The sequence below is a fragment of the Cyclopterus lumpus genome, chromosome 16, assembly GCF_009769545.1.
Source record: "Cyclopterus lumpus isolate fCycLum1 chromosome 16, fCycLum1.pri, whole genome shotgun sequence".
Lineage (NCBI taxonomy): Eukaryota > Metazoa > Chordata > Actinopteri > Perciformes > Cyclopteridae > Cyclopterus > Cyclopterus lumpus.
The window spans coordinates 9,573,386-9,637,523 of NC_046981.1; the positions used below are offsets into that span (position 1 = coordinate 9,573,386).

Genomic DNA, 64,138 nt, shown 5'->3' on the forward strand with positions numbered 1-64,138 from the left:
GCTCCTGTAGCCACGCGGAAACACAGAGCTGGATTGGGCCTCTGAAACATGCTAGAGATTAAAAGAAATGTGTTGCATCAAGGCTTGTTGAGCTGATATCAAGGGCCCACCATTTCCATGGCGCTCCAGTTTTTTATTAAATGATTTATGTTAAAGGATGGACATGAGACGGGACTGAAAAAATGTGCAAATGTTAATGAACTGTCAAGAAAAGGCGATAGACAAGGCCAACCCAAAATATTTGAATTACCACATAATTGCATGACATATTTGCAGAGTTAATAACACACATTACATTGAAGATGGTAAACAAAACAAGGATTGTATTTTGTAAAACATTGACCATTTTTAATCAAGCTGATTAAACCCCCATGCCCTTCTTAAAGGTGGCCAGACTGTGTAAAGCCACTATTTAAGTCTACTGGACATTTGCATTTCATATTCAAAAGAAAAGACCTTGTATGTAGTATTACATTTCATCCATGAAGATTTCAACTTGGTTTGGGACATATTTGTTTGTATTCAAACGGCACATTTCCGAGGATATTGGAGTGCAGCCCTTTCCAGTTGATCAAGTTCCCTGGTTTGAAAGCTAGAACATCCATGTAGTTCTGGATCTCACAGGGTGGAAGGACGTAGTTCCACATGTAGACATCATGCCAACAAAAGACTGCTTCTTGGAAAAACTGCCATAGGAATCCTGCTCCCGTAGTGGTTACACCGAGTTGAGATAAAAAAAACATTTAATTGCTGATTTTTTTCTTTTGTACAAAATGTATAAATATACACACATTTCTGGATTTCTATAAACTATGTTTATCAATTAAACTCATTTGTCCGAGGATAGTACTGGGGTTTTGGATTTGTGATCCGCCGACGTATTTCTTTATTGAAGGCTTTCCATTTAACCACAGCTGCGCCAGACCAGATGTAGAGTCCCATGTAGCACAAATGGACTGCCAATCGTTCAGTTTGTATTGCTGCGCCTTGAATTGTATCCTTACGTTCTGGACATTGAGCACAATCACATCATGCGCAGCAGGCTTAAGTAGCAGGAAGGCATTTTTATGAGAGGGTGTGGCCAGAGAGAATAGCGAGTGTTGTCGCCTTAGGTCTGTAATGGATCCGGAGGCATTGATTGAAAAAATAATTATATGATGCTTTTATATTCAGAGATAAAGGCAGTTTGTTCAAGCATTTTGCTCTGAAAACATTACCTGAGACAGACAGTTACAGCACTAAAAGTCTGTTCTGATGTTGTCAGTGTTACATGAGCTGTCTTGGTTTCTTCTGGGAAGACCAATATTTGACCACACATATCTACAAAAAACAGAAAACAGAAAGATTCTAAATGACCATAAGTTACGTTTGAGCACTGCTACCCATATAGCCACTTCATCATTTAAGATTCTTGAATGTTATGGAGGTTTTATGAAGCTAAGTAAATGTGCATTAACAAAATCCCTTTTCTGTTTTGCAGATCTAAAGGTTGGTTTCTCCTGCAAACGATGTATTCCTCCTAAGTGTAACATATTTTACAGTACACACCAAATATATGTATTCCATACAGTATAACAAAAACTTACCCGTTTACATCATTACATCTTTTTTAAAGAGTTGAATAAAAGTCTCTTATAATGTTAAAATATGTTTACAACATTTAACCTAAAATGACGAGCACAGTAGACATTCCACATGTTTTTCTCAAGTTGCAATATATAACAGTTTCATCCTATTAATTTCAGAAAATAATTTTGAATTGTAAAATGATAAATGTTAAGGTGAATGACATTGTATGCATATGTATTGTGAAATTCCCTCTTGTTTTTTGCTAATAAAAAAATATGTTTTACTTTGAGGACTTGCAGCACATGCTGTCAGCATCAAGAAGCAATGCCATCTGATACAAAGACACATGAAGAGACATTACATCAAATGATCTTGAGTTGCTATTAACCACCAATGTACACTTCAATGTAAACCAATCATTAGTAGGGAGGTGTTACATTTAAGGATGATGATAGACATCGGCACACCGGTATTTACAAAGGAGGCCTACATAAGAGCAATTATGAAAAAGGTATTTAGCAAATGTCATTATACCTGCCAACAAAAAAAATAGGACACAGCATCTTACAAAAGGTTTCATTTTATAAAAGTAATAAACCAGTCACATGTAGCACATTGGAACCATACGGTATATACCGCTGTCAGGGCAATAAAGGGCAGCAATGAATCATCGGGTGAAGTTTTAAGGAAATCAGACAGTTCAAGATATGTATTGTGCAAATACAAGCATACTAAATGCAAAGGCAACAAGCAAGCATGTGGTGGGAGTGTGTGTGTGTGTGTTTTGGAGGGAGAGGAGAGAGAAAAAGAAAGAGAGCAAGACGGCGGACGTAGTCCTGTGAGCTGTTAAGCCACGGAAGGGAAAATGAAACACACCATTTTATCACACAGGAACCCGACTGGCGAACTCAGATTCAGCAGCTACTGGTCATTTAACTGATATAACAGAGTTCACCGACCTTACTCTTGGTAGCTTAATTAAACACAACACAGCTCAGTAGTGTGGAAAAACACTTCTACAGCAAGAGCCCAACAATTACATTCACTGCACTGAATGGGACTCGGCAGTCCGTAAAATCCACACTAACACGTTAAATAGTACAGTTAACTTAAACCAAACAAAACAAGGTTACAAACACACTATGACCTCTGTACCGACAAAAGCCTTTTACTTGAGGTCGCTTCGTAGCGGTTAGCGTGTTCCTTCGGACTTGTAGACAGAATTTCTCTAAGCCTAGAACCGGGGACCTCTCGATTGCCCTCAAGCGGCAAACAAATCCTCTGTAGGGTATGACAGCTGGGATTTGTCTTTGGACTTGTAGGCTGAGTTTCTGTAAGCCTAGACCCGGGAACTTTAACCGCTTTGCATCTGCAGGTTACACGGTGCGCTGATTCTCGTCTGGCGGCGTTAAACCTCTGGCGGAGAAAACAACAAATTTAGGGATCTTTCGTCTGCAAGTTAAAGTATATATATATATATTATACAGAAGGCACTATTTAACAGAGACACAACATGAGCCAAATAAAGGATTCAGCAAACCCCCTCTAATGTGACAAGCAGTATTTGAATCAGGGAGAGACCAGTTAGATAAAGAAAGGATGCATCTTTATTGTTAACAGACGATATGAAATGATGAAGTCTCAGAGTCTTTGGCACTTGGACTCTGCGGGGAGATTTGCAATTGAGGGCAGACTGCCCCGGTCAGCATCGAGATAGATCCCCCCCCCCCCCCCCCCCCCCCCCCCCCCCCTCCCGTGGAGTCCAGACATGGTGCTGATGAGCTGATAGAATGATGAGTTGATGAAGCTGATGGATCCGTGAAAACTGGGCGGAGATGGGCAGGTGGAGGGGTGCGTGACAGCAGCATGAATGAACTGAAGGTAGAGAGACAGTCGTATTTAAATGAGAGAGCAGCAAGATGATTGGCTAACCGTGTCATCGTTACCGTGTGCTTATTGGATAGAGGGGATCAGCTGATCTGCGCAGTTGGTGTCATGATTGACGGCGCAGAACGATGACGGCAAGTAAGCAATGAGTGAGCATGCGTGAAGGATGATTGGCATAAATGCGGGCTAAGGGGTATGGTCTTCCTGTCTGAACTTGCGCTATAGCTCCATTAGAGGACCTGAAACAATTAGAATCAAAGACATGTTATATTAGAGCAGCGCCGTACTGTGACAGTCACAGAGATAGAGAGAGGAGATGGTTTGACATAAAGTTACATGCTAAAAATGTCTTGTGAAACCAGTGTACGGGGCAACAGAAGATGATGATGATGATGATGATGATGATGATTCAATTCAGTTTATTTTGTATAGCCCAATATGACAAATTACAAATTTGCCTCAGAGGGCTTTACAATCTGTACACATACCTGTCCCAGGACCTCACATCGAATCAGGAAAAACTCCCCAAAAATAACCTTTCACAGGGAAAAAAGGGAAGAAACCTTCAGGAGAGCAACAGAGATGCAATAGATGTCATGTGTACAGAATGAACAGTATTACAGAGTTACTTAAACACATTACATGAATATGACACTGTATGAGTGGACCTCCACAATCCATGAAACAGAAGGAGGTAGAGAGGAGGGGGGGGCGGGGCGATCCGCAGGGCCATGGCAGGAGGCCGGCTCACCAGGCATCAGACACCTCCAGGTCCAATGGACCCTATAAGACGTGAAGTCACAAAGACTCCGGGGAGGATGATGATGACAATGATGATGTAACCAGATTATTTATTATGCCACAAGTTTGTGTTACTTATATGCTATTGTATTCAGGCGTTAAGAATTCAGGCCATATTTGTGTTTTTTCCCTGTGGAAAATGGCAAATCACTCGTTTGACAGGTCTGGACCACTGGGGAATTTTGTTCCTACCTATAAGAGAAAATCCCGGTCTGTGAAAATGTTTAACTACTGAGGACGAATCAGTTTGTAAAACCTATTGGATGGCCCATCTGGGACTGCAAAAGAAGAAAAAAAAGATCAGCACATACTATTGCAATTACATTATGTACACAATGGATCATTTAAAAAGCAAAAATGTAATTAATGTGTCAATGTGACAAGTTAATTACCCTCTTAAATCATATGCTGAAAAAGCAGAACAAGCGTTTGACCGTGTGCTATTTTTTAAAAGAACACGGTGTACAAACACATATTTGGGATACTGATTCACACAAACAAATGAGTCACAGTCTAGTGTGACTAAGTTAAGAGCAGCTGGGTATACATATGACTTCGACTCAGTAAAGACAACATGTGGACAAGCTCGGCGTGAAAGGACAGGAGAAGTTTGTATGTGCAAAACAGAACTTAGTCAGATGATCGAGATGCAGAGGAGGGAAGAGGATGGAGCAGCTGTCTCCATGGCAGAGTCGGGTGCTAAAAGATAAATATGCAGCATCTTTTTTGCCCAAAGCAGAACATTTAGTCAGATGCGTCTTGTTATCTAGCATCTAACAGCATTATCTGCACGCACAATCTGCAACTTCTTACAGCTTCTCATTTTGTATTGTTCGCCTATTACCAAAGAACTGCTGTTGATATTAACCAATTTCCTGATTTTGGGTTGTGTGTGCGTGTGTGTGTGTGTGTGTGTGCGCGCTAATGTATGAGTTGGATAGAGTATTCCAACTTTGCCTTAGGAAAGAATTAAGATGTAGTAGCATGCATAACTACTGTGAAACAAGCTATCTTACATGTATCATTTGCACTCATGTTTAATGTCACACAACTAAGCAACCCTGAAACCCATAATATGATTATGTATGTCCAGCTATGAAGGCTCACTTCTATATGACCATAAATAGCCAACAGTTCAACTTTAACATTAATATTTGCTGCAGCTTAAAGCAATAATCTTGTGTGCACTAGCTCAGAACACTGACTCTGAGATTAAACACTCATGCTCAAGAGAAATTAGCTAATTACATTAAATCCAGAACACAACTTTCTATTTACTGTAAAGACATTTGTCGTAGAGATCTTCCCATTCTTGGCAACACATCTTTTAATATACAGTATTACCAAAGTATTATTACATCTAGGATAACCCCTTTCAGCCACTTATCAGCTCCTGCATTTACTCTGTTACTTTGTCATGAGCAAAATTCAAAGTAACGTTAACTCCCCAGTTCGCTGTTTTATGAGAAGTTATGCGCCAGAATATTTATTTGCCAGCAGCAGTTGACACAAAACCAGCAGAGAAAAGAGGACAGCTAATTAACTATTCCTTGGTGCAATATGCAGTGGCAATACTTTTGTGACAATATTTGGTTTTCTAAACACAATGGAAGACTAATCACATTCCCATCAGCCTCCACTGTACATCGTTTGTTATAATTAACACGTTAGCTTGTTGATATTAACATTTAGCTCAAATAAGGACCACTGAGCCAAATAATGCTAGCACGACTGTAGACTGACTCATTTCAGAAAAAGACATAGTTGTACTTGAAGATGGTTGGTAGTGTGAGTAGGAAGTCCTGCATGCAGGAGTTGATTTTCCACAAAAAATAACTTAATTTGACTGCCGAATAAAAGGAAAAGAAACCATTTCATGAGGTTATCATCTAAGATTCTCTGCAGACAATTAACAACATGGTAGTGAAATATTCATAGAATTAAAATCTAGTGATTGGTGGACATGAACACCAATTTTCCATTTGTTTGTGTTGCACAACTCTCAAATTAAGACTGGTAAAACTGGTTTGCAAAAATTGAAAACCTTCTGGGGGACATAACACTGGCCGTGTTCCATTTTCTGAGGGTAAAAAAACAATAGACCTTTTACAACCTGTCATCTGCTGTCTGGGGCCAATCAAGGAGGATCTCTGGAATTAGTGCCACTTAAACTCAGATGGCCATAATCATCATTTGGAGCCAATTAATAGTCAAATGCACTTTCACAAGAGATATTAATCAAAGGTACCTTCTCAAGAGGCAAACTAAGGTATATTGAAGTACACAAACTCTTTGGAACTACACTACTTTGGAATTACTGCAGGAACAAGCACCAACAAAGACATTTTAAGGGGAAGTGCACTATTTATTAAAGGGTCAGGGAATTAAAGTCCCCTTAGAGAAAACATGTGTGAGCATAAAAGACTTAAACACATTAAGTGAATAAGAATTTCTCAAACACCACAAGTCCACGGTTGATGTCAATGTTGAACAGTGAGATAAATGTGCACCTTCCTCTTCAAACCAAGATGTACTCAAGTACATTTCATATTGGCAGGGAGATAAGAGGCTCTATGACCGTCAGGCTAGCTGTTTCCTTGTTCTAGCAGCCGTAGTGTGTCCAAGAGGATAAGTACATTGTGGGTAAAAACATATATTGTGCACTATGTCATGAATAATTCACGCAGCATTTGTCTGTGGCAGATGTCTACTCTCCCATAGGCCTATCTATTTGTATTAGGTATTTTAGTTATGGATTAATAATAATGAGTTAAATCTATTTATGTATGTATGAATGTATGTGTACAAATTATTTATGAAATCAAATTAAAACTGAAAAACTGAAAATCATTAATTTCCAACTATAACTATTTCAACTAGTTTATTTTATTTTATAAGATGAAAACTGTGGATTGATACAAATATTGTTGGTCACTTTTAATTAATTTAGATGACTCAATTACTGATTAGGTTTTATAGTTCCCTATTTGTGCCATAGCTAATAGTTATTGATAATGGATGTAGAGTTACACTAACACTGAAGAGGAATTAACTTATAGCTAAAAACTCATGTTGCCCCACATTTCATCAAGAACCTGCTAGTGTAACACAAGAGGCTCCTTTGAGTTCTCACCCAGCACATACGCTTAATTGATTCAACAGGAATTTGGTGTTTATGGTGTATAGTGTTGCTGCGACAGCTACTAATATTGTGCAGCCTAGTTTGTTGTGGAAGTACATGTTGTTCCATGAGGTTCAAGAGAAGTTGTTCATGAGCTTCATGAGAAGCTTCATCAAGTGTTTGGGCAGCTTATTGAGAGACCAAATGGACGGTAATGTATTTGCCCACATGGCTTTGTTAATTACCAGTCTCTGTAGCATTCCCATTATGAATGTGGATCCATGGGACAGGCTAGTAGTTTTACTGATTGAGAGACTGCCAGCATCTGGCGGCACAGAATGGCTCGCATGAACAATCAAAAGTCCATGTCAGAGTGTGTGTGTGATTTACTATCAAAGAACTGGGAAAGTGATGAAATATGGAGAAACTTGAGCCCCGGGCCAATATTCTGAGAATAGGCCCGTTCACATATAAGGGACTGACTACAAAGTATTGCTGTCCCATTAAATGAATATATTTTGGCCAGCAGGGGGCAGAGAATATTGAAAAGAAGCTGACAGATCTGTATCTGTCAGCTTCTTTTCAATATTCTGTCAGCTTCAATATGTTATGCCTAACATGTTAAAAAAACAAAAAGACAATGAACTACTTACATAGTCAGCAGGCATGGAGCTAAGACAATATGGTAGCTGGGCTAAATACCTGGTAAAGATGCAGAGTGATAATTCGCTGTCTCACAACAAGCATGTGGCCAATTGATTCCCTTTTTTATTTTGTTCTTATCTGATTTTGAAAAGCTAGGAAATGAAAACAGACCAGGAAATGATGTTAGTGATCATAATCACACAGATTGCAGAATGAGATTTAATGAAGAACGGTGTATCTCTGCATGTTGTGAAATACTGGTGAATGTCACATTATGGACTCGTCATTTTTTATTTTAAAGCAATTTCACTGCAAGTCCAAATAATCTCAGATAACCACATGAAGAAAGAAATACTGGAGACAAAGGGTTGTATTTAGTCCTAGTACAAACACACCAGATAATTTATTTATTTATATCCTTTGTTAGTACTGTTGCCATTTTACCTCCTCTCATTTCAGAATACCCTTTCTTTACCATACACGTAAATCCATACACATAGTTTCATCTGGTCTCTAATAATATGAGGTATTGTCGAGCTCTGGTTGCCCAACTACGGCTACAATAATTATTTCCTCCATTTCTGACTCAACAAATCAGGATGTCAGTGATGACAGCCTTTCGCATTACAGGGTCACGCACATTTTGCATTATTCACATCATGCGTTAGCCTCATTTGCGCCGCCCGGCAAGATTCCGCGTCACCTTTCACGTCTTTGTATGTAATCTTGTTGCGTGAAATAAAATCACGTTGGTTTTGGTGTGAAGCATTAGAATCCAACATTTCTGCCTCTGGCCAAATAATTTGTTGGTTTAACCACATAATAAAGATGACTGTGAAGAAAGAACATGTAAAACAGGACTTTATTGAAACATATTTCAAACCCACTTGATTTGCGAAACTCAGCCTATTGTAGTTTTGTTTTAAAGTTTAGTAACAGATCTTTTGTTTATCTTCTATCAGCACTCTGCCGGTGATCTGGAATTCCAGCGAACTCCAGTTGAGCACATTCCCTGGAGTGAAGTTTAGTCCATCAACGTACTTCTGGATCTCACAGGGGGAAAGGGTGTGGTCCCACATGTGGACATCAGACATCATGCCAATGAAACTCTGCTTCATGTCAAAGCCCCCACCATGGGAATCCTGCTCCTGTAGATTATAAATGTGGTTTGAGATACAGTTATATATATGTATTTATATATATATATATATACACGTTTATTTTAACTATTTATTATGGTGCTTATTAATAAAACAGTACCTGTCCTAAGATAATTATAGTGGATCCAGCGATGGTTGATCCAGCACTGATAAATTTCCGAATTGTAGGTTGTGCATCAAACCACATCTGCACCAGTCCGGACTCAGAATCCCATGTTGTACAAATAGAGTGCCACATGTTCCCCTTGTAGTCCCAACCTTTATATTCTGTCTTTACATTCTTGATGTGGGGTTCCATCTCTTTATTTGCTTCTTCCCAGATAATCAGGAAGTCATTGGAACTACTGGTTGTGGACAAGGAGAAAAGGGCGTGGTCCCTCTTCAGGTCGGTAAAGGACCTGTAAGCATTTCAAAGACACGATCATGCATGATACTTTCCAAAATCAGAGATACAGTGCAACGCACTATATTTTGTACATTTTGCACATTCAGTGTTACCGGTGACAGACGGTTGCAGCACCAAAATTCTGTTTTGATGCTGTCAGCCTCACGTGAGAGGTGGCGGTTTGTTGTGGGAAGGTAAACATTTTACCTGACAGATCTGTAAAGAGAGGGGCAAGATTTTTTTTAAATATCTATTTGTTTGTCAGCATATAATATCATTTCCAGCCATATGGTGGAGCTAACAGTTGGCTAACTACATTATACATTAATTGTGGTAACACATGACATGATATTTTGGAATGAAAGATTTGTCTTAGAAACAATATGATATGAACCACTATCTGTTGAACTCTGTCACACATGTACGCATTGCATTCAGGATGCATAGGAATATTTTGAGGAAGGAAAATACTTGCTATGATGTCATGATGTGTTATTCAAAGAGAGACACTATATACCATTATAACAAATATTTGTTATACTCCACTTAGCTTTTTTGGTTTGCTCATTGTTTTGTGTGGTATCTATTTGTTTTGTGTGCAAAACAAATAGATACCAGTAATTAATGAAAGTGGAAGGAGCACCAAAATTCCAAAATGTAAAAATTCACAATCAGTTATACGATCAAGTTTGATATTTAAACATAATAGTCTTTTGTTTACTAATGTTCTTTTAGATTTGTTACCCGTAATTATTGTAATTTTGTAGAACAATGTTGAATGTGAAAATAATATATGGATTATCACAAATATAGCAGACATGTGCTTAAAGACAACTTTGGTAATATAAGTAAAGATATCTGATATATTTTGCACAGTTCAAAAATATTAATATACTGCAAAACCTTGAATTAAAATAAATCAATTACTTGGGACTAAAAGAGTATTGCATGACTAGAATGTACTTCAACGTTTCCTTCTGTTATTCTTTCTGTTAAATAAGGATTTTATATTTGGTTTACCTTGGGGAGCTGCAGCACATGCTGTCAACATTGCCAACAGCAGCACAAACTTCATCTAATATAAAGGGGAAAAGAGACCATGAAAAACATTCATTTTGTTGTTTGATCCAATGAAGTCCACATTTTCTATTTATTACTACTACTCGATGTGCAACAAATTAAAACACTCGTATTTACTTTTAACTGCTAAGCCAGTAAAGAAAAAAAAAAGGTTTTCAAATAATACAATAACTTTAAATTCCTATATTTTGCATGTTGTCATGTGTAGCGCTTACCTTGAAATCAAGGTCTGGATGTTGTGTGCAGTGTGAACAGGATTGTGAGTTTTGTGCAATCACTGCTTCCTCATTTCTTTATGTGCGTCTCTGTGTTTCCTTCCTTATATACAATATTTCTTTGACTTCAGATTCCTGTTGTGTAAAAAATGTTGATCCGCTTTCCACTGAATCAACAGAATTGTACAATGAAAAACATTATCATGTTGAAACGGTTACATGAAGCTAAAGTGAAGTGAGGCACTTTTTTGTGCTTTTACTTTTTCTCTTTCAAAAATAATGAATCACTGCAATAAGAAAATATCCTAAAAATGTAAATTTCTGTCTTGTTTTGACTATTTCTGAATATTTCAATTCAGTTTATTTTGTATAAGGCCCAATATCACAAATTACAAATTTGCCTCAGAGGGCTTTACAATCTGTACACATACGACATCCCTGTCCCAGGACCTCACATCGGATCAGGAAAAACTCCCCAAAAATAACCTTTCACGGGGAAAAACGGGAAAAACCTTCAGGAGAGCAACAGAGGAGGATCCCTCTCCCCGGATGGACAGAAGCAATAGATGTCATGTGTACAGAATGAACAGCATTTACAAAGTTACATAAACACATTACATTAATATGACAATGTATGAATGGAACTCCAATCCATGAAACAGAAGGAGGTAGAGAGGAGGGGGGGGGGCATCAGCAGGGCCAACGCGGGAGGCCGGCTCACCAGGCATCAGACACCTCCAGGTCCAATGGACCCTATGAGACGTGAAGTCATAACGACTCCGGGGAGAGGAGATAGGTGCTCATTGTATCCTAAAACATCCCCCAGCAGCCTATAAGCCTATAGCAGCATATCAAGGGGCTCGACCAGGGCAAACCTGATTCAGCCCTAACTACAAGCACTATCAAAAAGGAAAGTCTTAAGTCTATTCTTGAATGAGGTGACTGTGTCTGCCTCCCGGACTGAAAGTGGAAGCTGGTTCCATAAAAGAGGAGCTTGATAACTGAAGGCTCTTGCTCCCATCCAACTTTTTAGGACTCTAGGAACCACGAGTAGCCCCACATTTAGTGAGCGCAGCTCTCTAGTGGGACAATATGGTACTACAAGCTGCTTAAGCTATGATGGTGCATCACCAATGAAGGCTTTGTAGGTGAGGAGAAGAATTTTAAATGTGATTCTTGATTTTACAGGGAGCCAGTGCAGCGCAGCTAATACAGGAGTAATGTGATCTCTTTTCTTAGTTTTTGTGAGTACACGAGCTGCAGCATTCTGGATCAACTGGAGGGATTTAAGAGACTTATTAGAGCAGCCTGATAATAAGGAGTTGCAGTAATCTAGTCTGGAAGTAACAAACGCGTGAACCAGCTTTTCTGCATCTTTTTGAGACAAGATGTGCCTGATTTTTTAAATGTTACGTAGATGAAAAAATGCAATCCTTGAGATTTGCTTAACGTGGGAGTTAAAGGACAAGTCTCGGTCAAAGATAACGCCGAGATTCTTTACAGTGGTGTTGGATGCCAGGGCAATGCCATCTACAGAAACCACATCACCAGATAATTGATCTCTGAGGTGTTCAGGGCCCAGTAAAATAACTTCAGTTTTGTCTGAGTTTAACATCAGGAAGTTGCAGGTCATCCATGTTTTTATGTCTTTAAGACATTCTTGAATTTTAGCGAGCTGGTTGGTCTCCTCTGGTTTGATCAATAGATATAATTGAGTATCGTCTGCATAGCAATGAAAGTTTATGCAGTGTTTCCTGATAATATTGCCCAAAGGAAGCATATATAAGGTAAATAAAATTGGTCCAAGCACAGAATCTTGTGGAACTCCGTGATTAACGTTGGTGGTCATTGAGGCTTCATCGTTTACAAATACAAATTGAGATCGATCTGATAAATAGGATTTAAACCAACTTAGTGCGGTACCTGAAATGCCAATTAACTGATCCAGTCTCTGTAATAGGATGTCATGATCAATGGTGTCGAACGCAGCACTAAGGTCTAATAATACCAGTACGGAGATGATTCCTTTATCTGATGCAATTAGGAGGTCATTTGTAATTTTCACCAGTGCTGTCTCTGTGCTGTGGTGTTTTCTAAATCCTGACTGAAACTCCTCAAATAAACTATTCTGATGTAGGAAGTCGCACAACTGATTTGCGACTACTTTCTCAAGGATCTTAGAGAGGAAGGGAAGGTTAGAGATCTGTAGTTAGCCAACACCTCTGGATTAAGAGTGGGCTTTTTCAGGAGAGGTTTAATTACAGCTACTTTGAAGGAATGTGGTACATGCCCTGTTAGCAAAGGCACATTAACAATATCCAGCAGTGAGGTGCCAATTAAAGGCAACACGTCTTTAAGCAGCCTTGTTGGGATGGGGTCCAAGAGACAGGTAGATGGTTTAGAAGTAGAAACCGTTGAGGACAATTGGTCTAGGTTAATGGGAGAAAAGCTATCCAAATATACACCAGGGCATACGGCCGTTTCCAAGGCCACTCCTCTTGATGACAGATCGGCAGTAGTTGAGGGCAAGAGATCATCAATCTTGTCTCTAATAGTTAAAATCTTTTCATTGAAGAAGTTCATGAAGTCATTACTACTGAGGTCTATAGGAATACACGGCTCCACAGAGCTGTGACTCTCTGTCAGCCTGGCTACAGTTCTAAAGAGAACCCTGGGGTTGTTCTTATTTTTCTCTATTAATGATGAGTAATAGGCTGCTCTGGCATTACGGAGAGCCTTTTTATATGTTTTAAGGCTGTCTCGCCAAACTAAGCATGATTCTTCCAGATAGGTGGAACGCCATATACTTTCGAGCTTTCGTGAAGTTTGCTTTAGGTCGCGGGTCTGAGGGTTATACCAGGGAGCAAACCTCCTTTGCCTCACTGTCTTTTTCTTCAGTGGGGCTATCGAGTCTAGTGTCATTCTCAGTGAGCCTGTAGCACTATCGACAAGATGATCAATCTGGGACGGACTAAAGTTAGCACAGGAGTCCTCCGTCACATTAAGACGTGGTATTGAATCAAATGCAGAAGGAATCGCTTCTTTAAATTTAGCTACAGCACTGTCAGTTAGACATCTGGTGTAGAAACATTTGACTAACGGGAGTATAAACTCAAAAGTTATGAGTTAATGGTCTGACAGAAGAGGGTTCTGTGGGAAGACCTCCAAATGCTCAATGTCAATGCCATATGCAAGAATAAGGTCGAGGGTGTGGCCAAAGCAGTGAGTGGGTTTCTGTACTCTCTGACAGAAGCCAATCGAGTCCAACAATGAGATAAATGCAGTACTAAGGCAATCATTATCAATATCCACATGAATATTAAAATATCCTACAATAATAACCTTATCAGTTTTAAGGACTAAACTTGATAAACACTCTGAAAATTCAGATATAAATTCTGAATATGGACCTGGTGGCCGGTACAGTATAACAAATAGGATTGGCTGTAATGTTTTCCAGGTTGGATGTGAAAGACTAAGAACAAGGCTTTCAAATGAGTTGTAGTTTAGTTTAGGTTTAGGATTCATTAATAGGCTTGAATCAAAGATGGCTGCTACTCCACCTCCTTGGCCGGTGCCTCGAGGAATGTGAGTATTAATATGACTTGGAGGAGTTGATTCATTTAGGCTGACATATTCTTCATTGCTCAGCCAGGTTTCAGAAAGACACAATAAATCAATGTGATTGTCTGATATTAAATCATTTACTAATACAGCTTTAGATGACAGAGATCTAATGTTTAGGAGTCCACATTTAATTATCCTGTTTTGTTGCACTTTTGAAATAATGATGTTAACCTGTATGAGGTTATTTTGTATGACTCCTCTTCTGGTTACTTTGGATTTAATTAATTTAAGTGGCCGTGGGACAGACACAGTCTCTATAGAGTTAAGGTTAAGGGTGGGTAACTGCTCGAATGGAAGTGCAGAGAAGGGTGGAAGACTACAACTCTGCTTCTGCTTCCTGATCTGAACTCTGGGTCATGGATTAAGTCCGCTAATCAACTTTGCCATGTTTGCAGAAATGAGACGCATTTATGTATACATATTGGTTTACATTACTATACTAAGGCTTGAAAAGCAAACATTTTTCTTACATAGTTCCTAAACAACTGTGCATGATGTTGTGATTTGATTGCATTCATCTTCAATGAATCAACAATGAATTACAGGTTGATCAGTCATGATGAACACTGCACAGTTTTCAGAGGTTTCTGCATTCACTTATGGATCAGATCTTGACTTGACTCTTTCCAACATCAATAGCCAATATGTACTCTCACTGTAACATGGTATGGGTATTTGTTTGTGAAGTATAGTACAAATGCATTAGCAATGCAATTTTCACTGGGTGGTGGTTTATTTATTTGCATTTGTGCTTGTTTGGAGTTTTCCTTCATCTCACCAAGGTGGGTTAAGGAGATTATTTATTATTATTTTTAGTGTGAAATTGTATGGTTTGTTGCATGTTTAACCACACCTGACAATCATGTCAAGATGCACTAAGTATAGCTTATAATATGCATGATATTGAATGTAAAATATATTATTAAGAATAAACCTGGAAAGACGGTTTATACATAAAACAGAGAAGACAGGGATATGCCACTTTATTCCTAAAAAACATTTAGGATAAAATGTTGTTGTCTTTTTTATTATTGAAGACCAATTTCACTTTATATACTTCTGTATCTCACAGAATCCGTTCTGTTCATTAAGCAAATCTCAAGGATTGCATTTTTTCATCTACGTAACATTTCAAAAATCAGGCACATCTTGTCTCAAAAAGATGCAGAAAAGCTGGTCCACGCGTTTGTTACTTCCAGACTAGATTACTGCAACTCCTTATTATCAGGCTGCTCTAATAAGTCTCTTAAGTCCCTCCAGTTGATCCAGAATGCTGCAGCTTGTGTACTCACCAAAACTAAGAAAAGAGATCATATTACTCCTGTATTAGCTGCTCTGCTCTGGCTCCCTGTAAAATCAAGAATCACATTTAAAATTTTTCTCCTCACCTACAAAGCCTTGATTGGTGATGCACCATCATATCTTAAGCAGCTTGTAGTACCATATTGCCCCACTAGAGAGCTGCGCTCACTAAATGCGGGGCTACTCGTGGTTCCTAGAGTCCTAAAAAGTAGGATGGGAGCAAGAGCCTTCAGTTATCAAGCTCCTCTTTTATGGAACCAGCTTCCACTTTCAGTCCGGGAGGCAGACACAGTCACCTCATTCAAGAATAGACTTAAGACTTTCCTGTTTAATAGTGCCTATAGTTAGGGCTGAATCAGGTTTGCCCTGGTCCAGCCCCTTGATATGCTGCTATAGGCTTATAGGCTGCTGTTGTTTTAGGATACACTGAGCACCTATCTCCTCTTCTCTCTCTCCTTATGGATGAATTTACATCTCTCCATTGCACCTTATTAACTCTGGTTCCTCCCCGGAGTCATTGTGACTTCACGTCTCATAGGGTCCATTGGACCTGGAGGTGTCTGATGCCTGGTGAGCCGGTCTCCCGCGTTGGCCCTGCTGATGCGACCCGCCCCCCCTCCTCTCTACCTCCTTCTGTTTCATGGATTGGAGGTCCATTCATACATTGTCATATTCATGTAATGTGTTTATGTAACTTTGTAATGCTGTTCATTCTGTACACATGACATCTATTGCATCTGCCCATCCGGGGAGAGGGATCATCCTCTGCTGCTCTCCTGAAGGTTTCTTCCCTTTTTTCCCTGTGAAAGGTTATTTTTGGGGAGTTTTTCCTGATTCGATGTGAGGTCCTGGTACAGGGATGTCGTATGTGTACAGATTGTAAAGCCCTCTGAGGCAAATTTGTAATTTGTGATATTGGGCCTTATACAAAATAAACTGAATTGAATTGAATTGAATAGAATGAAAGCGTGTGGTTCCACATGTGTACATCAGACATCATGCCAATGAAAGACCTGTCAAGCAGAGGGGCAGATGTTCAACCTGTAGCTTAAGGGGTTAGAGGAAAAGTATTTTACACCTTAGTTTTTTTGCCATGATTATAATTTTTGCCCATAAATTGAAGATCAACATTTGTGAAAGTTGTGCAAAATTTCAGGAACATACAGAAAAATATTGTTCCCATGTTCATGATTCATCACTAAAGAGTAAAGATTTGAGGAAGATCACATGTCTCATGAGAAAATATTTGTACATATAATATAGTATATATAATAATATAAAGATACATATAATATATATAATATATATATAATAAGAAAAACCCTTTCTGATATCCCACTTAGCCTCTTAGTTTACTTATTGTTATACATGTCTTCTGTTAATGTGTAGATAATTTTGTTGATGTCAATTTTCTCTGTAAATAACTGCTTATTGAAAAAGTTATGAACATCAGGGCTTCGGGATGTGTCCAGTAAAGCAAATGTATGCATGTTCACTTATTCACATATCTCTCTATATATATTTATTCCTCAATACACTTCTTGTAATTTTTTCTTGTAATGTTCATATGATTGCATTTTTAGAATATATACACATATTGGTGACAGTCCATGACCAATTAACTTAATTGCTGTCAACAATTGTGAGAGAAGACAAAAAGTGACAGGAGTTGCATGAAATAGCTTCCTGTCACTCAAACTGAAAAAATCTAACAAATATCATTAGTAAAAAATAGATCTTTAAATAAATGATGACACGGTGGAAAACACACCGTGAGTCTGGTCCGGCATGTTGAAAGTCTGACATGAGGATGTTTCCTGTGTGTCCTTGTGGAAGTGTTCTGTGAGGGGAACAGTTGTGACTCACATGACTACTGTAGATATGTGGCTCTCGCTTGAGCCCGCCCACTCTCCTGTTGAGCTAGTTGAGGTTTGACTTTATTGGTTAAAGGGTGAATGGCAAAGTTTGCAAATTGAGAAATTGTCCAATATGAAAATAGAGTTTATAGCAGGCGGTTGGTTCCCTGTCAAGGCATTTCCATGAGTAGACAAAAAAAAAATCACAAACATGATTCACAAAATGCAGCATTTTCATTAATTATTACAGTTTCAAAAGTTTATTTTTAAGGTTATTGACAACATGTGGTGAGTATTTTTGTGTTTTAGAGTGTTTTATTTTTTCCCTCATTCGTCTTTCTTGCACTACAGGTGTGTGTTTGTGTGTGTGTGTGTGTGTGTGTGTGTGTGCTTGTGTGTGCATGTGTGTGTGTGTGTGTGCATGTGTTGAATGCATTCATGCATGTGACAACATACTGCTTGTCTTCATGCTTGCTTGTCAAAGTGTAAAGATTAATGCTTGATCATGTGTCACCAACAACTACCAGTTATCAGTTCTGTGCTTTCTCCACTCCCTTCATGATCAAGTAAAATGACTCACTGCAACACAACATCAAGGGCCTATCTGTACTGTCACATACAAATATGATATCCTCTCTGCAGAGGACTTCAGTGATGCACCGATGTGATGAGATCCTGTAGTGACTGGGGAGAAGCCTGAAGCTCAGAGCAAATGTTTCCTGGAGAACTGCATCAGATCAGCCAGAGGGATGAACCCTGGAGAGGGATCAGACCAAGACGACTAGACACAGCACACTCAACTCTGCGGGGAGACCCTCTCTGAGTTTGACTGAGCTTTCAGACAGGATGAGAAATGTACAAACCAAGATGTACTCAAGTACATTTCTCTAATAATATGAGGTTTTGTTGAGCTCTGGTTGCCCAACTACGGCTACAATAATTATTTCCTCCATTTCTGACTCAACAAATCAGGATGTCAGTGATGACAGCCTTTCGCATTACAGCGTCACGCACATTTTGCATTATTCACATCATGCGTTAGCCTCATTTGCGCTGCCCGGCAAGATTCCGCGTCACCTTTCACGTCTTTGTATGTAATCTTGTTGCGTGAAATAAAATCACGTTGGTTTTGGTGTGAAGCATTAGAATCCAACATTTCTGCCTCTGGCCAAATAATTTGTTGGTTTAACCACAGAATAAAGATGACTGTGAAGAAAGAACATGTAAAACAGGACTTTATTGAAACATATTTCAAACCCACTTGATTTGCGCAACTCAGCCTATTGTAGTTTTGTTTTAAAGTTTAGTAACAGATCTTTTGTTTATCTTCTATCAGCACTCTGCCGGTGATCTGGAAGTCCAGCGAACTCCAGTTGAGCACATTCCCTGGAGTGAAGTTTAGTCCATCGACGTACTTCTGGATCTCACAGGGGGAAAGGGTGTGGTCCCACATGTGGACATCAGACATCATGCCAATGAAACTCTGTTTCATGTCAAAGCCCGTACCATGGGAATCCTGCTCCTGTAGATTATAAATGTGGTTTGAGATACAGTTATATATATGTATTTATATATATATATATATATATATATATATATATATATATATATATATATATATATATATATATATATATATATATGTATTTATATATATATATATATATATATATATATATACGTTTATTTTAACTATTTATTATGGTGCTTATTAATAAAACAGTACCTGTCCTAAGATAATTATAGTGGATCCAGCGATGGTTGATCCAGTACTGACAAATTTCCGAATTGTAGGTTGTCCATCAAACCACATCTGCACCAGTCCGGACTCAGATTCCCATGTTGTACAAATAGAGTGCCACATGTTCCCCTTGTAGTCCCAACCTTTATATTCTGTCTTTACATTCTTGATGTGGGGTTCCATCTCTTTATTTGCTTCGTCCCAGAAAATCAGGAAGTCATTGGCACTACTGGTTGTGGACAAGGAGAAAAGGGCGTGGTCCCTCTTCAGGTCGGTAAAGGACCTGTAAGCATTTCAAAGACACGATCATGCATGATACTTTCCAAAATCAGAGATACAGTGCAACGCACTATATTTTGTACATTTTGCACATTCAGTGTTACCGGTGACAGACGGTTGCAGCACCAAAATTCTGTTTTGATGCTGTCAGCCTCACGTGAGAGGTGGCGGTTTGTTGTGGGAAGGTAAACATTTTACCTGACAGATCTGTAAAGAGAGGGGCAAGATTTTTTTTAAATATCTATTTGTTTGTCAGCATATAATATCATTTCCAGTCATGTGGTGGAGCTAACAGTTGGCTAACTACATTATATATTAATTGTGGTAACACATGACATGATATTTTGGAATGAAAGATTTTTTGCATGGTCTTAGAAACAATATGATATGAACCACTATCTGTTGAACTCTGTCACACATGTACGCATTGCATTCAGGATGCATAGGAATATTTTGAGGAAGGAAAATACGTGCTATGATGTCATGATGTGTTATTCAAAGAGAGACACTATATACCATTATAACAAATATTTGTTATACTCCACTTAGCTTTTTTGGTTTGCTCATTGTTTTGTGTGGTATCTATTTGTTTTGTGTGCAAAACAAATAGATACCAGTAATTAATGAAAGTGGAAGGAGCACCAAAATTCCAAAATGTAAAAATTCACAATCAGTTATACGATCAAGTTTGATATTTAAACATAATAGTCTTTTGTTTACTAATGTTCTTTTCGATTTGTTACCCGTAATTATTGTAATTTTGTAGAACAATGTTGAATGTGAAAATATTATATGGATTATCACAAATATAGCAGACATGTGCTTAAAGACAACTTTGGTAATATAAGTAAAGATATCTGATATATTTTGCACAGTTCAAAAATATTAATATACTGCAAAACCTTGAATTAAAATAAATCAATTACTTGGGACTAAAAGAGTATTGCATGACTAGAATGTACTTCAACGTTTCCTTCTGTTATTCTTTCTGTTAAATAAGGATTTTATATTTGGTTTACCTTGGGGAGCTGCAGCACATGCTGTCAACATTGCCAACAGCAGCACAAACTTCATCTAATATAAAGGGGAAAAGAGACCATGAAAAACATTCATTTTGTTGTTTGATCCAATGAAGTCCACATTTTCTATTTATTACTACTACTCGATGTGCAACAAATTAAAACACTCGTATTTACTTTTAACTGCTAAGCCAGTAAAGAAAAAAAAAAGGTTTTCAAATAATACAATAACTTTAAATTCCTATATTTTGCATGTTGTCATGTGTAGCGCTTACCTTGAAATCAGGGTCTGGATGTTGTGTGCAGTGTGAACAGGATTGTGAGTTTTGTGCAATCACTGCTTCCTCATTTCTTTATGTGCGTCTCTGTGTTTCCTTCCTTATATACAATATTTCTTTGACTTCAGATTCCTGTTGTGTAAAAAATGTTGATCCGCTTTCCACTGAATCAACAGAATTGTACAATGAAAAACATTATCATGTTGAAACGGTTACATGAAGCTAAAGTGAAGTGAGGCACTTTTTTGTGCTTTTACTTTTTCTCTTTCAAAAATAATGAATCACTGCAATAAGAAAATATCCTAAAAATGTAAATTTCTGTCTTGTTTTGACTATTTCTGAATATGTATACATATTGGTTTACATTACTATACTAAGGCTTGAAAAGCAAACATTTTTCTTACATAGTTCCTATACAACTGTGCATGCTGTTGTGATTTGATTGCATTCATCTTCAATGAATCAACAATGAATTACAGGTTGATCAGTCATGATGAACACTGCACAGTTTTCAGAGGTTTCTGCATTCACTTATGGATCAGATCTTGACTTGACTCTTTCCAACATCAATAGCCAATATGTACTCTCACTGTAACATGGTATGGATATTTGTTTGTGAAGTATAGTACAAATGCATTAGCAATGCAATTTTCAATCATGTCAAGATGCACTAAATATAGCTTATAATATGCATGATATTGAATGTAAAAAATCATATTAAGAATAAACCTGGAAGGACGGTTTAAAACAGAGAAGACAGGGATATGCCACATTTAAGATAAAATGTTTTTTTTTATTATTGAAGACCGATTTCACTTTATATACTTCTGGATCTCACAGTTAGGATCCCTGTCTGATGTTAGTGTTGGCTCCCCTCTTTGTTCCCCTCCTGTCTGGTTTGTTGTTATGTGCTTAATGTTTTGCTTTTGTCAGTCTACAGTCTCCACCTCCGGTTTCCGCCCACTACCACGCCCCTCTCCTTTGGCTCAGCTGGGGCTCGTTGCCCTAAGTGCTGCCAGCTGTTTTAAGGACCATGGCAAAAAGTGACAGGAGTTGCATGAAATAGCTTCCTGTCACTCAAACTGAAAAAATCTAACAAATCTCATTAGTAAAAAAGTAAAAAATAATGATGACACGGTGGAAAACACACCGTGAGTCTGGTCCGGCATGTTGAAAGTCTGACATGAGGATGTTTCCTGTGTGTCCTTGTGGAAGTGTTCTGTGAGGGGAACAGTTGTGACTCACATGACTACTGTAGATATGTGGCTCTCGCTTGAGCCCGCCCACTCTCCTGTTGAGCTAGTTGAGGTTTGACTTTATTGGTTAAAGGGTGAATGGCAAAGTTTGCAAATTGAGAAATTGTCCAATATGAAAATAGAGTTTATAGCAGGCGGTTGGTTCCCTGTCAAGGCATTTCCATGAGTAGACAAAAAAAAATCACAAAAATTATTCACAAAATGCAGCATTTTCATTAATTATTACAGTTTCAAAAGTTTATTTTTAAGGTTATTGACACCATGTGGTGAGTATTTTGTGTGTTTTAGAGTGTTTTATTTTTTCCCTCCTTTGTCTTCCTGCACTACAGGTGTGTGTTTGTGTGTGTGTGTGTGTGTGTGTGTGTGTGTGTGTGTGTGTGTGCTGTGAATGCATTCATGCATGTGACAACATACTGCTTGTCTTCATGCTTGCTTGTCAAAGTGTAAAGATTAATGCTTGATCATGTGTCACCAACAACTACCAGTTATCAGTTCTGTGCTTTCTCCACTCCCTTCATGATCAAGTAAAATGACTCACTGCAACACAACATCAAGGGCCTATCTGTACTGTCACATACAAATATGATATCCTCTCTGCAGAGGACTTCAGTGATGCACCGATGTGATGAGATCCTGTAGTGACTGGGGAGAAGCCTGAAGCTCAGAGCAAATGTTTCCTGGAGAACTGCATCAGATCAGCCAGAGGGATGAACCCTGGAGAGGGATCAGACCAAGACGACTAGACACAGCACACTCAACTCTGCGGGGAGACCCTCTCTGAGTTTGACTGCGCTTTCAGACAGGATGAGAAATGTATGGGAGGGGAGAAAAGGGTGGCATGACAGTTATATTCAGTCACGCTTAAGTTTATTGAACAGTTGTTCAATTTGACATACATCATTAACATTACATTAACAAGAAATATCCAAAAATAAAAAAAAGATACAAAGAAAATTCAACCAACATAAGCCGCTTTATACTGTGTAGAGGAAGTTTGAAGAGAAACTCTGAGGTATAAAAACCGTTGCTGCTGATGTTTAGGGAAATGCCACTAAGTGGCCTGTGTTGAGTTGTAGTGGATTTTATATACGTAATATGTAAATGAGTCTACGTTTTGAATTAATACATAAAGAAAGATAAGATAATTAATAAGGGATATTATGAGGAATATTCTGAAGAATATGTATTAAGGAAACATATGCGTATGATCACTGTATTATTAACTGTAATATGGATTGTAAGATGTTTTATGGTTGTTACATTACAATTACAAGATGATTACACAATGAGAGGCTGAAAGTCTGAATTCTATGACATCCAAAACAATGAACCGGAAGTCTACGGTAGCAGTGCTTTCGCACTGCTGTCCTCTGGGTCATTTCTCTCCCAGCCCTGTCGAATGCGGATGAGGCTGCGGTCCACGCAGGGCAGGAGGAGCAGCAGCTTGAGAACAATCAACAAAGAAGGCACCACCAGACTTAGCAAGTAGGCTTGAGGAGTGTACCATTTGTAGGAAGAGGGATTCAGGAACCGGCTCCAACCGTAGAGGTAGGTGTGAAAGGTGCAGAAGAACACTGTCAGGTATCCCAGCTTGGACTGGAAGACAGAAAAAATAGTTCAGTCATTCACCAATTCACATAGTTACCCAAATAATTACTGTGTAAAAGGCTTATTAAGTGATAGACTGACCTTAACAGAGACACACTTTTGACCTACACATGTGCACACACACTGCACCTACACATGTGCACACACACAGTCTACTTTGTATAGAGATATTTCCACTACTGATATACAGTACATGCATAAACATACATGCTTGCAAATTTAAAGGCAAGTATTCCATACACATGAACTACACTTAAAGACTATGGCGAAAGATAATGTATGACCCCCCAAATTACATTTGATGAATAACTTAACATTTAAAGCATTGCTCTAATTTGGGCTTGAGTAAAGGGGAGGTGTGTGGAATAAGAAAATGAGCTTGACATGACCCAGTTACATTTATTAATTAATGTGTTCCCTGTAGTGAAGCCGATTTCATTTTTTCGATGGGCCAAAGTGGAAAAAAAGGTAAACTTTTGTGTCTGCAAGAGTGAAAACAATCACAAGTCTTTGCAGAGAAAGGATGGAAACAACACCAACACACTTTCAATAGCTCATCCAACAGGAAGTTGGAAGCAGCTTTCTGGCCCACTGTTTTCCATCCGGGCTGATGCACACAATCGTCCTCATCAGTCATAGCTGGAATCTTGGCTGATGGACATGACGGGAATATCGTTTCTGCCAGTATTCACACACAATGTTCAGTAGCTTCGCTGTAAAATTCCTCACCAACTGAATGTCAGCAGCCTAAAGCATAAACAGGTGCAATGCTGTAGTGGCAGTACACAGAACATTTCATAACGCACTTTATAATCCCTCCAACGGGCACATTATGTCATCTGTGAGTGGATAGCTACTGAGCCGGTTTAATATGTTGAGCATGTATCTCTGTGTGAACTGAATCATCAATCTTCTTGTCATTTGCAGCCTTTTCAAGGCCACAATGTAGAGGTGAGGTAATCAGTTGTCCTAAATTGTATTTCCCCGTTTGTATTAATTTTCTCTGTGTTGCTCATGAAATGTCATAGACATGGCTATAAAATGATGAACAATGTGTTTGTCTGCCATTGTTTCCTCTTTGTGAGCTATGAGTGCCAAATTAGTTTTCTACAAAAGATGTGAAGCTTTTGCTGTTTTCCATGTTTTACAAAAAAACATTGAAGTGCAAAGCTAATTGAATAGTATACACACATATGTACTTTCTTAATTTGTAGGCTGGTCAAGTTCCTGAAGAGAACCGTTGTCATTTTAGGTTCTATCTGTTATTTTTCAATTTCTGTAAAAACACTTACGGGAACAAACAGACATGTTTTAGGGAAAAGCTGTTGGAAAGATTGGTTGGGAATCAATAGGGCCAGCCACGGGAAACTGTAATTATACAATTCTCCAGTTGCAAATGCCAAGGATTGTGTATGTAAAGAGATGCAGCCCAAGAAGAGTTATGTTGTGTCCATAATGTGTCACGGTGAATGTGCAGACACTCTGAAGCTCACACACTCTAACAAATACAGATACCCACAAGTCACATGACTCCGACAAACAGTATCTACCTGTATGAAGCTGAACTCTCTCCAGCTGAGAGCATTGGTGACGGAGGGGAGAGAGGTTATTCCCAACAGGATAAAAAGGCCAAATCCCAGAATCCCCATAGAGTAGTAAGAGTCAGCACGCCAGGCCGTGGTGGTGTCAAACACTGACGTTGTATTCTCCTTGATCTTAAAGCAACAGTAAACAAGAGAGATGTTTAAACCGATTCTGTATTGAAACGGTACAGAACTAAGCAAAAGTATCTGAATTTATGTGGTTGTCTATGAATAAGTAAGTTGTATGTCTTACCTGTGAGATGGTATGTTCAGCAATCCTGAATCTCACATAATATCTGGTGAAGAAAATTACAAAACTATTTAAAGAAACATCACGCCTAATTATTTTACTTATCTAAGGTAGCAGTTACCATGGCTAATAAAAGTATACACTCCTAGTGTTATTTATATGTTATTCATCTCAGAATTATTGAATATTGATAATTTAGCTGCACTTGCGGGGAACTTCGGGTTTAAGTTGTCTTTCTGTGTGCTGCAAGAAATCTCTCAAATGACAGGTCAATGTCACACAACTCTTTCTTTCTCTCAATATTTTCCACTATGCCTTATTTTGTATCAATATGTGTTATTTAACACACTAGATTTTAAAACCCAAACACAGTGCTTCTAAAAGACTGAGTGCCTCTATTCAGTATGCTGCTACTGCTATCACTATCACTACTAATTACTACTACGACTACTACTATCACTATTACTACTACTATCACTATTACTATGACTAGTACTATCACTATTACTACTACTATCACTATTACTATGACTAGTACTATCACTATTACTACTACTACTATCACTATTACTACACCTACTATCACTATTAGTACTACTACTACGACGATTACTACTACTACTACTATCACTATTACTACTACTACTTTCACTATTACTACTACTACTATCACTATTACTACTACTACTTTCACTACTACTACTACTACTACTACTATCACTATTACTACTACTATCACTATTACTATGACTACTACTATCACTATTACTACTACTATCACTATTACTATGACTAGTACTATCACTATTACTACTACTACTATCACTATTACTACACCTACTATCACTATTAGTACTACTACTACGACGATTACTACTACTACTACTATCACTATTACTACTACTACTTTCACTATTACTATTACTACTATCACTATTACTACTACTACTTTCACTATTACTACTACTACAACTATCACTATTACTACTACTACTACTATCACTACACCTATTATCACTATTACTACTACGAGTACGACTACTATCACTATTACTACTACTACTATCACTATTACTACTACTACTACCACTATTACTACTACTATCACTATTACTACTACTACTACTATCACTACACCTACTATCACTATTACTACTACTATCACTATTACTACTACTATCACTATTACTATGACTAGTACTATCACTATTACTACTACTACTATCACTATTACTACACCTACTATCACTATTAGTACTACTACTACGACGATTACTACTACTACTACTATCACTATTACTACTACTACTACTATCACTATTACTACTACTACTTTCACTATTACTACACCTACTATCACTATTAGTACTACTACTACGACGATTACTACTACTACTACTATCACTATTACTACTACTACTTTCACTATTACTACTACTACTATCACTATTACTACTACTACTTTCACTATTACTACTACTACAACTATCACTATTACTACTACTACTACTATCACTACACCTACTATCACTATTACTACTACGAGTACGACTACTATCACTATTACTACTACTACTATCACTATTACTACTACTACTACCACTATTACTACTACTATCACTATTACTACTACTACTACTATCACTACACCTACTATCACTATTACTACTACTATCACTATTACTACTACTATCACTATTACTATGACTAGTACTATCACTATTACTACTACTACTATCACTATTACTACACCTACTATCACTATTAGTACTACTACTACGACGATTACTACTACTACTACTATCACTATTACTACTACTACTACTATCACTATTACTACTACTACTTTCACTATTACTACTACTACTATCACTATTACTACTACTATCACTATTACTACTACTACTACTATCACTACACCTACTATCACTATTACTACTACTAGTATGACTACTATCACTATTACTACTACTACTACTACTATCACTACACCTACTATCACTATTACTACTACTACTATCACTATTACTACTACTACTACGACTACTATCACTATTACTACTACCACTATTACTACTGCCACTACCACTATTATTACTACTACTACTACTATCACTACTACTACTACTACTACTACTACTACCACTATTACTACTACTACTACTACTGCTACCACAACTACTACTACTACTACTGCTGTCACTAGTATTACTACTACTACTACAACTACTGCTATCACTAGTACTACTACCACTATTACTACTGCCACTACCACTATTATTACTACTACTACTACTACTACTACTATCACTAGTACTACTACTACTACTACTGCTACCACAACTACTACTACTACTACTGATGTCACTAGTATTACTACTACTACTACAATTACTGCTATCACTAGTACTACTACCACTACAACTACTGCTATCACTAGTACAACTACCACTACTACTGAAAATCATATAACTTAGTTTGAACTCCTTAGAGTTAGCCAGCAGAAACAATTATGTGACTTGCCATGATACTTGGTTATCTAACAGATGTTTCTTGGAAATGGGGAGTTAGGCAACAACAGAAGGAAATTGCATCATAATTGAAAACAGTCACCTTGACCCAGCTGGAGTAAATCCAGTGCTAGGTTCTTTCCAGAAGAACACCAAAAAAAGGACACAACATATTTGGGAAACAGGAAGGGCTCTGGTTACTGGCTCTGGTGACTGGCTCCAACAACTGATCTGATTGGTGAAAGGTCTGATGGGAGGGCTAAATTTAAACTACAAATATGTGTTAAATATTCTAGAAAGATGGATCTGTTGAACTTGTTGAATGTTGCCTTGTGCTCATTAAAACACTTCCCGCTGGGTTGCTTCGTCAAATCAACGTCTCTCTGCTCATCATTTTGCCACAACACTACTACCACTACTACCACCACAACTACAGCTATCACTACTACCACTACTACTACTACTGCTATCACTAGTCCAACAACCACTACTACTACCTGCTCTGTGACCACTGCTGCCATTAACAGCACTGCTGCTACCAGTGAAACCTATGTGACTACAAACACATATTATACCTGCTAAACCTTCAATACACCCAAGTCACTAATTCAGCCTTTCGAAGCAGCTGCCCGTAACTCTACAGCAAACTACCAAGTAACTTCCTAGCTGTGTAGAGCCCACTATCAACACCCCTGGACATCATGTCATCATGTGACTGCTCCTCTCTTTGAGTTGTGGTCAAAAGCTTTGAAATGGTACGAAGTTGCATAAATGTATATTCATGATCAGTCTGAGCAACGGCCAATCAAAATCCTTCCACCCACTTCTATTCCACCTTAGGAACTACCTTCAACACTCTCTCCTGTGTGACTTTCTTATTTCTTTCTTTCTTTATTTCACACACTCAGTGAGCAGATTAGAGCTAAATGAGGGTGGACAGCATATTATAAATAACTCTCAGCACAAACAATAGTATCTAAAATAAACAGATTATATATATTTTTATGCACAAACTAAACATTAAAACGGTCATGAAGGTTGTATTTATGCAGGGCTGTCTTTAAATTACATTAGTTTTATCTATGTGTTCCTGATAAACTGCCAACTAACTGCAGTCGAAAATACAATTTTGATTACTAGGTCAAAGCTGTCATTATTTGTTTTGGGTGATATTGACAAAAACAATGTGATTGAACCTTTATTATATGAAGCAGTATGAGGATGTGTGCACCTGGCATACCTTATGGGGATGACGAGAGTGTAAAGCACATGTAGAAAAGCAAAGCCAAGTGCTATCAGTCCCAGCTGTTTCCTGCACAGCATCCAGCGATCCAACCAGTCAGGAAAACGCCTTAAACAACACATACTTTGACTTTTAGGATACAGTAAACACTTTGGAAAGCATTCTGTGCAGGCACTAAATAATAGTCCATTCTGTTTTGATGTCTGACCTGTACTTGGTTCCTCTGTAGAGCTGAAGGAAGGCAGCTATGACACCAGGCAGGTAGCACAGACACAACATGATGAGAGACACAATGGGAAACACCTGAAAGATGGGGGATGAACACAGAAGTGGTTACTGAGAAGAAAACAGATGTAAGTTATTTACCTTCAAAAAGGAAATTATGTTAATTTAACAGACACTAAAGGGTCTACCTTGTTGGCCAGGGACACCATGATTCTAAAGGAGACGTCTTTCCCCTGTACAACATACGCGTAGATGATATCTCGAATCAGCAGATAGAAGAAGAAGAAGGCGGTGAGGCCGACGGCCACGCGTAGCGGCAGCCTCCACTCTGGGAAAAGCTGCAGGGGGAAGTCCTCCAGCTCTCTGGCTGCTGACAAAGACCCTTTATCCAGAACAGTGAGGCCCAGCTTGGTGGACATCTCTGCTACTGCCTGCTTTGCTTCTGCACTGTTCCCACACAGGAACACCTGGAGCAGGAAAACACCCAGAGTATTTATAGCACTCAAAATGTGAGCAGTATATGTCTACATTATTTCATGTTTATGCATTTATGTTAATGCATTTGCACACGTAATGATGAAAGGATTGTTTTGACTCCAGAGGTTTGAACATTAAAGTACCTCGAGAGGCTTTATTCATGAAATACTAAATTTAGTTGTAATAAAGCAGGTAAAAACTGACACCAATGCTCAGTCAACACCAATTTGATGTTGTTGATTGTGTTCCAAATACACCAACTCAGACATGCATAAACATAAACATACACCCCCGCCTACACACACACTGTGTGTGTTTTTTTTTACCTTCCTCAGGGATTGCACAACCAGATCTAAATGAAATGAATGAAAAGCCCACATATGCTGCAGCTTTGCAGCACAGAGCAAGAGTACAAAGCACGTTACGGAGAGCTTAGATCTCAGAGAGACTGTGGAGTTAATTGATTCAAGGATACATCAGAGAAGGCATTCACAGCAAAGACATGAGGTCGACTTCAGATTTGGCTTCTTTTACTTGGATTTGGTTTGATCAAACTTCAAAATGAGTTAATAATATAGTTTGGACTGAAAAGCTCATTGGTCAATTAGCCCAATTAGCAGAAGAAATCCCAATGTGGCACTTTTAAATTGTCAAATACACATCCAATAGTGGTTAGACACAACATCACAAACACATTCAGCACCTGTCTATTGGCATCTGAGGGTCCATTCTGCAAGCCCCAGGCAGACAAGGTGTTAAAAGCCTTCACCACATGAGCTCCAGGGATCAGCCTGACAAACAAAGTAGTAATTCAAACCACATGATGTATGAGATCTCCCAATATTTGAGGTTATTACATTACAGTGGTGCCTAATTTCCTCTTACCTCTGCAGATACTCAGCATTGGCCTCTGGGTATATATTCTTCTTGAGGTTATTGCTGACGTCCACCAGCACCTTCAAATCAAAGTCAACAGAGCGGATGAAGAAGTAGAATTCAACCAACTGTTACTCAAAGGCATCTGACTGTGCAACCAGGTACCTTCCCCTCGAGTTGAGGTGCAAGTGTCTCCAGGAAGTCATAGTGTCCTCTGTGAATACAAATAAAGACCACACCAGCTGACTGGGCCGCTGCCTCGTGGCTCGTCGCCTGTACAACATACACAAACACTATTGTGTTGAACATTGCATGAACATTACATGAGGCAAGGCATGTCAGACTCAACGCGTGTTCAGTGATGGTTCACTATAGTTAAGCACATGTCGCACGACAGATAAAGACTAAATGCAACAACACGTGCAGACTCACAGTGACTTTGATTAGCTCTAGTCAGCTTTCAAAGCCTGATAACAACGGTTTCCTTTGTTTCCCCCGAGACTTTTAATAGACACCGTTTTTTGAGTTGGTTCAGGGACACGTGCTGAACAATCATCAAAAAAGTTGGGAAAGTTGAGTCCCAGAGTTTGAGAAGAAGACGTCATGCATTGTGTCGTACCTGAGCTCCCAGAGGCAAGGGACCACAGCTGTGTGGTCTGCGGCTGCCGTACACCACCCTGTAGCCAGACTGGAGCAGACGCTGGCCCAGAGAGCGCCCCAAGTCCCCCGTCCCGAAGATACACAGCAGCTCCTGCTCAGGGGCAGCTGCTGTGCCCAGAGGATGCAGCAACACGCTCTCTGGCTTCACTTCCTTTGACACGCTGCTCAGTCTGTCAGCCGACATGGCCACAGTCTCACACAAACAGTGATGGTGTCTCCGGTGGTTTCGACAGAACAAAACACTCCACCAGCTTTTTTGTCGAAAATGTGTAATGTGTCCAGGCTCAAGGCAGATGTAACAAAATTATAGTCTTCAAAATAACAGCTCTTCAGGGTACTTCTGGTAAAGAAAATGTCAGCAAATCAACTGTCTGCCCCTCAAGCCCATGTGTCTTGTTTTCTAACTCATTACTCTTTAGACTGACAGTTTTCGGGCTTGAGTTTGTTTTTGTATTGGCCCATCCCCTCCCATTGCTCAGCCTCACAAAAAATTGGGAAATTCCATGGCGAAAGGCGGGAGTACGTCTATCTCTGCTGTTACGGGTGTCGGGGAAATGTTTCTTTGTACAAGTTCTGTGTGTGCCTGTGTGTGTGTGTGCGTGTGTGTGCGCGCGTGTGTGTGTGTTTTTCTTGGGCTTGGCAAGTGATGGGAAAGTTTCAAGCATGGCCTTCTTCTGGGAAAACAGTGGATCATCTATGAGAGATTGTGCAACACTGTAAAAACTAAATTCACTGTGCCAACATACTCTGGTTTTTCTGGTTGAACCAAGTTGCTGCAACACACATTAAGAAACGAAAACAGAAAGTGAAAGTCCCAGTTCATTTGAGGACATGAAGTAAATGCTCATCTAAAAGAAGCTCTGACTGGCACAGCATGACACAGACTTTTTAATTGTAGCTTAATGTTGTTGCTCAAAGACCATTTTAACAGGTTTAGGCATTTACACAGAATTCAACCAAATATATGAAAACGAAATTAATTCTTAAACCAGTGTCCTGGATAAAGTGCTACTCAGACAAGAATAGATCTAGCTGACAGTTTACTCATCACAACGGTCACATACACACTATCTGGACTGTGATGAGGCCACAATATGTAAACACAGTGTGCTGGAATGCTCCCAACCCCCTTCTTTCTTTCCCTGCACTATCTCTATTATATGACCGTGACATCCACATGCCCGACCCCAAGTGCATAATTACTTTGACATGTGTGCAAAAAGAATAACACATATTTCTACGAGAGGAACGTTGTTTGCCGTGCACCTGGAGGGAAAGAACCCTATCCTTAGAATTAGTCACTGATATTGTGGTCAGTAGAGGCACTCACTTATTCATGTGAGTAGGCAAACCACCAATTAAAGTCTAATCTTGTGTTGGCCCTGTGAGTAATTCATGTTTTTAGCCTGGTAACTGAAGTTGGGCTCTGAATGCAGCCTTTCTTATATCCCAAAGGTCCAGAATAGCTCCGGTGTTCAGGGTTGAGGTGAACCGCGGGCCGAGTGACCTGTCCTACATTGTAATTACTGCCAGTGCATGTTTGTGTGAGTTCATATGAGACACAATTCAATTCAATTTCAATTTCAGTTTATTTTGTATAGCCCAATATCACAAATTACAAATTTGCCTCAGAGGGCTTTACAATTTGTACACATACGACATCCCTGTCCCAGGACCTCACATCAAAAACTCCCAAATGTGTACAGAATGAACAGCGTTACAGAGTTACAACACATTCAATGAATATGATGTGAAATGTATGAATAATTAGTAGTAGGCGTGGACCACGATCCAGACCTCCATAAAAAATAAAGATCATGACATGTTGCATCAACAAATAAGAACAAAAGCACAACAGAAGTATGTCTGATGGCAGGTGGGTGTTATTTCTGAGTTGTGGTTAGGGGTTTACATCTTCCCCCACATCCAGTAGTCGGTTATAACTGACCAAGGGTTCATTGCTCTCTGAAGCCGAGCTCAGAGATCAACCAGCAACAGCCCAGGCACAGAGATCGACCTCAGTGAGCACAAGAGCTGCAGTCAAGTACTCATGAGCAACACGCCAAACAATCCCGCCTTGAACAGTGTGGGTGTATTTCTGATGATCAAAACAAAACTGAATGGAAGCAGCAATCGCATATCAAATGTCAACTCTGGAAAAAGGCACTCTCAGGCAAGGGTGATGATTGGACTGTCCAGTCCTCCCAGGCTACAGCCATTACCATGATTGGCTTTACTCTGCGCAATATCTGATTGTCTAAGCAAAACTCACTGTGCATTATGCCACAGGTCTATTCTAATCATGCTTTCAAGATTGTTGTACTATATAAAACCAAAATGATTTTGAAAGCAGTGTGTTGTGTTTTGTAATGTGTAGGTTTCTGTGCTATCTCTAAAGCTTTATGGCCACAATGGAATTTAGACCTTGAGTTAGAGAGGGGGATGGAAGAACTGATGTAGGTTTTCTTCAGTGATCGGGTCATCAGAGCAGAGGCTCCCCAGGTAATGGATTATGAGATACATGAATAACTATAGCAATTATTCAGTGGAGAGCATGGTCTGGGGGGGATGAATTATTAATAATCTACAGTGGAAAGATTTGTTGCAGAGTGTGATTTGATATCAAAAAGAAACCAGGAGATGGCATAGAATGAGGGTGGGTGTCCTGCTAGAGAATGGTTGCACACTACTACATGGGTTTGGCAGGTAGAGGTAGCTGGAACTGAGGTGTGACCGAGCCAAGGAGCTTCTGGGCCACAAGGCAAAAGAGGAGTGTGGGAATCCTTGTGGTCTGAAGCAGGATATTTGGTACATTGACTTTTCTCTCTTCTCACGTCACCTCCTCCAGCCAACACATCTGCTGTTTGTGTTTTCCTTGAGGCACAGTGTTCTCACCTGAGCCATCCTTTTGAGGTTGTGTTTTGGGTTTGCAGGCTGTGACCTGACACAGCCAGAAAAGGCCACATCTAAAAACAGCTCTTCTTAAGGCAGGAACACAAGCGGGCCGGCTGAACAACAAACCCACATATACTCACCATTTGCTCAGAACATGGCTAAGCTGGCAAAAGCCCATTTCTTTGTGTTTAAATATGTAACAAAATAAATTAAAGTCCAGCTGGTTGGTTGGCAGCAGATGACATCCTTAGTGAAACTTATCTTGGCTTTTGAGTCAGGAACAGTGTTGCAAGCTGTGCTTTTCTCTCCTCCCTCCCTCTCTGTTTCTTTCTTTCACTCTCGTTGGTTTATCATTGAGATCGTTGTAGAGATTTACAGTGAAATCTCCCCACTGACCCCTGCTGCACCGGTGCTCAATGAGTGGCCTGTAAAGTTAATGGTTCAGATCCAATCTTTCCTTGTAACACGCTTCACTCTACACACACCCTCACACACCCACACAGCACACACACACACACACACACACACACATGTTCTCTATTCCTCAGCTGCACACACACACCTCCCTGTCTCTCTTTCTGTCTTCTACAATTCAGAGCAGCATCAGGACACGGTCTCAGCTTTATGGGGACTCTAATCAAAGTGGTTATAATACCTGACTGAATAAGCGAGCAGTACTTCTGCGGTAACACAGATGCACTTCATGTATTGCATGGACCCTGAAGATTTGATACTCCGGATATTGTGTGTATTTATTTTACATTTATTTAGTGTACATAGTTGACTTTCTATTCTGTCCCGAAAGACTAGAATAGTGTGGAGCTTAAAGCATCCTTGACTTGTAGTCAACCCACACAGGGGTTGTCACATGTTGCAATACTTCTTATCAGAACTGTGTGGATGTTCACAGATGAGGCTTGAATGACATCTTCCTCACTCTCCTGTTAGTTTTGTTGCAACTGTTGCAAAATATGATTTTTTTAAAGTTTGCAGTTGCAACTGTTGCAGAATATGATTTTTCAAAAGTTTAAATATTTCAAACTGGGGGTCAAACATAAACCTATTTGTTACACTATTCATAAGACTTCCATGTTTCTTAAGTAACACTGAAGACTTGCACAAGTGGCACCTTGTACTTTCCAACTCTAGAGCACCACCCAACTTCAGAGGTGTCATCAACCAGGGAAGACACATATGTGGCTGTGACTATCATTGATCAAAACTGGAAATAGAAAAAAACTCACTACACTATGTGGTTAAGTCAACATTTAAATTGTTTTGGAGTAAAATTGGGAGATTTGTTTGACTATTCTTCTTCTCACTCATTAATTATATGTACAGTAGCCTATGCACAGAGTTGATATTTTCAGCCATGGCTCTCATCACTCTGCAAAAAAAGAAATATGTTAAGCTTCTCCATATGAGCAAAGGAATCCGGTTTTCCATGACAGGTGTTTGTTTTTCTTTTTTGTCTCCACTGATTTTAAATGGGTGGGGCTCAGTTTAGTGAAGGTTAACAACATTAAAAAACAGAACTTGATGTCCGTTGTTGGGTGTCTTTTAATGCATGTCAATGAAATATGTTCAACAACAACACACACACACAAAGGCCTTTTTACTTTTACTGTTGCTTAGTTGTACATATTTAATGTTGTGATTAAATACTATGATTTTAATTAAAACTTTCAAATGTTTTCAAGCTGTTTAAATAATGTTGCTTTCAAATCCAAAAGCCACTTTAGATACAGCCAAACATCAGCTGCTGTATTCTATGTGAGATCTTCTATGTGTCAGTCACCATGCAGAATGACTGGGACAAGGTGCTATAGCCTGTATTTGTGGGTCAGGCACTAATTGTTGATGAAAAGCAGGAGTGACAGCACGAGTTGCAAACTGAGCCATAAAGTAGCAGCACTAGCACACCAGGAGTTTAAGCCAGGCGTTTGACAGCTACACCGACTTTGTCTTTGGAGTCTTTGTGACTTCACGTCTCATAGTGTCCATCGGACCTGGCTGTGTCTGAAGCTGGTCCTGGGTCCTTGCCCCTGCTTCCTGTATCCAGCCTCTGGCCTAGACCTGGCCTCCTTCCCAATGGCCCTGCCTCCTTCTCTGTGCCTCCTGCCTCAAAGGCCAACCTCATTGGTCTGGCCTCTTTCGCGATGCCTCATGCCTGGTGGGCCGGCCTCCTGCCTCTGTGCCCCCCCCCCCCCCCCCCCCCCCCCCCTCCTCTCTTTCGTTGTAACTCTGTAACGCTGTTCATTCTGTACACATGACATCTATTGCTTCTGTCCATCCGGGGAGACAGACTGATTTTTTTGGGGAGTTTTTCCTGATCCGATGTGAGGTCCTGGGACAGGGATGTCGTGTACAGATTGTAAAGCCCTCTGAGGCAAATTTGTAATTTGTGATTTTGGACTGTACAAAATATACTGAATTTAATTTAATTAAATTATTAAAAAGGCTCTGTTGAATATTGCAGCTGGTAGAATGTGTCACGTGAGTTGGCATCACACCTTCACTTGTCTGCCTGAATTGGCTTTGAAGAATTTACTATATTTGTATTCCATCTTAACTGCTGAAAAAAATTACAGACCTATTCTGAAATATATAAGAATTGTAATTATTTAATTTCTCTCACAAAAAAATGCATCTCTTGCCAAACACACTAAAAGAAGAACTGAAACTAAACAAACTGGAACTCAGCAGATTTGCACAGGATGTGCATCAATCATCATGTTTCAGGAAAGTCGTGTGACCGGAAAGTACCAAATTGATCAACTATAAAATGCATAGTGAAAACCCCAAATTTAAATAGTAAAACATTATTTAAGTGATCCCAATGCCATCCTCTGGGTGTAAGTCAGCAGTGCCTGGCATACATCTGCATGCACCTGGTGATATCACAGTCTCCAGTTAGCTGTAGAAGTAAAAACTTCACTTCCTCCATGTCTAACCTAATGTGCCCTCCCTTCTCATCTTTAATCACCCCATTCACTCCTCTTCCTGTGTTTTCTCTCTCGATTTTACTCCAGATCCCACTCCCTCTTTCTACATCAAATCCCACTCCGAAACAGAAGTCCTGGCAGTAGTGAATATATAATTCATCCCCATGACCACACATTGCTGAATATTTCACTCTGACAGTCATGTATAATTAGTTGACTCAGGATGTGATGATGTTATCTATGATATCAGTCCACTGCCCTCTTCTCTGGTGGGCTTTTCTCAGCCCTTCAGGCCTCAAACAACCGTTTCCTTGGTAGTGTGGGCTGCTGCCTATTCGTCTTTCAGAGGCAGCGGATTGCTCAATTACTGTTACTGTTAGCTAGTTGACCGGCAAACCTACATGGCCCTGTCTCCAATAGAACATATAACGACTCGCAATTACTGGCAACATTTGTGTTGCAACAAGCATACATCCACAGAATGCATACTGAGGTGTTTAGGAAATGCGATAAAGCAATCAGTTACGATGCTCTCGAGGGTAGTAATGAGACTTAATGGGAGTTAATGGGGTTACCGTGATCGGGAGAGTAGAGAGACCCCAGGTTAATACAGCTACTAACGGGACAGAGACTGAGTGAGGGGGATCATAGCACACACACATACACACACACACACACACACACACACACACACACACACACACACACACACACACAAAACCAATATAAAAGCCTATCTCAGTGCTTGTGCAGTAGCCTGAAATCATTAGATCATCATAACTATCCTCAGTTTCAGAATTATACATGAGCCTTCTGGAAGGTTCCTGGTCTTTGATTCACTTCCGATGCTACCGTGAGGGTTATACATATGTGTGTGTGTGTGTGTGTGTGTGTGTGTGTGTGTGTGTGTGTGTGTGTGTGTGTGGTATGGGGGGGGAGGGTTAATAGAGATGGCTTGAAGAAAATAGAGAGGACATAGAGGGGATAACAGTAAAAAAAAAAAGAAGAAAACTGAGTGGGAACAGGAAGAGCAGCAGAAGTGAGGAAACGTGAGAGCAGAAGGGGGACATTCATTTTTAATCGAGAGGAAAAGTCAGCTTCATCTCAAAGAGACAGATAGATAGATGAGGCCCATTCACTTAACTCCATCAACACACACACCCACAATACAGGCATACCTGTGAACAGCATACATGTTCACACACAAACACACACATATGTTCACACATGTTCACAGCTTTAAACTGTTTATAATGTTTGGACTGTTTAGCGTATTGTGTGTTTCAAAGAGTTGCACAGAAATGTTAGAAAACCCATGAGGGAGTATTTGGATTATAGTTTTTCCTTCATTATAATCAGACTCAAATCCTCCTTTTAAACTCTAATACTTTAATTCTAATTACTCCACACAGGCTTCAGTGAGCTGAAGACTGGGAGGGTTTTTATCCCTTGGGAGAGAAAAGGGGAAGAGACTGTAGGAGACAATGGCAGACTGAAAGAGCAAGAAAGACAGGAAAAGAAAGACTCAATGAAAAGAGGAAGGTACTGTGAAACTAAACAAGGATAACCGTACTGCCTCAACACTAGTCCACTGATGGCTAGCTTCAGAATGCTTTGATTTACAAATGCAAGGGGCAGACAAGCAAATAGAGCTCCACAAAGTGAAAGGCTTGTTTTATTTCATCAGACACGGAGGCAAAATCACAATAATGCTGGGTTGGAGAGGTCAACCACTAAACAACACGTTGTTCAGCCCAGTGTTCTCCTTTGTCTGCCCCTCCCTCGTGTGTCTGTCTTTCTCTGTGTTGTCTGTTGATTTAGCCAGCACACCTGTCATCTCTGCCAATTGTTGACAGCCCTCAGTGGTAGTACACTAGTAAAAATTGTATTTTCCATAGCTCACGCCGTTAATGCCTCCATACCAACAATTTACCTCTTCCCAGTCCCAATACTGCTCTGCTTTATTTACAATGAAACTATTTCAACCTTTCCCCTTGTGCCCCATTGTCTGAGTCTGCATCTGGGTTCTCCTCAAGATCAAAACAGTCGATCTTATTAAACAATACTGAGAATATAAATGCACCTGTTGATGAGGCTCCCAAAAAGCATTTAAATATGCTGAGAAACAACAATCAATAATGTGCAACACCCTGCCAACTTCTGCAGGGTTTTATTGAGTGAAAAGTTGTGTCTGCCAAACTGAAATAATTATTTCTTGGTCCAGTAAAGTGGGATAAGAATACTAGAATTCAGAAATTTTATTTTGTGTGGCAACATTCTCCAACAACCCAAGGACGTTTTCTTTTCTTCCCAATGGCACCATTTGAATGACCTAAACCTGTCCCACTGGTGTTAGAAATATGAAAACACATAACTTAATACCTAACACATTTACAGCAATGTATCTTTCAGGAGCAACAATATTTAAACGAGTATCCCCAGGTATACCAACCTGCAGAACACAGACAGATGCTCAGCGGGATCTAATAACACTTTACTGACCACTGGTCCAGTGGGATTCCAGTTCAAACCAGACCTGAACATAAAAAAACAAAACAGGAAGGATGTTTCATTTTCCCCAGAGGGCTCTCTCTCTCTCTCTCTCTCTCTTTCTTTCTTGCATTCCCTGGTGTTATCTCTATCTTTCTCCACAGTCGCTACTTTTCATCCTGCTCCTAGAGCTGAAGACATACACAACACAGAGGGAACACACACACACACACACACACACACAGAGAAAGGGAGAAAGCGCACACAAAACAGGAAAAAAACTCTCTCTCTCTTTCTCTCTCTCACAAACACATGCACACATAGGTGTGCATGTGTGTGTGTGTATATATACAGACACACAGTGGGCCCTATTTCAGGATGCTGTCAGCAGGGGACAGAGGCGAGAGGAAACACAGGATGAATTCTCCCCTGCCTCATTCCATCACACTGCCATGACACCCCTATTTACCTCCCCCATCTATCTCCACACCGACTGTCTAACACCTTGTCTTGCCAGTGTGTGTGTGTGTGTGTGTGTGTGTGTGTGTGCGTGCGCTTGTTACTGTGTGTATGCATGCGTCAAGGCACGTGGGTGCTGTGTGGGTGCGTCTGCACATGTGCGAGCCTAAGTGTATCAGCACATTCACAATGATGGAGTGAGGTGAGGTGGACACTGTATATTGTGCTCTTCGGTGTTAGGACACAGTGTGCAGCCCATCAGCGTTTGACAGGATCCCTGTGTTTTGTTTAGACGGTTGTAACACATGACACTCAGTCCTCCATAGGAGAGACTCAGGAAGTTTCTTCATTTAAGTTTGCGGCAGAACCAGACCTGAGGTTTCTCAAGCAATCTCCTCGACTGATTCCGCCTTAATTCGGTTTCATTTTTTTTCTTTTTCTGTCATTTCTTCAGGCTCACGAGCATTGCTCTCCCTCTGTCGTCATCCGATGGCTTTCCTTCACGCCCCATATGTTCTCCTGCGAAAATGAGAGAGGCACTATCCAATTCCCCAACCTCATTTTGGCTTTGAGAGAAATGGTCCCTTTCTTTGTCTCTCACACATGAACACATACCCACACACAAATGGTCCCTACAGTGTTGTCCTTCTACTCCCCAAGGCTATGGTCATGCTTTTTTGCTTCATATTAATTCCTTTTGTTTGCTCTCCCTAGCCTTTTATGATCCATGACCACAAAAAGAGACGCAGAGTGAGAGCAAAAAAATTTGCAGAACAGACGTGTGGTGGTGAGCTTGATCCCTCAATCAAATACAAGTGAGCACATCTCAAAGCTAACAATAACATTATAATTCTATTTCATTTCTGCTTTTTTTTCTGTATTATTGTGGACTTCCATGTTTGCACTGTTACTGTTAATGGTCCTTATAAATACACACTCACACCTAAGGACACATTAGGACGCATACATTTACGTTTGAGTCCTGTACGTGTCCTTCACTTAAACTATATAATGTTGCCATTCACAGCCTGTCGACTTCATTTGTATTCATCTATACAGCATCCAAAGGCTGAATGAGTCTGATATACTTTATTTGATTCATATGTTAAATACATCTCTATAGTAGGTGGCCTTATACTGTTAGGTAAAAAGAAATCAAGCTGCAAAAGCAAGGTGTCATGAGCTCCAATCATTAGTTAGAGGCCGTTGTGATAGACACGTCTTTATATTTGTTGATAAGTGGCATGATAATGTCAAAGATCACATCCTCCCAGACATGATTGCAATCATTGTGTATATGGCACCAGCAAGGTGTTACTGCACAGCTTTCAATACCTACTTAATTCTCTTCAGCGCCATGAGGCTGTCACTGTACAGCCTACGGCAGAGTGAAGCATAGATATGGTTTCACACATACTAATTAAGACCATCATTTTCTTAACATACTGAGATATTTCCTAAAGTGTGCATTGATGCGTGTTGGAAGCTCTTCTCAGAGGTAACTATTCTCATCATTAAATATTCATTAACACTTGATATTTTAATACCTCAAGGACTTATGTATAAAATTTCCAAAAGTGCTTACTTGCTGTAATGTGGTTTAATCTTTAATTCCTGCTGGGCTTGCAGCAGTTCATTTGATTACATTCAGTGATCTCACCTAGTTTCTTAATATTCACACTCAGTTCCTCATGACAGCTTGAACACAACAGGGTGACAAATTGTTGTTCATGTGACAAGGCTTATACGTGAGGGTATGTTCATGTGCACAATGCGTGCTTGAATATGCGACAGACTGCCGGTGACCTGGCAAAAAAATACCTTTCATATCTCCAGCCCTGTATTAGTCAGTAATTGATGGCTGTATTTTATTCTTGTGTGTGTGTGTGTGTGTGTGTGTGTGTGTGTGTGTGTGTGTGTGTGTGTGCATGAAAATGTGAGTGTGCAAAAGAGTGGTTGACAGTCTGATGATGGGCTAACACCTTTTTTTCCAGACACACTGTCCTCCTTTTTTTTCGTCTCACCAGAGCAATGGAGTCCTCCCCAGTATGGGAAACAATGTGCACCTAGAAAAAGCCCCAACACTCAAACACACATATTCATGCGCACAATCATGACCACAATTATTTTTTCACAGATTTGTTTTATGTTCCCCCAAAGCAGCAGCTTATAATTCCCAAGGCAAGGTCAGAAAATAGTACTTAACAATACAAACACAACAGCAAAATAAACCAAAGAGGCAACATCCATAAATACTAAATTAGCTTGCTGCCCATTCCAAACATAGAAACCGTCCCAGATGCTGAGAAAAGCTCCTTCGGGGGCCCATATAATGATGCTTAAGGGTATGTAGTTATTTTCAGAAGCGATAATTAGCATCCATAGTGTCAAGATGTATCTCTGTCCTGGCTCTCCCTGGCAAATATTTCATATGACAACTATTAAAAAGATTTAAATCAACTTTAAAAGCGTATTAGTTACACTACTGTGACACAGCTATTTACATGTTAATATACATACAACAGAGAGAGTTCACATCATCATCTATCTCACTTTTCTTCTTCTTTTCATATTTCACATACTTTATGTGTACATGCATCAATGTATGGCTGCATGAGTGTGAGTGTGCACTGGTGTATGCATGTGTGTCCGTATTAGAATGTGAGGATAATTTAATTATGGACCAGATAGAGCGGGTTACTGAGGTTAATATCCTGCATGCACTCTGCTCCTCTCCGGACACAGTAATTGCTTTAAGCACATTAGGAACTGTATTGACTGCGATGGCCTTTTAAGACATTACATTTCTGCTGCTTAGTGTCAGACAGGAGTCTTCCGGTTCTGCTTACTGTCTCTGTCTCCCTCTATCTCTGTCTTTCTTCCTGTTGCCCTCTGCTCGCCCCGTCACTCTCTCCTCTCTGCATGCGTCTCCTTGCCTGTATCTGCTTAATTGAAGGCTCCTTAAATATGATGAGATTTGTACAGAGCCTCATCCGTGGAGGGGGCTTGATGGGGTTTGATTGGCAGGTGATTAACTCCTCTTAACCCGCAGAATCATTTGTCCTCGGTGGAACAGTTACACTAATGACACCATAAAAGGCTTCTTGATGTGTCAAATTCTGGAGCAGAGCTCTGAAGAGAGCTTCCAAAAACTCCTTCGAAAGTGCAGCCCCCTCACTTCTCTTTCTCTCAGTTGAGATCAATCCACTCAACACCTCCTCAGTAGATCTCTCCATTTTCACTCAACTAGACCTCTTAATGAGGATGGAGGTGAATGGAAGGAGTTATTAAAAAGTCCTAACCTTCCTCCTGGGACTGCTGAAGAGGAATTATATGCAACAAAGTGCACTTACAGGCCCAGTTAGAGCTATTTCACATTTCTGTTTCCATAAATCCACATTCACTTCAGTCATGACAGGAGTGGGAAATTATGTCTGGCCCAGAAAGAATTTTGTGTTTCTTTCTTTTTCTAAGGGATGTGCTGGAAGATTTTCATTAGGAGCTTCAGGTAAGGAAAAAATGAAAATTACAGATTGGAGGAAAGGTAGGGAGGAGTTGAGAGACAAGCAAAGTGATGGGGAGGAGAGGAGAAGCGAAGGAACGATGTCGCAGCTGACAGCGAGAGGAGCCAAGCAATAAGTACAGCAGATATAGGCAATGTGCAGAGATAAATGATGTAATATCTGCATGGATCGATGTCTGTACTGCCCCTCTTAAAGGGGTTCTCTCTATAAATCACCAAGCCTCCTACATGGGCACATGCGCACACTTAAATACACACCACAACGCAACACTCCATCGCTATCTCAATTAGTATGAATTAAGATGTATGGTTGTAAAGTCTCATTGGCTCGACACCACTATGTAAATGTCTTCTTCCAGCTGTCCAGTCCCATCACTATGCAGATGGTAGGAGGAACCAGGGAGGAAATCAATTTGTTAAGATAGCACTATCCAGCTAATGAGAAATCAAGTGGCTTGACTTTTCACATGAATCCCATCATGTCCGCTGATATTATGAAACCAAGATGTCATTAGTTGCACTTAGTGTGACTAATAGTCCAACCACATCCCTTGTTCAGTGTCTTTGCTAACAGTCCCACCTTGTGGCATTTGCAATAATTGCACTTAAAAGGATAACAGACGAGAGGGGAATGCAATGCAAAACAGTAGTCCTGCTTAAAAATAAAGAAAGACATGTATTTTTTGTTTAACTATTTTATTGTTTCTTTTATTGAAACAAAGTGGATTAAAACCCGATAGTTGGTCAATAGGGAAATATTTATCTCACACACATTTGCCCCTTGGATAATAATTATGATGTGGGAATTCAAAAACACTGTTGGATGACCAAAATGTGAGGTATTTTTAATCCGGAGTGGCGCACACACAAACACACATACAAAACACACAGTTGTGATTTCATGACTTTTGGGCACATTACATTGACTTACATTCAATTTCTGGAGACTAACCCTAACCATAACTCCTAACCAGGACTGTAACATTAGCCAAGTGTTCCCCATAAAATGATTTATGTATTTCATTAAAAAAGGCGAGTCGCCACAATGTCACTGTGTAATTAGATGTCCCCACAAGATGGGTAAAACCACCTCACAAACACACACACACTCCTGTTGTACCCAATGTTATACTTAAATGAGGAGACATTCATAGTCTTATTGAATCTCAGAAAAGACTTCTCTTTTTAGGCTGGACATTTGCCAAAAAAGAACAGATGAAGGGAAAGGAGACAATTAGTGCAGTAAGATGAAACAAAAAATGCTAACAATATATTTACGATATGAATACTCTATGTTCAGGAAATGTGTACGTGGGCTTCTCGGTACATTTGCTTCATCCACCGGTAACAATAAATAATTCCACAATTTGATAAAAAAAACAATCTTGGCAAATTTCTTCTTGTGACCAGTGTTTTTTTTCAGACTGTTCCTTCTTGTTATACTGTGGTGATGTGCTGCAATGACGAAATAAATTACATGCATGATGAATCATAGCTCTTTTAAAGCTTCAGCTTTAAATGACGCATACAGTATATTGCAAACTAGCACTCAGCTTAATGACTCGTTTCAGAAGCATTATTGTATTTATTGAATGAACAACATGTTTCCAAGACAATTTTACAATTATGAAATGTGGCGAGGGTGTAAAACTGAGCAAGAATAAGAGTTAACCACCATGCTAGCGGTTCTGCGAGGCTAAACAGTATGAACTTTGAGCTAGATGCTAATGTTAGCGTGGTAAAAAGCAGATACAAGATTCAGCATCTTAGTTTAGTACGTTAACAAAGTCAAGCTAAGGCTGTTTAGAATGTGACTCTGGTATATTATTATAAACCAAAGTGTTGAGATTTTGAAAAATGACGACGTCAAAGGAAAAGTCAAGGGATCATCAAAGTTAGTATTCATCCTCTGGAGATGACTAATGCTAACGTAGTAGCCATGCTACCATAGCCACACATCTTGACGTAAGCAGTAACTGCTGTGTGTCTGTTCACTGACCTTGATTTATTCAAGCCTAACAACGTGTTGATAGACTCACATTCACAACTGGGAGAGTAACAATCAAGCTCAGCATTCCACTATTACACATGAAGCCGTTTCATCAGAAAACGTTGGTGCTGACACATTGAAGTCCTATTGATTTTATAGGGTGTAAGATGGCCATTTTTCTAAGCTGGAACCAATTCAAAAAGTGGAGAGACAATTTCAAAATCTGAGTTATGAGACGTTCAGTTAAACATGAGGTAATCCATTTTGAGGTTTTGTTGCACACCATTCTCACCTTTGTGAGAACAGGTGTCTTCTTCTTCTTTTAAATGATAGATATTCCAGTTCAGAAATACCATTAAAGCACAGAGGGAAGCACACCTAAGACAGACAAAACAAATCATGGAAACCTGTTTTGCAGCACAAAGAATGATGATTCTGCCTCTCCCTGTCTGTCAACTAGATGAGGCAAATTGTTCAATCATTGCTTTTTCATCCAGGGTGGAGTCAAAAGGGGGATCACTTGTTTTACCAGTGGGTGTGTTAGGGGTAACTTACTGATCCAGAGGTTACTGGAGAAACTGTAGGATGGTAGTGGGAAGTCTCCTTTGTTTTTTTTAAGACAGAAGCCACTTGATATCAGCATTAGTAAAAGTGAACAGATGTTTTGAAAAAGTGAGCTATGTCAGTTCAGAAATGCTTTTTTGTTGCTATTGTCCTGAGGTGACTCTGTTCAATGCTGCATCATGACTGTGAGGATTGTGAGGAAAGCCACAGTCGTGGTTACGGTTGCTATAAGTCTCTTGTCCATGGCTACCAAGTTAAAAGAATACAAGAATCTCATCGCCATATATGGGCATGTGTCTCACAGAGATGATGTCACCAGCGTCTGCAGGGGCTCCCCTTTCATTCGTGGGAATGTAAAGACAGAGTGGGTGTGTGCTCCTCGGAGCCATACAGATGGCATGCATATTGCAGTGCGTGGCTCAGAGAGGGACAGGCAGGTTTAGTTAAATGAAGTGAAACAAAACTGGAGAAAGAAGAAGCATGTTACGTAATGATTGCTACACCCAGATAAATAGCTGAAGAAGAACCCTTAACGCAACTGCTGTAAGTTTAAAGTGGAATGAGACAGGAATTGAAGGAAGGCCCCGAAACAAAGGCATTAGCAGTTGTTTCAAAGCATCGGTGTTACATAGAAGGCAATATAGGAAGAGAGAGAGAGGGAGAAAGCAACAGAGAGGAAGAGAGCAGGAGTAGAAAACAAGACAGGGCAGAGGCCGCTTTCGATCAGTGCTAAGCCTGTTAGTTACCTTACTGAAGGCTTCCTGCGTCAGCACCATGGGAAAATCAGGTAAGTGAAAACTGCACCCTGATATTAACTGTGATTGTATCAATTTGGCCTGAGATAGAACTTTGCCCCTGTGAAACTGTGTGTGTGTGTGTGTGTGTGTGTGTGTGTGTGTGTGTGTGTGTGTGTGTGTGTGTGTGTGTGTGTGTGTGTGTGTGTGTGTGTGTGTGTGTGTGTGTGTGTGTGTGTGTGTGTGTGTGTGTGTGTGTGTGTGTGGGCTTGCTTGTTTACTGCATGTGTTTGTGAGCTTTACTATCTTTGAAAAGTAGGACAGATTAAACACTAAACAGCAAAATAAGTTATTAACTTTTTTCATCTTTAATGATGCTCGCAGTAAGATTTCAAAATGTTTTTACTGATCCTTAGTTAAGATTCATCTTGCAGCATGCTGAGTAGATGCTGGCTGTTAGGCAGCATTAGTATTGGTATTGTGTGCGTGCGTGTGTGTGTGTGTGTGTGTGTGCGTGTGGCTATTTCAATGTGTCTATTGTGCGAGCGCTCAAGAGATTGTGGGACTTGTGAAAAGGCCAGTGAGTGATAGGCACCGGGCAGAGAGGGGGGTGGGGGGGGGGGCGTGAATGACGTTCACTACTCCATCATCTGTCATGGAGTTGTACTCTGAGGTCAGTCAGACTTCAGGTGATGAACTCAAACTTCAGTTTGTATTCTGCAGCCATGCATGAATTGTCGTGTTGCATCACCACGTGTCCCCTGTCAGATTGCTCTCTCTTGCTGCCTAACCCTGACTGCCTCTCTCCCCCACGTGTGTCAGCCTCGAAGCAGTTTGCTGAGGAGGTGCTGCAATGCCATAATGAGTTCAGGAGGAAGCACCAGGCTCCTCCAATGAAGCTGAGCAGCAAGTTAAGCAGCGAGGCTACCCGGTGGGTTAATGCACACACATATCAAATTAGAAACCTTATTAGCAAGGACACATGCCAGTCATTGTCAAACTGCTCTAGATAACAGTGACAGTTCCACATCCTGTCAAATTAAATAACTACAAAATATAATGTGATATTTAGGACCCTGGTTTGTTTTCCTAGTGATTACAAGTCATGTTGACAATTTATTGTGTTGAGTAAATGCAAAACTAAACAGTGCTGTCAGTCAAGATGAAGTCAACTAGCTGTCTTGATTTATTAGACTCCCAGTCCATTTTCTCGAGTTCATGGTGCAATAGCGACATTAATGCATGTGGCTTATCCACACCATGGTGTAAGAGTCTCATGGGAGTCACATCATTATTAATACATTCTTTTAAATAGAGACATGAATAAGTTACCACCAGGCCCAGCTGTTGAACCCTGTCCCTGCAGTAACACCCCAGATTGTAAATTGGAGTTAATGCTGTCAACACTGTGTTGATAAAACCTATACAGATTTAACTTTATGGAAATATTGCATAAGGCCTAAATTATCTTTAAACCAGTAATCATATCAACCCAATGATCAAAGGTTGTTGTGCCTGCTTAGCTTTTCTACACTAGATAAAACCTCTGAAGTCAGGATTGTTCACTGTTGTTCACTGTTAATCTTTGAGGTGTGGAAGACGACACAATGCAGACAGCTTTCAAAAACTGAGACGCCTAGAAAGCCTAAATCTCAAGAAATGACCTGCTTTAAAGTATATGCCACACATGGTGGCTATCTTTCAAGTACAGGGGTGAAAAAAGAGCTATTCACAACTTTCTTTGTCTCTTTCCACAGTTATGCTGAAAGTCTGGCCAGTACACGGATCCTGAAACACAGTGTGGAGTCCAGTAGAGGGAGCTGTGGAGAGAACCTTGCATGGGCCTCCTATGACCAATCAGGTACACACCAAACAGTTATATACATAAAGGCAATATTATATTCATAAAACTGAATGACTTTGTGTATATGTCCTCCTGAGATACACACCCCTCCATACACACATTGAGTCTATTGGGCTTCAAGCGGTGAACAGCTGGGATCTATTTCCCCTCCACTTCGCACTGTGTTTAGGTCCTGAGACACCATGACTCACCGCAGAAATATGTCAGCGCAGGACGCTGAGATTCATAAAACATCTCCTACAGTGCAGCACTAAAGTGCAGCAACGGGTGACAGAAAGTTCAGCATCGTAAACAACATATGTTTAGATCAGATTTGTAGCTCAAGGGTGCATTGCTCCCATTCTGATCAATATGTACAACACAAAACCGATGTGATTGTCCTTGAGGTTGAGGTTACACTTTGTTCTGTGCACGTGCAGGAAAGGATGTTGCAGACCGCTGGTATGACGAAGTGAAACAGTACAACTTCAACCGCCCTGGATTCTCCTCTGCTACTGGTGACATTTAGACTTCTTTTCATATTTCTGTGTCAAACTACTTCTATAACAACAAATTGGCCAATATGTCAAAATTCTATACCAGCATAATCATAAACGATCAATACATTTGACTATACATTATATAACAATCAAAATCATCATTTCAGTAGTTCATAACGAGTAGTTGGTTTATTGATTGGCAGAACATTAATCAGCCATTATTCATTTTTAAGAAAATAAAGATATCTTTGGTTTTGACTGAAACAAGCAAGTTAAATATATCAACTTGGCTTTGGGAAATTATGAATGGCATTTTTAACAATCTTCTGACACTTAATATCCCAGACATTAATCAAGGGACTAATGAAGGAAAAAGTCCTGAATAATGAGACCTTTGCTCAACACATTGAATACAATAGGAACATTGAATATATATATATAATTCAAACATTGTTTATCACCGCATGTAAAATTAACATATTTATTTTTGTCCTGACACATTAAATCAAACATTTCCTTTTGCATATGTTTCTCCTCTTGTTTTTTTCTTCACTACATTCATCTAAATGTATCATTTGTCATTTTCAGTTTACTCGTTCTCTGTCTCTATGTCATGTTAACTCAGACATGGACAAGGTTGCTGCCCTTCCCCTGCTGCTGTCACACCTCAGCCACTGTGTGACTCAGGCATTGGGAAACCACAGTCCCATGTATCACTCTTCAGCCCACACGTCATTTACAGTCTGGCCTAATTTCTCCACATGGTTTCCCAATAATCCTCATGACTCAAATGTGCATGATTCTGTTTAATTTACATAGAGTCGTAGTAATTCATAGTGTTCATATAAAGTAGCCTTACAGAGAAAGAAAGGAAAAAGGTATACAGGGAGGTTTGGGACTAAAGAGTGAGACAGGAATTAAGATTCCTCGCTCTGTAAATATTTAGAAGAACTGCACTCAGCTTTGAATGTGTTATAAGAAGTCTGTTTTTCTGCCTTTCTTTTCTTTCTATTTTTTCTTTCTCATTTCACTCACCACCTACAGGCCATTTCACAGCGATGGTGTGGAAGAGCAGTAATAAGCTGGGTGTCGGTAAGGCCACTGCATCAGACGGTTCTTCCTTCGTTGTGGCCCGATACTTCCCCGCTGGGAATATCACGAACCAGGGACACTTTGAGAACAACGTGCTCCCAGCTAAGACCACCACCTAATGATGTATAGACCCCTAACACTTGACTGGAGAGTCTAAAGTTATCTGCCTGCACTGCTATGAAGAAAACTCAGGAGAGCACCACTCCTTGCCTAGTAGAGATCCATACTGCCATATTGTATGGATTTTTGAAACATGAAATCCACATTTTTATTTTGAAAAGGGACCTATGTACGCTATAGTGTTTAGAATAAAGTTAGCACTACTGTTTGACATTGCTAACAAAAACTTTCCAGTGACCATTTGGATTGTTTACTTGGTCATTTGCATTTCCTGTGACAGTATTTCATTCATTAATGTCAATACTTTTATATTTTCACACACTGAAATACAGCATAGCCTCACATGAGGAAGAGTGGGAGCTGAGTCATTTAAAGGGACAGGCTTTCACGCGTTTACATTTCATTGCATATAATTTAAAGCTGATGAATTTTTTTGGGCTGTGTTATTGCCACAACTTGTCAAAGCAGAACCCTGCAGTCCCGAGTATGTGTTTTGTATTCTAACCAGTTTTGTACAATAAAGTTGATAGATTGTCAGAAATGACACGCTTGTGTCATCTGTGCTGTGTCACATTGTAAGAGAGTGAGAAGGAGAACAACATGAGAGTTTAATTTCAAAATGACACATCCACTTGTTTTTCTAATTTTTTTTTAATGTCACATCTGAGTCAGGTACTCCAGTGACAAAGTGTGAGTCTATGGAGTATGAATAATATAGGAACAATTTAGACAATGTTAGTTATAAACACTGACTAATGGGATTTCTTTTTCAAGCTTAGTATTAAACCTTTCAGCTGCATCATTTCAGAGATAATCATTCTAAAAGGCTGTGTGCCATCTTCATTTACTCTTTAACCAGTAACACATCTGAACAAAAGATTACATGTATGGATTTTATTATAACACCAAAAGTATTCAAATAGCCCTTGTGGTTGCATTTGTTTTTTAAAAGGTTAAAGGTCTGAATGATTGTAAGACTTGCATAAATCTCCGGGGTCCAAAGAACGATATAGCGGGGCAAAATATGTATTTGATATCTGCAGAGTGTTTCTGCAAAACATTAACGCAATCATTGTGTAATCTTACAATGCAGCACACTTGCAATGTTTCGTTTAAAAAGACATTACCGTAAATAATGTTTTCCCCTATTCCACGTGGTCCTTGGCATCTGCCACATGAAGAGCCTGTGATAGAGCCTGTGATAATATAACAGCCTTTCCCATTAAAAGACTATTTAGACCTTATAGATAATCACCTGAAGGTGCGGATGAAAAATAAGCATTTTGTGTGTTTTTCATTTGCTCATTTTTTGTAAATACAGGCCTGTTAACCCTGGAAATCAGCATAACAAACGTTATCTAACTGTTGTTGTTCCTTAGTTTGAGTGATAGCAAGTTCTGATCTGAGGTGAATTGGAAGTATCCTAATGTTAAAACAAGGAACACTGAACCATCTGCAATCTCTCAGTAAAATCAGTCTTACAACGCAGTCACAGCCCACGTTGGATCAGACTTTATTTAGCAGATATTGGGGATGCAACATACAGTAGCAGCGATACAGAAGAGTCAGTGGCGTATAGATGCTGTATAGGCTGGAGGAGGGGATCAGGAGTCAAATTGTCCTCACCACTCACATGGTCAGCTCCTAAATAGAAGAGGGAGAGAGAGACAGAAAGAGAAAATAGATACATTGAATAATGGTACAATTAAACAATGAAAATTGTCATTGTGAAGAAATCAAATTTTTCCCAAAAATTCCAAAACAGTCTTCCCATAATTGAAACATAAGTCACTCTAGATGTCACACGACATCAACACTGTTTTTACAGTCAACTTTTGCTAGTGATCTAAAGGCAGTTTCCTCTTGCTTTGCACCCCATCAGCAAAATCCACTGCGTCACTAAAACTCAGTTTTCTCAGTGTGAGTTGCTGCCACCTGGTGGGCATCACATTGCACTGATGAACAACAGAACTGTAAAGGTTGCTCAGTTACTGGGGAGAATCTCTACTGTTTTGTCCTCTTGCTCCTTTACCCCCCCCCCCCCCCCCTCCCCCCTCCCCACCTCTTCTCTATACACTCCCCGCCCACTGGCGATGACTCATTATTTTGTTCACCAGCTGCCCTCCCTCTACCCTCTTCCTCTCTCACTACCTCCTTCCCCCCTCCTTCGTCCTCACCATTATAGCATTCACAATGTCATTCTTGTTGTGCTTCAGTGCACGGACGGCCTTGGCTCGTGACACATTGGCCTGAGCCATCACCAGCTCGATATCCCTCTGCTCAAGACCTCCCTCATCCACCTGATGTATAGAAACAAAGAAAAAGAGAGAGAGATATATAAAGTTAACAACAGCACTGACATTCGTATGATAGGTATTTAGAAACAATAGTTGAGACAATAAGTACCTCTTCTTCCTCCTCTTCACTCTCTTCCTTGATGGTGAGGCTGGGTGGGACAGGTGGGGCCAGGGGAGAAGAGGTCACTGGCACCTTGAATTTCTCTGCAGCCGCTTTGTGAGCCTGCTGAGAAAGGTCCTCAATCTGACAGGAGAGGAGAGGTTCAGAGGTAACACAATGCATGTGCTGACGCTTGAATAACTAAGAAAGAAAGATTTACCTTTGCCTCTCCAAATACAATGTAAATGTCTGATGCGGGGCTTTTGAACACATCTGGTCTGCTGATGACAAACAAGATACTCTTGGACTTCCTAATGGTGATTCTGGTCACACCATGGACCGGCTTCAGACCAAGTTTAGACATGGCCTACACAACACAGACAGAAAGATGGTCAGGAATAAAGACAAAATAACACAAAATAAACACTGGTGTCATTTACATATATTTTTTATTCAGCCAGTAGTCTGACCTTGCGGGCCTTCTTCTCACTGCGACTCTGTTTTGGTCTGTTTAGCCCGTCATCTGAAAAGGACTGAAACAAAAAACAAATATCAGTTACTTTAACTGTAACAATCTTTTTCATTTGGCAATCCTGCAAATATCACTCAATGTGACTGAGCAATGTGACAGTGTTTTTGCTGATGTCAGACAGTTCTGTTTTCAGTTGCACACACAGGAAGCGATGCATTTTATGTTTCTAGCAACAGGAGTAACTGCAATTTGCTTGAAGCACACACAAAAAAGTACAATTCTTATATACGCCAAGCCGCCAAATCATGTTTTATGTTCTCCTCAACAGTAATTGTAATTTGTGACATCAAGATCTCCACATAACACTCTTTTTAGTTTTCAGGCTGTAAGCAAACAGGCTCCGCCGATTACAAATCCAGGATCTGAAAAAAAGTTATATTTGTCAACATAATCTCAATGTAGTCCCATTATCTCATGTTAGAAAGTGCTATGTGCTCTAGCTCTAACAAGATATGGGTACCTCAGTAGAGGAAAAGGTGGTTTCCAAAAGAGCAGCGTGAACAGACTCACCTGGGGCTCTGATGGTCTCAGTGGCTCTGGCTCCTCCAGCTCAGGCACCGACCCCTCGCTCTCAGACTCATTACAGGAAGCCAATATGGAACCTACACAAGCACATATTCAACACACAGCCCCCGTACATGTAAGTGTTATTGCCATAGTTATATCCTTATTGCCATAGAAACTGATCACCATAATAGAAGTCATTGGTGTATCTCATTAGTGCAATGCTGATGAGGAGCGTTCATTAAAAAAATCCAAAAGCTCATCTAATCAACGTCAAGGAATTAAATTAGTCCACGGAAAATGCATGTAATCATATGGTATCTGCATACTTTATTTGCAATGTGTTATTGGCAACAATAGGGCACACTTCATCCATAATTCAATCAGTGAACTGTATAATGCAGAGAATGTATGTCTCTTGTGATATCGTCTGTTGTAACACTAAGTTATTCTGTCACATGTTGTCAATTTATATTAAAAAAAACATGTAAATGTAACAAATAATAACAGCAGCTATGGGTATACTATTGTATAAATAGAGAGAGTGATGGAACATTGTGAGTGAAGTTGATTCTTTATGTTGAATCTTATTTCCAATGTGAGGTCAGAAACAACTCACAATTGTTTTTGAAGGAGAGGTCGATCTCTTCTGCAATCTTGTGGCTGTGGTTGATTGGACAGCCCGACTGTCTGTTGGACATTTGGTGAGCAGAGAAAGGTTGCATTTCCCGCAGATTGGATGGACCCGACTCTATCTGCATGGCTCCATTTCTGTTTCCTGCCACTCCTCTGGCCTGGGATCTGTGGCCACATCGAGGCAGTCCAGCATCATCCTCACTGTCTGTCTCTTCCTCAGCCAAACTGGGACCTTTCAGAGCACACATTCATCGATCATATTTTGCATTAGGAATTACACGTTGTTGTTTTTTTTTTTATTGCTTAAAAATCAACAGACATGGGGAATATTTAATGGGAATTTCCCTTTTTGATAACAATCCCAATTGCAAAGCACTCTTTCACTGTTTCCAGAACAGACTGGGACAAAAAGGATCAGCCACTCCTCAATGTGTATTGTAAAGTGCGTTACATCTAACAAGCCATCGGTGGTGGAACGGACCATTGTTGACCCGTGATCTGTACGGATCCCCCCACGCAGTTCGTCGCGCACGTGACCCGCGGATTAATGACCCGTTTAACGTTCACCGTCACAGTGTGAAATAAAGTTTTATTGACGATCGTTATCCGCCGATATTCAGTAACATGTGCCATCAGGACATCAGCATTAATGTTCCTCTAGTCGCTGATCTCCGATAATGTTACATTGTAAACATCTAATCCGTGTGTAAAGCAGAACGAAGGCTCCGTTCGGTTACATTGTGATGCGTTCAGGCTCTGTTCAGTGAAAAGGACTACTGAGCGAAGGTGAATTATGACAATATTATGATGTGTTCTCATGTAATCTCGTAACATTTATTTTTGGTGAGAAGCTTGAATAAATGCAGTTGTGTGAAGAAGATATTTTCACAACAACATCAATAGATATTAGAGATTAAAGAAAATTAATTTCCTTATCATTTGATTTGTGTGTTTTATGAAGAAAAACGATATACATTATTGTAACAAAGAAAAAGGGTAACATTTGTTGATGGTTTACTGACTTCAGAGCAGTTGATATGATTTTATAGTTTGGAGCCTTGTAGACCAGCTGCTTTAATCAAACAACAAAGGGAAATGTATCTGCCCATAAGGATCAGCAATAATTGACAATCAGTATAGGCGAGAAGAAAAAAAAGGGATCAGGGATCTTTAAAAGTTATATTTGCTCCCTTTTTTTCTTTTGTGCTGATCCAATAAGAAACTTTGATCCGTGACACGATCCAAACCGTGAGTTTTATGATCCGTTGCACCACCACAAGCCATCATTTCTATACTCACCTCTGCACCTGTCTTGTATGCTCCATGTGCAACCTTGCTTGATTTGTTTGTGAGGCTGGATGTTGAGATTAGGCTGAGACTGGGGACGGGAAATAGAGTCTGGAAAACATGCTGAATGTAGAGTTCCAGGCGCGGGTGAAGACGACTCCTGGGTAGGCTGGGACAGGCTTAACAGCGTGGCAGTGGGAAATGAGGGCGAAGAGACACTTGTGGTAGATGTAGTTGATGCAGAAAAGACAACACTCATCTCTTGGAGGTTGATGTTAGCAGGAAATTGGGAATCAGGGGCTTTTTGTGTTGTGGGGGAGGTAGAGGAAAGTGTAGGGGGGGTGTGGGACATAGACGGAGAGGGCTGTTGCTGGGCTGAGAGGACAGGTTGGGATTCCTGTACAGGTGTGGGAAGATCATCATCTGGCTCTGTTGAGGCACATGGTAGAGGAGAGGAGGAGGAAATTGGAGGTGGTGAGGAACACAGTGGAGTCAAAGAGTATGATATGGTATCATGGGAGGTTGGGCTGTGGCCAGTATTGATGTTGTTATCATTAATATCTACTGTTATTCCTCTCTGACTATCAGATAGTGGTCTGTTATCAAGCACTTCCTGTTTCTGATGTAATTCTTGGTTCATTGCCAACACAACATTGAGGTTGTCTGGGGTATGCATGGTAGAATTGCAGTATCCATGGCTAGGATTGTTGACATCCGGACTGGGACTGTTACCCCCCTGCATCTGTGACCGAAATGTAACCTTCTCTGTCCCAGATGCCCTCTGTTCATAGTATGATGATGACGCTTTGTTGTTTGCCTTTCTACCGGTCTTCATTTGACATTTTTCTGTGACCCCTGTCCATCCATCTGCTGTGGGATTTAATGGAACAGAAGGTTTCTTTGGATCATCAACAGTTTCAGGGCTGCAGTCAGTACGACTGCCTGCCTGTGATTCCCTGTGTTTGTTCTGCTTCCCTCTCCTCCCTTTCTTAGCAGCAATTGGTTTATCTGTGCAAAGTTCCTCTTGAGGGACGTGGCACACATAGTGCTCTTGGCCAGTCTGTGCAGGAGAGGTTTTCCTTGCTTTTTTGTTCTTTTTATCTTTATCCACACCTCTCTTTTTTGCTTTCTCTTCCACTTTTTCTTCCTCATCATCTTCCCCTGAGTTCCTTACAACACACTGCTGTCCTTTAAAGGCATCTTTAGTCTTTGGTTCATCAACAAGTCTGTCAGTCACATGATTGACATCATCCTTTCTTTGGCGTTCAGTCGGCGGCGCCGCCATCTCAGGTTCTGACTGAGAACCGGTATTTTCCATCTTTACTTGACAAGCTCGACTTGGTCTGGATTCATTAGATTTACATTTAGGAGTAAAGGAACCAAAGGATCCGTGGAGCAAAGAAAATGCTGTATTACTCTCTGGAGTGATTGTCTGACACTCTAGACTAGTGTGATATCTGGATCTGGCTTTATCTGGTGAACAGAGATGCTGGTTTGTTACAGCTTTGTCCAGGTGAGTTTCAACTAATGGCACTGAGATGCTACAGGCACCTTCCTTTGAGGATGGTGCCTGTGTTGTGTCATATGTCGGGTATATAGAGCTGTCTTTTTGTTTCCCTTCATCAGGAATTGTGTCAGAAACCTGAGGTGGCATTTCCTCAAGTGGAATATTAGACACAGAATCTCTAACACTAAAACTCACACTCTGGGGTCTCACTTCCTCTGATAGAGCATTCAGACTTCCACACATGGCTACTTCCAAGGAGTTAAAAGCAGAGTCATTGTTATTGTTCGAGTTCTGCCAAGTGTTTTGTGTTTGTCTGTGAATGGTATCTGCATCATTGTCTGGATTTAGATTACTGACATCATCCTCTGGGAATCTGGAGCTTCCATCCTCCCCTCCGCCTGCTTCGGAGATCTCCTCAATGGACTTCCAGCAAGCCAAGTTGGACTCAGAAGCTCCCTCCCCAACCAATTCTTCCTCCGCCATCCGGTCCCTCTTTCCACACTGACTGTTGTTGTCTTCTTCATCCAGAACAGAACGCAGAACATTGTCATAATTCTCACACACTTCACTGGTCTTATTGGGAACCACGGCCATCTGTGTGCTTTGGCCCTCTGTGTCACACATGAGCAGACCCTCTGCCTCTAACTCATACCTCTTCCCCAGAGACAAGGAGAGAGACTCCCCTGCTCCCCAGACAGCAAACTCAGCCCCTGATCCTAATCCTAAAGTGAACCCCAGCCCCATCCTGTCTTGGCACCATGCCCCAGCTCCAGGATGCATCTCCCTGCTCCCACCCATGGTGTCTGTTTCTGAGTTTTCCCTTTTAGGTGAGATGGCAAGGGGTGAGTGTGGGGATCCAACAGCTGCCAGTACCCCCTCATCTGTACTCAGAGTATTTTCTCTCAAGTTCTCCTGAGCAGAGTCACCGGGGGTCAGGGCCAGATTGTCAGTAAGTTCTGAGATGACCTCTGCAGAAACAGAAACAGGGATATTACTGGGGTTGGGACTAGAGTCTTTTGGGCAGGAGAGAAGAAGAACACCTTTATTTAAGTCATTGGTGGCAGAGTCAATGCTTCGACACTCCACACTCATAGACTCAGCTGAGGTATTCCCATTCCTCTGGTCAAGCTCGATTTCAGACTCCCTGTGAATACTGGTCCTACATATTGCCTCAGCCCCTACAGGCACATCTGATTTATTGGAGAAAGACTTTGATAATACAACTCTACTTGCCCCTACGGCCCTGTGGCTTTCTGCCTGATAATGCCGCGGCTTGATGAGCAATTTGAAAGAGTCTCTCTCTGGTTCTTCTGTGGGTTCCTCCCCTGAACAATCCTTGCTCTCATGCAAATCATCATCTTTCATCTGGGGATTTTTCTCAGTCAATTCTTTTTGAGGAACTGAACTATTACGTTCTGCCGTCTCCAAAGGAGGAGAGGTGTGGAACTCAGCAATAGGATCAGGTGGACCACAAAAAAACACAGGAGTGGTGGATGGGTTAAAAGGAGGGCTAATTTTAGGCTGCTCACAAGGGTTGAAGGAACCAGAGAGAGCCATTATCTCACTTAGACTCTCACTCTCATCCAGATTGCTGGATGACTCTGGTTGACAAAAGATTGCTTCTGAAGTACAAGGTAGTTTCTGGTGATCAACTGGTTTGTCTGTGCTCACTTGTGTGTGCAAAGGTGTTTTCTGACCTATTCCACTGGTAGATGTCAGTTCAGGGTCGGATTGCGGTTTAAGGGGTGTAGGTTCATCCAGAGGTTTGGGTTCTATATCCACAAGTTTGTCTGTGCTCAGTTGTGTGTGCAAAGGTTCAGTTTGACCTGTCCCAGTGGTAGACCCCTGTTCCGGTTCTGTTTGAGCTTCAGATAGATCAAGTGCATCCATTGGTGTGGGTTCTAGTGATTGTGCATGCCTCTCAGTGCTGTATAGACGTTCGTCCTCCTCCCCATTATAGGATGCAGAATCTAATGAGTCATCTGTATCGTCTTGGAAACAGAAGGATTCGTCTAACCCCTCATTGATAGATGTCTCTGAAAGTGAATGAAGGAAGGATGCTGAGCTGTCCTCTTCTGTAGGATCCTCCACTGCTTTGAGAACACACTTCTCCTTATCCTCTCCCTGCTCTATTTCTTCCTCCTCTTCTACCACTTTCACCTCTACCTTCACTTCCTCACCTGCCTCCTCGTGATCACCACTGTCATCCTCTTCCTTATTTTCATCATTGCCATCACCGCCGGCAGCGCTATTAGCATTGTCTTCACCCTCATCGTCATAATCATAATCATCCTCTTCATCATCGACATCTTCAACATCTGCCTCCTCCTCTCCTGCTGCGTAAGCATTAACATCCTTTCCTTCATTTCTGTCATTACTTTCTCCTAAATCATTCTCGTCCTCTGTGGGGAAGAGGGTAATTTCCATTGAATCGGCCTTAAAGATAAGGCTGGTGTGGAGGGGAAAGGAAATGAGGGAGGCAGGGATCATCCTTTCCTCATCTGGTATATCATCACCACAGGTTGCTTCGGAAAACATGAAAGAACTGGGGCCAAACCCACCAAAGGCTCCAGGACAGAAGGCATCCAGGGGGCTGACAGGTGAGTCAGGACTAAGGCTTGATGAGGCCATGGTCATGCTCTCTGTGTCAGGAGTCAAGGCAGTGGAGAGTCGTTCTGGGAGGTCATCCATCTGTCCATAATGTTCCTCTGATATACATGCTTCCAGTTGCAATTTCAGGCCTGCCTGCATGGGTCTAGCATACTCTGCTCTCCCTGCACTAGCCTCTTCCAGTGGACAGAGTGAGCTCTCAGACTCTCCCCCATCCTCCTGGGAGTCACTGCTACGGCTGCTACTGCTCCTTAGAGGGGACGTATCATCAGTCAGCCAGCAAGGACGACAACTTTCTCTAGCAATCTTGACCTCTTTTTGAGCCTCTTCTTCCTCAATGATCACTGTCCCTGTTAAACCCATCCGTGAATTCATGACAAAATCCTCAGGACGGTACAGGCAGAAGTCTCCTGCTATTTCCTCCTGCCGCTCTAGACCTGTTCTTCCTTTTTCCTCCCCAACTTCATCTCCAATCTCTGATAATGAGCCCACAAAGCAGGCAGGGGCCTCCTGTGATTCTTCTGTGAGGAGCAGGTTGGGAGAAGTGGAGGGGGAGGTGGAAGATGTGTAAGAGGAAGTCCAGCTGCCTCCCTCTGCTGTGATATAAGAGCCAGAGGGTGAGGTGAGAGGGGAACAGAGGTCCTCGCTGTCTGAGGGAGAGCCAGGGGAGAGTGGGCAGGCTGGAGAACCTGGATATGAATGATGCTTAAGGTGCGAAGAGCGGGAGGCCATCTTGATTGGGGTGGAAGGAGCGGTATAGTATAGGTCAGGGTCAAGAGATGTGGGCACACCCACTCGTAGTGGGTCAACAGCATAGGCTGGCTCAGAGAAGGACAAAGCAACTGGACAGGCCAGCTCAGAAAAAGAAAGGGAAGGCACTTCATGTTGAGAAAGGGTTTGACTCTCTTCCTTTTTGTCTTTCAAACTATCATCTGTTGTGGTTGGTTCTGTGGAGGAGGAGGAAGGGAATAGGGGGTTCTGAAAAGGGGAAGGGAGTGTGGTTGGGGGCTGCATAGGTTTTTTTTGCTCATCCTGCTGTTTTTGAGGGATTTGGAATTGGTTTTCCTCTTTGTTGGTTTCCAGCTCTGTCTCTTTCGTTTGTGACTGAGGACCTGAAACGCTTGGAATAGCTGGCAAAGGGATTGCCTGACCACTTGGCTCAACCAGGGGTTTCCTTTTCTGGATCTCTGTTGTTTTGAGCAGTGTCTCTTGACCCATCACCACCCTTGCATCAATGGTCTGTGGCTCTTGATAGTCACTCTCCACCTCAGAACCAGTCAGAACCTGGGATAAACACAGTATCCATCCATAATAAAGTTAATATCAGTATACCTACTATACGATGTTTCTGGAAGCATATCTGATGTAAAATTGTAAAAATGCTCACACACACAAAACACACACCTTGATTCTCTCCATCTTAACAGGGACATGGTGGCCACATGGTCCATGACCACCTAATTTTCCAGACAGTCTGGCTGTGTTGTTGCGATAGTCAGAGCCTTCAGGTTGTGGTCTTGGAGTACCAGAGGAGCTAGGTATTGCATGAAATAGCCGCGGTCCAAATGGAGAGGTGCATGCTGGGAGTAGCTTCTGAGGAGTACTGGGAGATGGGCTAGAACCACTGTCACTAGGAGAGGAGCCACTGTCACTAGGGCTGGAGTCAATAGAAGGGTGTCTGGTCATGTCTGAAAAACAGAACAAAACATTACAAAACAACTGCTAAAATAAACGGAAAGAGCAGTTGAATTAACATTTTGAATGAAGGAAACTGTCTACTTAGCAGATGTGTATGTTACATTTGAACTGTAGGAATTAACAAAGAAGTCGTCTCAATCGAGCTGACTGAATTATCTCAGCACAACCACACCAGAAACGATAGGAAAGGCTAAGCCTCTTTTATTGTAAAATAATATGCATATTATTATCCCGCACGTACAGTGAGAGCTCCAGAAATGTCACCAAAATGGCAGTCAGCAGATTCATCAAATGTCAAAACAATAACCAAGATTGAAAAGATATAAGCAGGCTGTTTTGGTTTTGGTTGTTGTTGTTGTTTGTTTGAATCTGATTAACCCTGGCTGTTTTATTTCATCATAACGCTGGACTCAAATCATTAAAGTGGAAAACAATGCTTCACTAAACACACTTCAGTATCCATCTCCAAGTTTCTCTGTCTTTCTTTCTCTTTCTGTATCAACATACACCATTGCACAATTAGCCAGAAGCAAAAGGAACTCTGTCATTGAATTATGGTATTCTCTGTCCTCTTGTCTTTCTAGACCTTGCTATCATCTTCATAACAGTCATCAGGAGTGGCGAGATCACTGACACAAACTGACAGGATGCATCACAGAAAGGGGGTCAGGGGTGAGTGGAGGCACTCTTGTGTATGAGCAAGAAAGGGAAAACAATTGGAGAGAGAAGATGGACTTAAAGACTGTATTCTTCTTTTTTTTCAGTTCCACTGCTTAACATCAATTAAGTTGTTGTGTTGGATTGATTACCATCACATAAAACTATACATTCGTAGTAACAGCCCAAATGCTAATTTAAGCCACTTTCTCTGTAGTGCGAATTGAGGGAACAGAACCTCAATTTGCTCTCCTAACTGGGCCATTACCACGGTGACCTCATTCCACATGCTGATTGGCCAATATAACTCACAAGTGGCTCAGCTCGGTGCCGGCCACAAACACGCACACGCCATCACCCACATATCACCTCTGTCTCAATTCCTCTCTAAACTATTTTTGTATCCTGCTTTAAACATGAATAAACATGTATGTATGTATGTATTTATATCTGCCTCTTCTTTGTTTTACTTTTAGTGGTGAGTCTTAGCTCCATCCTCTCGCCTCCATGTTCTTTTTTTTCTTCTTTTTCCACAGTACATCTCCTCCCTCGCTGCTCTCCTGCCCTGCCTGTGGTTTGTGGTAGATGCAATCATCAGCACTTAGCAGCCATGTCTGATCGATGCTCAATAATAAGTTCTCGGTGTGCTTGTGTGCAAGTCATGCAACAAAGACTATTGACTAATAGAAAATCAAGCAAAACCACCATATTGAACACATTCAGAAACACTGTCGTTCTCCCTTATATGCTAGACATTGGAATCACATGTAGAACTGCACACTGTTTTGCTAGGATGCTAAATGAACCAATGACATGTATTATTTATGCTAGCATAACTGCCCGTCTCTGTCTCCTAGCTGCAGATACACTGCTGTAAATAATCTGTAGATGTCTGATCCCTCCCTGGCCCAGCCTGCAAGTCTCCTTTGGGAGGATGCAGTGAAATTGAGCACCCAGCTTGCCGTAAGAGGAGCAGGCCACACGCAGCAAGCTGAGCAGACTAGAGCTGCGTCACAGAGGCTGCAGCGCTGGCCTGTCTGCAAGGGGTGCCTCTATTATATCTACTGCTCAGATTTGGCCTTGAAGAAGAGACACCCCAATAGTCTCATATGCTCCTCTTTCTCTTTTAAGATCTCATCTCTTTAGTCATAATCAATCCTCTAATCACTCACTTTCATCAAGTATGTGCCAAAAGAACAAGTTGTAACTAGAGCATCCGACAACTCTCTCTCCTCCCAAGATTCAGGCCAAGAAATCTTAAAATAATTCCAAGCCTAAGAACAAATCAGGGCAATGATGAAGTCAAAGCAGGAACATTTCCAAAATAGCAAACCATTGTAATCTAAATCTAGCAGAGAAGAGGCAAATGACATATTAGCCATTTAGGTTATCTATCATAACTGTCAGATGTTTACAACAGTATACACAATTGTGTGCAATAACTGCAAGAGACAGAGTAATCACAAGACTTTGTCCCAAAACCAACACTCTCACTCTGACCA

At 40.5% G+C, this 64,138-nt stretch overlaps 6 protein-coding genes across 6 annotated transcripts in view; 1 reads left to right on the forward strand and 5 right to left on the reverse strand.

Moving 5' to 3' along the window:
• Positions 1-491: 491 nt before the first annotated feature.
• Positions 492-1,884, reverse strand: LOC117745791 (jeltraxin-like). Its single transcript, XM_034554321.1, is given in 5 exon segments — positions 492-658; positions 661-707; positions 835-1,126; positions 1,219-1,320; positions 1,854-1,884. Coding segments are annotated over 5 exon segments (639 nt in total).
• A 6,507-nt stretch (positions 1,885-8,391) lies between these two features.
• Positions 8,392-10,942, reverse strand: LOC117745288 (serum amyloid P-component-like). Its single transcript, XM_034553517.1, has 5 exons — positions 10,864-10,942; positions 10,589-10,643; positions 9,682-9,784; positions 9,284-9,581; positions 8,392-9,171 (listed from the first exon to the last, which is right to left on the reverse strand). The coding sequence occupies exons 2-5, from the start codon at positions 10,641-10,643 to the stop codon at positions 8,953-8,955; spliced, it is 675 nt and encodes a 224-aa protein (XP_034409408.1). The 5' UTR covers positions 10,864-10,942; the 3' UTR covers positions 8,392-8,952.
• A 7,923-nt stretch (positions 10,943-18,865) lies between these two features.
• On the reverse strand, positions 18,866-21,092 carry LOC117745293 (serum amyloid P-component-like). Its single transcript, XM_034553521.1, has 5 exons — positions 20,963-21,092; positions 20,688-20,742; positions 19,773-19,875; positions 19,375-19,672; positions 18,866-19,170 (listed from the first exon to the last, which is right to left on the reverse strand). The coding sequence occupies exons 2-5, from the start codon at positions 20,740-20,742 to the stop codon at positions 18,952-18,954; spliced, it is 675 nt and encodes a 224-aa protein (XP_034409412.1). The 5' UTR covers positions 20,963-21,092; the 3' UTR covers positions 18,866-18,951.
• A 1,945-nt stretch (positions 21,093-23,037) lies between these two features.
• On the reverse strand, positions 23,038-32,244 carry LOC117745292 (metalloreductase STEAP4-like). The gene is made up of 10 exons (XM_034553520.1): positions 31,613-32,244; positions 31,159-31,266; positions 31,003-31,073; positions 30,821-30,908; positions 29,829-30,107; positions 29,624-29,718; positions 29,413-29,523; positions 25,666-25,708; positions 25,380-25,544; positions 23,038-23,817 (listed from the first exon to the last, which is right to left on the reverse strand). Exons 1-10 carry the CDS (start codon positions 31,835-31,837, stop codon positions 23,560-23,562), a joined length of 1,443 nt encoding a protein of 480 aa, XP_034409411.1. The 5' UTR covers positions 31,838-32,244; the 3' UTR covers positions 23,038-23,559.
• A 14,616-nt stretch (positions 32,245-46,860) lies between these two features.
• Positions 46,861-51,352, forward strand: glipr2l (GLI pathogenesis-related 2, like). Its single transcript, XM_034554233.1, has 5 exons — positions 46,861-47,306; positions 48,076-48,184; positions 49,011-49,114; positions 49,537-49,614; positions 50,641-51,352. The coding sequence occupies exons 1-5, from the start codon at positions 47,294-47,296 to the stop codon at positions 50,805-50,807; spliced, it is 471 nt and encodes a 156-aa protein (XP_034410124.1). The 5' UTR covers positions 46,861-47,293; the 3' UTR covers positions 50,808-51,352.
• Positions 51,353-52,297: 945 nt separating this feature from the next.
• Positions 52,298-64,138, reverse strand: part of nacad (NAC alpha domain containing) — a 12,898-nt gene continuing 1,057 nt past the window's right edge. The window contains exons 2-10 of the mRNA XM_034554214.1: positions 61,686-61,969; positions 56,177-61,565; positions 54,861-55,109; positions 54,248-54,339; positions 53,676-53,738; positions 53,426-53,572; positions 53,215-53,349; positions 52,986-53,108; positions 52,298-52,452 (exon numbers count right to left, since the gene is read on the reverse strand). Of these exons, the coding sequence (XP_034410105.1) occupies positions 52,438-52,452; positions 52,986-53,108; positions 53,215-53,349; positions 53,426-53,572; positions 53,676-53,738; positions 54,248-54,339; positions 54,861-55,109; positions 56,177-61,565; positions 61,686-61,969 (6,497 nt within the window). The 3' untranslated portion in view covers positions 52,298-52,437. The remainder of the gene's footprint in view (positions 52,453-52,985; positions 53,109-53,214; positions 53,350-53,425; positions 53,573-53,675; positions 53,739-54,247; positions 54,340-54,860; positions 55,110-56,176; positions 61,566-61,685; positions 61,970-64,138) is intronic.

What these genes read in the sequence shown, in the direction of transcription:
- LOC117745288 (XM_034553517.1), bottom strand. Translation starts at nt 10,643, where the DNA reads ATGAAGTTTGTGCTGCTGTTGGCAATGTTGACAGCATGTGCTGCAGCT. An exon ending in ATGTGCTGCAGCTCCCCAAG is followed by an intron (nt 9,785 to 10,588) that starts GTAAACCAAATA and finishes CTCTCTTTACAG; the next exon opens with ATCTGTCAGGTAAAATGTTT. An exon ending in GCTGCAACCGTCTGTCACCG is followed by an intron (nt 9,582 to 9,681) that starts GTAACACTGAAT and finishes AAATGCTTACAG; the next exon opens with GTCCTTTACCGACCTGAAGA.
- LOC117745293 (XM_034553521.1), bottom strand. Translation starts at nt 20,742, where the DNA reads ATGAAGTTTGTGCTGCTGTTGGCAATGTTGACAGCATGTGCTGCAGCT. An exon ending in ATGTGCTGCAGCTCCCCAAG is followed by an intron (nt 19,876 to 20,687) that starts GTAAACCAAATA and finishes CTCTCTTTACAG; the next exon opens with ATCTGTCAGGTAAAATGTTT. An exon ending in GCTGCAACCGTCTGTCACCG is followed by an intron (nt 19,673 to 19,772) that starts GTAACACTGAAT and finishes AAATGCTTACAG; the next exon opens with GTCCTTTACCGACCTGAAGA.
- LOC117745292 (XM_034553520.1), bottom strand. Translation starts at nt 31,837, where the DNA reads ATGTCGGCTGACAGACTGAGCAGCGTGTCAAAGGAAGTGAAGCCAGAG. An exon ending in TACAGAGGAACCAAGTACAG is followed by an intron (nt 29,524 to 29,623) that starts GTCAGACATCAA and finishes GTGTTGTTTAAG; the next exon opens with GCGTTTTCCTGACTGGTTGG. An exon ending in GAGAGTTCAGCTTCATACAG is followed by an intron (nt 23,818 to 25,379) that starts GTAGATACTGTT and finishes TCTGTCTTCCAG; the next exon opens with TCCAAGCTGGGATACCTGAC.
- glipr2l (XM_034554233.1), top strand. An exon ending in TTAAGCAGCGAGGCTACCCG is followed by an intron (nt 48,185 to 49,010) that starts GTGGGTTAATGC and finishes CTCTTTCCACAG; the next exon opens with TTATGCTGAAAGTCTGGCCA. An exon ending in GGCCTCCTATGACCAATCAG is followed by an intron (nt 49,115 to 49,536) that starts GTACACACCAAA and finishes GTGCACGTGCAG; the next exon opens with GAAAGGATGTTGCAGACCGC.